Raw genomic sequence first — 71433 nt, 5'->3', positions numbered from 1 at the left:
GGTGGATGTGAGCCTGAATTATGCTGAGAGACCAATGGCAATCAGAGATCGCAAAACCAAGGTTCTGAGGAACAAGGAAGTACCCTTGGTTTTGGTTCAGTGGCAGCATCGGAAGAGGGTCCGAGATGACTTGGGAGCCGGAGCGTGAGATGCGTGAGCAGCATCCGGAGTTATTTGTAGAGTGAGACTTCGAGGGCGAAGTCTAGTTCTAGTGGGGGAGAGTTGTAACAGCCCGGATTCCCACGTATTATTTATTCTTATAATTTTGGTGATTTGTGAGGGGACTCGGCGAGTTGGAGCTCAAACTCGCCGAGTATGATCGCGGTTTGGGCACGGGTTCGCGTTCGGACTCGGCGAGTCCATGTTGTTTAATGAAACCCTAATTTCCAGGGTATGAGACCTATTTAAGGGGGCTTATGGCTGTCATTTGCAGCCACCAACCCCAGAGAGAACCCTAAAGAGTCTTTGAGGGTTTTGTGAGAGAGAAGAGGAAGATCCTTGACTATTTGTGGGTGTTTTTGCACATAGAAGAGAATTAAGGAAAGAGGAGACCAAAGAAGGTGCCAATCCATTGATTTTTGAGCTCAAAGACTTCATTTGAGGTAACCATTCGTTCCTTTCTCAGTCCTTGGTGTGAATCTTAGAGTTAGGGTTTCTTTGTGGAATGATCCATGGAGTAATTGGACTCTTCTTGTGTTGGTACTTTAGATCTGGACCCAAAGAGGTCCAGAGACCCTTTCCCCCTAGCTTTATGAGTGTTAATGGAGGCCATGAGCTTAGAATAGCATTCTAGAGACCATATCATCAAATAAGGCCTTTGAACCTTTGCATGAGCACCAAGATTGTAACTTTATGTGATGTATGTGCTTGGAAGGACTGGATCTATGGGTTATTGGAACGGATCTGACCTCAGGAGTGAGTTTGAGTTCATGCATTGCATAGACTCGCCGAGTCCGAAGAACAGACTCGGCGAGTAGCATGAAGATTGTCCATAACCACTCAGCGAGTGGTCTTGCCGAGTTAAGGGGTTGACTCAGTGAGTTAGGGAGAGTCAGAGAGGGTTGACGGGGGGACTGAGTCAAGTTGGAACGCGCCGAGTTGTTCTTGAGACTCGGCGAGTTGAGTCGTGGTGGCCCCGCGATTTATGCCAGGTGAAACTCGTCGAGTCAGAGAAATACTCAACGTGTCAAGAGAGGATCCAAGGGAGTCAGTGGACACGTGTAGACTCGCCGAGTCGCCCTAGTGCACTCGCCGAGTCTGGTCAAAGTTGACCTTGAGTAGGTAACCAGAGTTTTGTGACAGAGTATTTGTATGCTATGTATGTTATGTGTTGTACCGCATTATTTCTATGTGATTTATGCTGTGCATGTTTACAGAGTTAGAACCGGAAGGTTCCCAGAGTTAGAACTGAAAGGTTCACAGAGTTAGAACCAGAGGGTTCATAGAGTAGGGTCCACGGACCCACAGAGCTATAGCCTCGAGTGGCTAATATGTGTTATGTGTGGTATTTTGGGGGACTCACTAAGCTTCGTGCTTATAGTGTTTTGTGTTATGTGTTTCAGGTTTCTCTCAGGATCATAGGACGGCACCGGCTCGATTGTACACACCAGAGAAAGAGTCATGTTTTGAGGATCCTGGTTTATTAAGCAAGTGAAAATGGAGTTATGTTTTAATTCGATTATGAATGGAATTTTAAGAAAAGTGTTTTTAAGAATTAACGATTATTTTTAAATGAAAAATTGTTTTGAAATTTACGGTGTTACAAGACGCCATATCCCATTCATGACCTGGAGTTGGGGGAGTTGTATTTGCCCTCAAGATTTGGAGACATTATCTATATGGGGTCCGTTATACGGTCTATACGGATCACAAGAGTTTAAGATATCTTATGGATCATCCGAACCTGAACATAAGGAAGTGCAGGTGGCTAGGCGTGGTCAAGGATTATGACTACGAGATCCTTTACCATCCAGGTAAAGCGAATGTGGTAGCGGATGCTTTGATCCGCAAGTCGGTTAGATCTTCGGTTGGGGAGGTGTGTATGAGGGTATCCATCGCTTCTCCGTTTTTGGGATTGATCAGAGAGGCACAGGCAGAGGGAGTTCAGAAGGAGAACTAGAAACAGGAGAGGATCAGGGGTGATATCGACAGGTTTGTCATGGATTGTCAAGGGTTATTGAATCAATGTGGTCGGGTTTGGGTTTTAGGTTCTGGTGGGATCAGGCAGACTGTACTAGAGGAGGCTTATAAGTCTCACTTTTCTATACACCCGGGAGCCACCAAGATGTATCGAGATTTAAGATTGAGTTACCGGTGGTCGTGTATGAAGAGGGAGATAGCTTGGTATGTTGAGACGTGCTTGACCTGCAGGATGGTCAAGGCTGAGCATTAGAGGCCGCATGGAAAGATTTAGCCTCTGGATGTTCCCATGTGGAAGTGGGAACATATCACCATGGGTTTTATCACCAAGTTATCGAAGACGGCCAAGGTTTTTGATGCTATATGGATCATCGTTGACTGATTGATCAAGAGTGCCCACTTTTTGGCCATCAGGGAGAGCTTTTCGGACGAAAAGTTGGTTGATGTGTATATCTGGGAGATCGTTGTTCATCATGGGGCTCCGGTCTCCATAGTTTCAGAACAATATGTTTGGTTTACTGCCCGTTTATGGCAGAAGTTCCATGAGGAACTCGGCATGAGGTTACATTTTAGCACTGCATATCATCCGCAAACTGACGGTCAGAGCGAGCGGACCATCCAGGCCCTTGAGGATATGGTGTGGGCCTGCGTCATTGATTTCGGTGGGATTTGGGATTCCTACCTACCTCTTACGGAGTTCTCTTACAACAACAGTTATCACTCCAACATAGGTGCCCCACCATTTGAGCTCTTGTTTAGTCGGAGATGTCGTACACCTGTTTTTTGGGAAAGGTTGGTCATAGGGTTATAGGAAGGACCAAAGTAGTCCTTCAGACCACGGAGATTATTTAGCAAATCAGACAGAGATTGCAAACCGATAAGAGTCGGCAGAATACGCTTCAGAAAGAGGGGGAAATTGGGTCCCTGGTTTATTTGACCTTTTCAGGTGATTTCCAAGGTTGGCAAGGTAGCTTACAGGTTGGATTTGCCGAGCGAGCTCAGTTAGATCCACAACACTTTCCATGTCTCTCAGTTGCGGAAATGTGTGTTAGACAGTGAGGTAATGGTCCCATTGGATGATATTCAGGTCGATGAACACCTAAATTATATCGAGAGGCCGATAGCTATTTTGGAATGAAAGATGAAGGTCCTATGCAACAAGGACATACCTTTGATAAAGGTATATTGGCAGCATCGGGGAGGCTCCGAGTGGACCTGGGAGCCAGAGGCTGAGATGAGGAAGCATTACCTCGAGTTATACGTTGCTACAGACTTCGAGGACGAAATCTAGATCAAGTGGGGAGACTTGTAACATCCTGATGATAAGGTGCTTTTAATTTTAACCCTATAATTGAATTATATTGCATTTTGGTCCCTAAGTATAAGACTGAGTGCATTAAAGGCCCTAGTGGCATTTTTGAAATTTAGGAGTTTGGGGAGTACGCCATGTGTACGTGTATACGTTGAGCGTACTAGGACGTGCCCTAGTATGCAGGGTGTACGTGTCAGGCATCCAAACTCTAATTTTTAGGGTTTGGCTCATATTTAAACCCCATTATAGCCTCATTTTCCCTCACTTCATCAGCCTCTATCCTCTTGAAATGTTTTTGCAACCCTAATCCATCTTGTTAAGCATTTATAAGCTTGAGTGTGTGTGTTTTGTGCTTTTGAAGAATAATGAAGGAAGTATAGACCACCTTGGAGGAATGAAGCTCTTTAGATCCAAGATCACACCATCTTTTAGCACCATTTGAGGTATCAAGTTCTGAACTTGGTGAAGTTTCATTTAGATCTTGTGTTGGAATGATTTTTGTTGCTTTTGGTCCCAAATGTGAAGATTCATGAACATAGCATGTTCTTGACCCATTAAGTTGTCCTTTCTCACCTTTGGAAGGGTCTTGAGTCATAAAAATGGGTTCTAAATGGTTGGTTTTGCTCCATGCATCATTTAGAAGGTCTTAATGGATTAAGAAGTTGAGTTAAGCACTTAATTGATATGCAAAGTCATAAAGTTGGAAACTTTATGACTCTTGACGGTAGCCATGGATATGAAATATGGACGTGAGAGCTTAAGCCATTAAGCTCTTAATGAAAATTTTAGGCATCTGGGAGTACGCCCCGCGTACCTGGAGTATACATCGCATACAAGGTCAACCACCCCGATGGTGATCAACATTCAAGTACGCCATGCGTACTCACTTTATGGTGACTCAACTGAGTTGACTCGACTGGGTTGACTAAGTTGATTTGACTAGTTTAACTTAGACTTTGACCAAGTTTGACCTAAAGGTATTTTGGGTGTTTTGGGATTTTGATTGTGATTGGTCATTTGGTTGGTTAAGTGACTGTTAGAGCTGAGATTCGGAGTCGAGACCTCATCAGCTTCTGTCCAGTCTGTGAGGTGAGTTTTCCCTCACTGTAATTGCAGGTCGAAGGCACAAGGATGGCCCATTGGATTAGATGCCATGTTATGTGATAGTATGTTATTGTGCTATAGTGATATGTTAGATCGGTATCCTAGTATATAGGATGATACTATGCTTAGTGATTTGTAGATCTGACTGATTATCTGTTGATTGGTTATATGTATGTTTATCTGTGATGTATATGTCTACATGTTATGTGTGGTTGGGTTGAGGCGAACCAGTGTAGACTGAAGGCCAAGAGACCCAGGGTGGCTTGGATAGACTAAAGGCCTGAGAGGCGTACTAGTCAGGCCAATTGCCCAAAGAACAGTCCAGATGGGCTGAATGCCCGGTGAGGCGGTCCGGTCATGTTGAAGGTTTTGTGAGCGGTCCAAATAGTTTGTAGGCTGGTGCGACGTTCCAATCAGGCTGAAGGCTCTGTATGCATGTTGTTGTTGTTATGTTTATATTGTGGTACTTTTAGGGAAACTCACTAAGCGTTGTCTTACAGTTTTGGGTTATGGTTTTAGGTACTTCGGATGATCTCGGGAAGGCGATTGCGTGATCATACACATCCTATTATTTATAATTTATGGTTTTGGGAGACTCTGGTGTTTGAAAAATATTTAGAAACTATGATTTGTAAACAATTTATGAATTTAGGTTGATTTTAAAAGTTCAAATATCTTATGATTTTTATGGATGTTATAACTAAGCACAATCTTATAAGTTCCAATCTTGGTAATAGGTGAAGATTCCCCCATGATCAAATTGAGCTTCGCATGCTCCACCTCCTCACTTTCACTTAGCCACTACAAATTAGAACAATTATGGAAACCACATCCTTTGTCAAGGACCGAAGAATGAGAAATTTGTGTGTTATTAACTTGAATAGTGTAAATATCTGAAGAGGACGACTTGATTTTTCCATCTTTCAAGTCCTGCAAGTATTTAGGATAACTTCTTCTCTAATGACCCGTTTCGCCACAATGGAAGCAAGTGGCTCCTTTGGATCACAGATCGCATGGACATCAAAATTGGGCTTCGACTTTGACCCACTGCTAGACCCTTCAGCATGGGCCTTCCTTTTCCTTCCGAATTGGGAAGGAGCCTTCCTTTTTTTCCCTTTACCATATCTAATGGTCAGGACATGAGCACTTGTTGCAGAATGGGCATGGTTTTTCTTCATCCCTGATTTAGCAGTTTGCAACAAGTTATGGAGCTCGGTCAATGTTGTCTTTGTACTGTTCAAATGATAAGTCAAAACGAACTGATCATAACCAGGAGGTAAGGAGTCAAAGACCATGTCAATGACCAACTCCTCGTCAAATGACACATTAAGCCTTTATAGTTGCTCCACATACATTTTCATCTTTTTTACGCGAGGGAAAACATATTCTCCTTCCTTGAGCTTGCATGCCATAAGAGATTTGACCACTTTGTAGCACTCTTGTCTCGCCTTCTTGTGGAACTTTCAATAAAAGTCGAGAGCCATCTTATAGTCCAATAGTCCTCATAGAACTTGGCCAGCTCAGGTGCCATAGTGGCCACCATGATGCAAGCAACCTTAGTGACATCATAAGAATGTTTGTTATATGAAACGGTTTCATTAGGAGTAGCGGTAGAATGATCAAGTTCGACAATAGGCTTTTTGAGGACATATTCTTTGCCCTCATATCGAATAGTCATCTTTAAGTTTCTTATCCATTCCATGTAGTTAGGACCAGTGCTCTTCTCTTTCGACAAAATCGAGAGTAGAGAGAAGTTTGAGTTTGAGGAGCTGGCTTGAGTAGTAGCGAGATTACCGTTTCCAGACATCTATATAAAGAGACATAGTTTTTAGTTAGTGATATAAATCCTCAATATTTTAACCCAAAATAAATATTTAAGGCTAGGATCCAAAATACAATTCATAACAAAGAAAAAAGATGTCGTAATCTAATTGCGAATTTATTAAGGTAGGTGATACAAATTTAGCAATTTCAACTGAGTGTGAAATTCCTATATCGTTTGAGATTCATTGAATCTTATCAATGAAATGTTTAATCTCAGAATGCTCTTCAAATTTATGACTGGTATGCCGAGGATCACAAATAAGATATGAATAACCATGCAAACCCGCTTGGCAACCTCGATGTCATTTATCATCTCCAAATAATGTGCCGGCAAACCATACATGCTTCATTAACAATGATAATTTTCGAGTTGTCCATCAATCAACTTTATAGTCCCAAATTAGTGTGTTGGTTAACCACGCACGCTCCACTAACGGCATATAAAGAGTAATGTGCGTTTTCATGGACTAGCATACACTTCACATTTGTGTCCTAAAGTAACTAGAGTTTGGGATTTATTCAAAAAGGTTGTAGTACTTTAATAGCATCATAATTTTAAGAGGTTATGTCCTATCAAATCTGTTCGGCTAACGACTATTCACCATACAATGGAGCGGTGGACGAGAGTGGTCACCCAATGACGGTTATTTTATAGGTTGTTTCCTTATACCCATTTATAGTATGACTTCGTGAATAAGGCGTACTAGAAATTTGACTGACATGTCTTATACTTATAATATATTAAACTTTTAATAATATATAGTATTAGGTGTATTTTAAAACTTTTCAAAATACTAGGGTTTGGAATTAATTTTTTTCGAATTAAAACAATTAATAATAATTAATTTTAAACAAACTAATGATTTAATCTTTTAACTTAATTACATAATTAATTAAATAAGTTTTAACCATATTATTTACCAATTAAACAATTACTTAAATAAATTTAAAACACATGGATTAAATAATTATTTACCAATTAAATAATTAATTAAATAATTCAAATTTAATCATAATCCTTTAGCCTTCTAATTTTCGAAAAAAGGTAGGGTTTATCAAGTTTTAATTATTTAAATTCTAAATCATATTAAAATAATAATTAAGGAAACTAGGAACCCTTGGGATATATACAAGATTTCGAAAACAAGGGGATGATGGCTAGGGTTTCAGAAAACCCTAGCCATGTTGAAATTAAGCCTTTATGTTTTAATTTACATAAACCCTAATTTTGATTAATTCATTTTAGTGCACAATCAAATAGAAAACTAAGGCTCTGAAACCACTGATGAGTTTCTAGGTTATAAAAAAATTACATGTGGCGGAAAAACATTTAAACCCTTAAGTTCACATGCAACCTATAAAGGATCTATGTTTTCTTTATTTATAGCAACTAGCATTGAAAATTAAGAAACCCTAGGAGAGAGGCTATGAAATTGAAATTCATATTAAAATAGGGTTACATACTTCTTGGTTATTATTGCAAATAACCAAAGTAAAATCCTTATTCAAGACCTTGAAAAGCTAGCACCAAAGGTATGGTACCTCTAATGGCTTGTACCCAAAACCCTAGTAGTAAGAAGACTTGAGTGGGGAGAAGAGGCTAGAGCAAAATGTTAGCTCTTGAGATTCTATGGAAGTGGACGAAAAATAGGATACATAAGGGTCATATTTATAGATGATAAGGAACCCTTGGAACCCTAATTTGAACAATATAATAATATATTTCAAATTAGTAATTATCCAGTACCTTAATTATCTAATTGGATTATCCTAAGAACCGTAAAATACAAGCCAAATTTCAGCCATATCTAGAAGGTTCTATAAACCCTATTGTGCTCAATAATTAAACAATTACAGCTCAGTCCATATACTTCCAATTAATTCAATTAATCCCAAAATTAATTCCAATTAATTTCTGATTAATTACAATTTAATTATTATTATTTATAATTAATATATTAATAACTAATTTATTTCAATCTCTAATTAATTTATTAATCATATAATAAATTAACAAATTAGCCTTTTCTTCCAAAAGTTACTCTATCCAAATACTAGTTTTGAGGACAACAAAAAAAGGACTTTGATTCTAATTCAAGAATATACCAATTTAGTTATTGTCGTAGACACCTTAATCCAACACAAACATGGTTCGGTCCTTTTCCTTATTTGTCACACCCCGACCGATGGCAAAAGCGTCGAGGTTGGGACGTTGAAAAATGGATCGCAGTTAACAAACATACATTGAACAGTACAAGACTTGAATAACATTACATGCCTTCATAGATTTGAATACAATGATTACGTTGACTTAAACTTCAAAAATGTAAGTTTACAAAACAAGTTCAGCAAGGCGTAATTTAACAAAAACAAAAAGGCTTGAACAGGTTACCTGACAATAAAAGATAGGTTATTCCAACTCGCGAGACTTATCATCCAGCTTCTATTTCCATGAGAATACACACGAGAATACATCAAAAAAATTGTTGCTGAGTTCTACATGTTTTTGATGGGATGTCAAGCCCACCAAGCAAATTACATCTTTTGTTTGCAAATAAAACGTAATATAATGGTAAAAAGGGGTATTGATCCTCGGGGAAATGGTTGTATTCAATCACCAATGCAATCCAAAAGAACTATTGTAAATAAACTAACTAACTACAATTAAACTAAAAGGGGCTTGTTTGATTACTTGAAAACTAAAAGACTTGAATAACTAAAAACTTGCAATTAAGCAAGATAGTGAGATGCTCAAATATTGGAGAGAGTTGGTTAACTAAGGCAATTCAACACAATGAACATTTGTGTGTTTATCATTAGGATTCAACATGAAGCTTATCATTCATCCCAAATTGGTTATAGAAATCATGAAGCATGATATGCCAAGATTCCTCTTAGGTAGTATGGAGGTTGGGGAAGCCCACAACACATCTTCTTAATCAAAATCAAGGGTTTAATTGAAGCAATTGAACCCAAGAAGTTGATTAGCCTTAAGAAATAAGGAATCCCCAATTCCTAGAGGATGTCAATGCTTACACATCCATAAAGGAGCTATGATTCATAAACTATAGATGATTTTTACCATCATAAAGCCCTTGTTCTAAGTTAATTCAATGATTCAATGCAAAACCAAAGAAATAAACTAACAATAGCTCATTCAAGTGCCAAGCTCATGATCAAAGCATTAAACAAGCATAAGAAATATGATCTAGAACCATAAACATAAGATAATTGATAATCTAACATGAATCCTTCAAAAACCCACAAACATTCAAAGGTTTTAACAAAAGTTAACCAATATAAAGAGTTTAGCCACTCATGGCAATAGAAAAACAACACAAAAGTCTAATTGCATAAAGAAACTACCAATATCTTGTAAAAATGAAAAGAAATGAGTCTTCAAGCTCTAAAATCGCCTCCGACAGGTCTCCAATGGTGCAAAATCGAGAATCTATCTGATGGATCTGATCCCCCCAGGTTATGGTGTGCCAAATGACCAAAATGCCCAAATTGGACAGTTGCACGGGTACCCGCACGACGAAAATCCCACATGCGCAAATGTTGCTGTAATGCTATTGGTCCTTCATTCCTCCACTCCACCCTTCCACTACCAAAGATTCCTTTGGTCCCCTCCATATCCATGTGATTTAAACTAGCCAATCATCTTTTAGCTACAAAAATGGATGCTCCAGGCCCAAATTAATTATCCATGATCCATCTTCACAAGCCCACTTCATCCAAGCCTTTATCTTTTTAAGCCCAAATCTCATTTTATGGATCCGCCAAGCCCAATAGCGCCTCGAGAGCCCACAAAGCCCGTCCTCACTCTAATCCACAATCGCGATAAGCTCCAAAACCCTGCAAGATTCCTCATGCAAAATAAAAAGTCCCCAATACGATCCATGATAAAGAAAATAAAGAATATACAATGCAATACTAATAAAAAGAGCTAAAAATCTAAAATAAACTAATAAAAATAAGGAAACAAAATAAGCTATCAGTTTTGAATCTATTTATATTGTTTAAAATAGGATTTTTGTGTAAAAGTCAACCATTATCGGATTGTACAAAAATGTTACTTTTATAATTCAGAGTGTTAAAACAACAGTGAGAAGTGTCATCCTAACCTAAGTGTAAATGTACTTGTAATCTCATACAAGTATGGATGTTGATTCACTTATGAAATATAAGTCAACATGATTTCGTATTGTATACTATTGAGTGTTGATTTTATTTAAATAAAACACTAGACTTAATCCTGATCTGAGAGTAAATGTTTATAAAATGTAGAATGTTTAACCGAATAGTTTGTTCAAAAACATAGTCAACAATGTTACCAATATGCATCGTGTAAGACCTAATACTTGTAATCCGATACAAGTATTCATGGTAATATAGTTATAATGATTAAGTAAAAATTAACATATTTTTGTAAAGTAAAATATTAAGTGTTTTTATAAATAAACACTACCAAATTGTTTAACAATCTACATGCAATCTTTATACTACATACAACCTTATCCTAGTTTGTATTAGAATTTTTGTATCTGAGATTTCGTTAAAATTCCCAATTGTTTGTGTTCGGAAACTTTTGGTTGTAAAGCTTAAAAAAACATAAAGCTACCAAAGTTTTCCTGTCCAAGTTTTAGCAGCACAGCGGCCGTAAGTGTCCCTATACGAGTTTAAACAGCACGTTGGTTGTATGTGTTCATATACGAGTTTAAACAACACATCGGTTGTAAGTGTCCTTACACGATTTTAAACAGCATGTCACTTTTAAGTGTCTAAAAAGGTTTATTTACGCTACATATAAATCAAATACTTTCCTATCCAAATTTTGATGGCACCCCAACTGTAAATGACCATAACCAACACATTTCCAATCATTTATACCGTAAGACTTTTAACATGTTCATTTTATGAATAACTTGTTATCATTAACACCTTTGTGTCCCTAAAGTGTGTGAATTAAACAATATCATAAGTTGTGTTTCTCTTATCTACAACAAGTCTTTGTGCATGTATTTGAAAGACAAAACAGCAAAATTAATCTAGAATGTCGATTTTTTCCATGTTTTAGAAAATTTTTAGAAAAATCATCGTGAGTCGGAATTAGGATCCGTAAACATTCAAGGTTTAGAAATTGAGTCTAATTTGTCCATGACTTTTCCGTGACTTTATGTGGATCCTAACCAAGGTGAAAATGACTGTTTTTACATACTGGTTCAAAATGTACTGAAATGACATGTAGTTTTGTAAAAATTATCATAAATTGTAGAAAAATCGTATAAATGTGTGTGAGTAGTCCCTGAAAATGTATCGGTCTGAACTACTTGCATATGGGACAGTTTTACAAACAATAAGGTTTAAGAGGAGCAAAACAGGTCTTGAACATACCACAATTTTTCTGTAAAAAACTAAAAATTAAGCCAAAAAATAATTAGAGAAATAACTTGTATTTTCAGTTAACGAAGAATTTATATCATCCAAATAGAAATCATTTAGCATGTATTCTCCCCCATAATTAGTAAAACATAAGGGGGGGGGCGTAAAAACTCACTTTTGTCGCGTAACGTTATTTGGTTCAAGAAAGATTCGTGAAATTTTTGTTTCCAACGAAGCTTTAGATTCGAATGATTTTTGGGATGTCTTAACACATAAAGACATACATTAACAATAAGTCAGACTTTTATCATGATTTAACTCACTTAAAACAAGTGAGTTTTATGAAAAAGAAAGGTAGGAAACAAGTGTTTACCCTTCTTATTCTTGGATCTAGAAGTGTGTTACCAAAAAGAGTTGAAACACAAGACTTTTGAGGAACGAAAGATGGTTTTCCTGGGTTTAAAGACAATCGAAATCAAAACCTTATGGGGCTCTTTATATCTTGAAATATGGAAGCAAAATTGGAGCTTTTTGTGGGTTGTATATCACTCGAAAAACAACCATTATTCTGGGTTGTTGTTGTCACGATTTTTCCAGCAAAGAAGTAAGAAAAAGAATGGTTTAGCCACTGTTTTGATAACCCATTTTAGTTAAGGGAATCAACACATTTTCATAGGTGTTTTGGGGTTGGAATTTCAACCAAATGAAGGAAGAAAAGGGATGAAATGATGGCAGAAAACCGACGGGCAGCAACACCTTTCTTGCTCTCGGTTTTGGTAGATCACGAAGAGGAAAATAGGAGCTGAAAATGGTTGAGTTTGAGTGTAATATTTGAGAGCATTTTCTAAAAATTGGAAGGGAAGAAATGAGGAGGAAGGTGTCAAGTTTTATAGGAAAAAATGAGAAGTAGGATAAGATAAAACCTTAAGCAAGATTTGATGTTATCTCTAAATATTGTATTTGATTTGCCACTTGCATCTAATGGGTTTAGTTAGTTAGAAATATGAGTTAGTAACTAACTAGTTACTAGTTAGTTATTCATTAAATGTTGTTGTTTTAGGAGGGAGAAGAAGAGGTCACGAAAATGAGAAGGAATAATGGAGTGATCTTGGAAATGCCTAATAGAATAAGTGCTTAATTAGTTAAATGGTCTTAACTCATGTATTTTACCTTATAAAATGGTTTGGACATAATATTATGTCATTTTAAGTCATGAATCCATAGTTTGCCATCTTATTATCTTATGATATATATATAAATATGAATCTATATGTATGGTTGAGAAATAGCAATGAAGTTTATATGTATTGGTATTTAAATGTTTATATTTGATTGTATTAAAAATTTGGATACTTTCGATTATGCGTCATAATAATCCATTTTATATTTTTATAAGATAAATATAAGATTGATTCCGCAAGGTAATATTTTGTGATTTTTAACATCTTGAACAATAACGTTTAACCATTTTCCGTCGTTTTGGTTCGTAATGTAGTCAACTTTTGATTCCTCAAAACTATTGAATACAAGTTCGTAGATGGAAATTAAGTTACTCATTAAACGGAGACATGTTGAAATGAAAAATAAAATTCCGTATTCAATTGACATTATTTGATAGATTTCACGAACCGGTTTTAGTTCGGAATAATACTTCATAAAAGAATTTATCATTGATCACTAGTTTTATTTTCACGTGAACTTTTCTAAACAAAACGTGTTAAATTCCTTAAACTATTTTTGATAAACTACTTAATTACTTATATTGATTAGAATCAATATATGACATCCTATAATTGTTCCTATTTTTGCCAAATGTTACATTATTCTACAAAAGTCTAATGTCATAGAAAAGCCATCACAAGCTATAGAGTTATTCAAACTCCAAGAGCATCCAAGAAAGGGACCAGACCCTTACAAAAAGTCTTAAACTTGCACCAAGAAGAACATAAGTCAAGATAAGAACTTTATACCTTCATTTAATCAGAAATCTGAAGTAGATGGTGAATCCAAGTTGGTTCATTGCTCCCTTACACCAATATGATATTCCTCTTCCTTCAAGCCCTCCAAAGACTAAGAACTAAGCACCAAATCAAAGGAACAAGCTCCCAAGGCTTCAAGGAGGCTAGGGTTTCGTTTGGAAGAGATGGAGGTTAAAGAGGATGCCCTAAACCTTGAGTTTAGGGGATTAAGTATAGAGGAAACCCTAAAAGATCATGGGCTTGGGTTACAGTTGATGCCACGTCGTGGCCTTCCCCTTGCCACGTCGTGGTAGACACCTGAATGCTTATTCATGTATTTGACATGCCACAACATGGTTATCCATTCGCCTCGTCGTGGCACAAGGTTTTTCCCAAAAACTTTACCTTTGATCCTTCCAAGCCTTCAACTGATCTGTTCTTGAAAATGGGTGTTAAAAGTATACAATCGTATTCATTTCAAATGCAAATTTTGTATTTTTAAGGCATTTAAAAAACTAATTTCCCAACACATGTCGTGATTATCTACATACACAAAAAATCATTAAAACAATTACCAAGTTAAAAATATAATTTTAGAATTAAACTAACATAAATATAGGTCAATGTATAAAAGATTGATTATATTGACCGAAGCTCATAAATCAGTTAAGTTAAACTAGTAATTTAAATCAAAATTAAAAATAATAAAATTGGGTGTTAGATAATACAATCGGGACGAGTAGGCTTTTTCTAGAAGAGGTGAGTAAGAAAACATAGGGTCTTTCATTATTTTGGCTTGGGTTGCGCCTTTCTATATATAACAATGATTTTTAATTTATACTAAGGGTTTCTTTTATAGTTGTTGAGTGACTCTAACTGGGTTACAGGTCTAAATGACTCTTATTAAACCATGTTGTTTGATTACGTCTCTGACTGATTGTGTTAAATGTTGAACTAGGTTATAACCCGTGGAAACCACGGGTAAAAGATTTATAATAGAAATGTAACAAAAATAAATGAACACAAGACAATAAATTAAATTACAACGGTTAAGATTAGTTCGTAGTTAAGTTAGATGTTCCAGTTGACACAAGCAGCTATATTGTTCGTGTATGTATCTATATAAGTCAAACTCATGTCTATGTATAATGTATGATTTTATGTGAAAAGTTAATAAAATTTGAAGTATATGCTTTTGATTATCCCTACACTTAATTCTTCATTCCTTTCCTTCTATGATTACCCCATACCAAACAGGCAAATATTGTGTATTTTTGTATTTTGCCCTGCCATAGAATCCAATAATCAAGAAAGATGTTTTATTCAAGAGATTAAAATAGTATAATTCTTTAATCACTACAGAAAAAAGTTAAGTGTAAATTTTTAATAAAATGGTGAAAACACAAATACATATATATTTATTTTGCCCCTTTCGCTAGGGAAAAACCTTCTTTTTCCCCAAATGGAAAACTATGATATAAAAAAAATATAGTAAAAGATTAAATAACATTAATCATGGATTGAAGCATCTACCCAACAAAAAGCAATGTCATCCAAGTACAAACTAATTTTAAACATATTGCATGAATGACATAACGAAGCATATAAACCAAAGATGTCAATCTGATTCATTATGGGACTAAATTAAAATACAAACAATATGCACCTATTATAAAAGTAACTGCATCAACTCAAAAAGTTTCAGTAACATAATAAGAATAAAAACAACATGAACTTTTAAAGCTTTTTGAGCTTAAAGAGAAACAATGCCCTTATTAAAAGGTTATCGTGGAGAGCAATGAATTTTTAAGGGCTTCAGATAGACACATCCAAGAAAACCCTTAGAAATTGACTTTTTTGCTCTTTAAGAGCTTTTTCATCATCTCCATCTTCACATCGGATCAATGATATATTAATACCAACTTATCAGCCTTTCAATCATTATGTCCCTTCATCTTATTTTGCCTGTTTGAAGAGTATACACACGAAGTCATATCAGATCTACATTTAAAAAAACATATGACATATCATCAGATCTACAATCCATTGTACACACACTTAGTCATTTTATATCAGATCTACAAACAATTAAACATCCTAAGGAAAGGCCATGAGAAAATTCCAAAATAATTAAGAAATTATGATTAAGTTGAATTCGATATTACGTGAATGAATTTCAAAGTCCAAAAATATTTTGATCATGCTATTTTTGAGATCAATCATATAATGTAAATACAAAATAGTTACCTGCAAGAAAATTCAAGTACAAATCCTTTAAGCATGGTTCTTTAGGCTTCAATTAAACCAATAAAACCTATCAGAAATATAGAATATCTACCCATATTCAAATAAAGCTACCTGATCTCCATAATTTTCTGATTTTTAAGCTTTTTGGATTCCGGATTAACTAATACCAGATGAACCCAAAAAAAAAAAAGCAAATATATCAGCATCCACAACTCTTTCCTTATATAAAGGGGGAGTTTCTTCATACATATAGAATAACAAAACTTTGTTTCAATATCAAGATCAGATGACCCAAAACTTTCACATTTTGATTCTGAATAAAAAAAACTTCAATCCATCAACAAAAAAAACAACAACAGCAATTCGAAAAGTCAGCAGTCAAAGAAACAAACATGAGGAATCATGAAAAAAAAGGAGAAACATCAGAATTATAAGACCCACAGAACAAAAAACACAAAAATTGAAAAACACAAACATGAGTTTAACTTTGTTGTTTCTGCTCTTCAAAGTAGTAGCAGCAACAATCGTTATGGGTTGAAAATACCCAGCTCAATCTGTCTTCGTTGTGATCTTTTTAGCCTCTAAAAACATGTTGGAAATTGATAAATGTAAACCTGGTAAACCTCAAATCAAACTTAAAAAACTTGATATAAAACATATTAAACCTACCTAAATCGAGAGATCAAAAGCATGGTGTACCATCGATGTTGGAAATTTGGTTTCTGATTTCTCATAATCAATCGGTGGGTTATATTGATTTTACAACTAAAAGGATAGAATTAGGGATTTTGAAATTCAAATCAAAGCAAATTAAAGGACCAAGATTTGAGGTTGATTGAAGATTTAGAAGAATACCTTAAATTTGAGGCTGTTATAATTGTATCCTAAATTAAATAGATTTTTTTAAATTAAAGGAAGGAAAGTCAAAAAGGTAAATTTATTTTGATGAAATACGAAATTAGAAGGTTAAACAAAGGGAAAATTTGATATTTAACTTTGGACGAAACGAGTGTTTTGGAATGGACAGGTGGTAAAATAGTTTTGTTTATTAGATAGGTAGATATAACAATTTTACTTTTTTATTTTTTTTGTGCTTAGTAAAATGTTTCCGTTGATAAATTATCTGAATATAACCACAAAATAATTATGTAAATAAAAATATAAAATCCAAATTCCAGTCCAACATTATGCAACCAAATTCAATTATTATACTAAAATCGGTAGAAACTACTAAATTCTTTGTTTTTTGATAAAAAAAAAAACGTCAAAGTTGCAGTAGAGGTAAAATCATTATATGACTAACAAATTAAACAAACATGTGTTTGACTACATCAATATAAACATAGCATATCTCGCTATTCTAATCTACCCTAATAAATAAGAATGATTTTGCCACATGTCCTTCTATCATTCAATTTGCCACATGTCATTTTGTCATAATTTATAGACCACTTGTCATTTATTTCATTTTCCATTTCTAATATATTATTAATTAGTTTCCATAAATTAAACCTACCATAATGATATTAATTTTAAATTTTAAATTTTAAATTTCAATTTCAAATAAATTTACAGTTTAAACCTTTGTGTTTAACATTTTGTTATAATTAACCTGTTTAGTATACGGGTCTGATAACTAAACAATAATTTTGATTTATTTATTTTTTGCATGTTTTTTTTCTCATAATTTTTATTTATTTCAAATTTCAAATTCAAATAAACTTCTTATTTAATCGTTTCTATTTAACATTTTGATTTAATCAACCCGTATAATATACGGGTTTCACAACTAGTGTTGTATACAAAATAGGGATGTTATAATAAATAAAAATACATTGCTATTTTTACATGTAGTTCACTCTTACATATTATAAACATAACCAATTACATCATCGACTACTAAATACAATTGCACCGAATAACTTTTGTTAGTTTATTGTAATGACCCGTCTCCGGTATGGTAATTCCTTGGTATTTATTTTGAAGTTTTGCAAGAGGGACTCGGCGAGTTCATAGCCTGACTCGCCGAGTAGGGTCGGGATTTCGAGCACGTGATTAGCTGGCGACTCGGCGAGTCTGCCCGTCTGGGAGAAACCCTAAATCCCCGGGTTGCCCACTATTTAAGCCACCTTATAGCCCCCAATCTCGCCTCCTTCACCCTCTAAAGCTGTGAGAAAACCCTAATTCGTTCTTGAGTGATTCTAAGTGATTTTGTGTGCTAATTGTGAAGGCTTGAAGAAGGAGAAGAAGAAAGGAGCAAGGAGAAGGATTGTAGAGCAGAGATTCAAGGGAAAGCAACAGCTCTTTGAGGTATTCTTCAGATTTCCTTCCCTTTTATGCTTTGAAACCCTTTCTAGATCTTGTTTATGCCTTTCTAAAGCCTTATGTTGATATGGAAGCTCTCTTATGCCGAGATAACCTTAGATCTGTTCATATAGGAGTTGTAGAGCCCAGATCTATTGCCTTTATGGAGCTATTTTGCACATTAACCCTAGATCTACCCCCTTTTAAGCATCTTTTAGCCTTTATTCCCTTGTTCATGCGTTTGTACACGTAAAGTTGGAAACTTTACGTGGTAAATCAGCTTATTGGACTCAGATCTATCATTTGTATGTATTGGATTCGATCAGAATCGAGTGTAGAATAGTTGCATGGCGGTGACTCGGCGAGTCGGAAGAACGACTCGGCGAGTCGCGAGTCCCCGATTTCTTCCTTTTGAGCGGTATCGAGTGGGACCAGTGAGTAAGGGAGTGGACTCAGCGAGTTTGAAGGTAGACTCAGTAATCGGGGGACTCGGCGAGTTGTTCATACAACTCGGCGAGTCCAAGGCAATCTTCTTAAGCTCAAGAACAACTCGTCGAGTTGTTCATAGGACTCGGCGAGTCGGATGAAGATTGTCTGAGTTCTTGGATCGGGAGAGTACTCGTCGAGTCGATGCCATACTCGACGAGTAGCAGCGAGTTGAGTCGAGGAGTGGGAATAGGGACTCGGCGAGTTGGCGGCCCAACTCGGCGAGTCAGGTCAACTATGGGTTGACTTTGACCGAGAGTTGACTTTGTCTGAGAGTTGACTTTGACCAAGGGTAAAAGAGTCATTTTACCCAGTGCAGTGTTTAGTATTTGATTGAGTGTGTTTATGGACTTGTAGCCGGGGAGATACCGGAGCAGCAGCAGCTAGCTTCCAGAGCCATACACTCAGCAGCCAGTTCACGAGGTGAGTTTCCCTTCAGTAGGAACGGGTCTACAGCCACAATGCCGGCCCGTGTAATTATCAGTAGCCCTGGTCTTTAGTCTGATGCAGTAACTAGAGTGCTTGATGTCTTTGTGATTCAAGCATATTCGTGTATGTGTCCCGGACTTCAGTCCGATGCAGTATGCAGTATGTGTGATTATAATAGTTGTTAGGTGTTATGCTATGTCATGATCAGTCAGTTCCGGACTTCGGTCCGATGCAGTTAGTTCCGGACTTCGGTCCGATGCAGTCAGTTCCGGATTTCGGTCCGATGCAGTCAGTTCCGGACTTCGGTCCGATGCAGTCAGTTCCGGACTTCGGTCCGATGCAGTCAGTTCCGGATTTCGGTCCGATGCAGTTAGTTCCGGACTTCGGTCCGATGCAGTTAGTTTCGGACTCTGGTCCGATGCAGGGGACAAGGTCCCAGTCAGTTCCGGACTTCGGTCTGATGCAGCTAGTTCCAGACCTCGGTCTGATGCAGTGGGCAAGGCCCAGTATGTGCTTTATATGTATTGTATGGTATGTGGTAGTTTTGGGGAGCTCACTAAGCTTCGTGCTTACAGTTTCAGTTTTGGTTTCAGGTACTTCCGCAAGTAGAGGGAAGAGCTCGGGATGATGGCATCGCACACACCACAGCTTCAGCTTTTATCCTGGGAGTTGATTTGGTTCTTGATTTTTATATGACATGGATATGATACAGTTTTCCGCACAGTGTTTTATTATTATTTTTAGATACATCATGTATGGTTTATGATATGACACTCAGATTATGGTTTTTGGTTATGTTGAAAAACGAAATTTTTGGGTCGTTTCAAGTTAGTATCAGAGCCCTGGTTTGAGGGATTCGGATACACTTTCGGGTGTATCTGAACTCAAACTAAGGGGGAAATAAAAAGATTTTTAAAAAGAAAAATGTTTCTAAAAGAATTTTGAAAGCACTTAGAAAGAAAGAAATTTTTTAAAACGAGATAAGGGTGTGGTGCATGCGATCAGCCGAGCTCAAGTAAGTACTCCCAAATTACCAATACAAGTTTTATTATTATGATTAATTGTTCCAGCTTCAGTAGAACAGCATGTTGATATAGGACTAAGGATCTAGGAGGATGCCTTATGTGCCTGCTTTATGTGTTACAGCTTTATGAGTATTGCATGCTAGTATTGAGTAGATAGCAGTAGGATAGTCTGTTTAGGTTATGCCTGATAGTGTGAGCTTAGCATTGTATGCTAGTACAGTTTCTCGTTTTGAGAATAGTTTTGCCTGAGTATGTTTCCTTTATCCGAATGTTGCTTGCTTCGTGCTTTGTGGGAGTTTTGAGTGATGGAAGTTAGCCATTAGGTGAACACGTCACACCACATGTGATCAGGGTTGAATAATCCCAGAGTGCTGGAACTGGCCCTATTGCGCAGCTCTTGTTTGAGTCCAACCGTTATAGGGACGGGTCCTTTACTTGAAGGATTATCTGACCTTCGTCACATGTGATGGTGTTCAGGTGGTGGTTAATTAGCATTATAAGGAGACTCTCAGCAGCTGAGGACTAGTTGAGTTGAGTCTGAGATTTCCCTAGGGCAAGCCTAGGATGAGAGTAGCAGAGATCAGTAGTAGTAAAAGTGACTTGGTGGAGCCAAAGCAGTTCTTGAAGAAAGTACGGATAGATGTGGAAGGTAGTATGGGCCCGTACTACTGAAAGCAGAGGATCCGTACTCGAATCAAGAAAGGCTGAGACAAGACCAGGAAGCTAGTTGTAGTATCAATGATCCCTTGAGATATTTCCATTTTCTGATGTAGTTGTGATGTGTTTCAGAATGGTGGTTTTGCGTTCGAGACCAGCAGCCGGCAGCGGAGGTGCCGAGGAGGGATCAGGTTCAGGCTCGGGGGATGAGCGCATGGATGAGCAGACCCGAGAGTTTCTTTCTTCGGAGATTACGCGTATCATTATAGAGCAGACTCCTGTGATCTTCGGTTCGATCAAGGAGGGGATTCTAGAGCTGATGGATGAGAGATTGGGCACCTTCCATGCCGAGGTGGCAGCCATGATGGGGTCGCGCACCCTTACATTCAGGGAGTTCAGGGCATGTGGAGCTCCGGACTATCATGGGGCGCGGGACCCCATAGCGAGTACCAGATGGTTGGCGGATGTGGCCAACGCTTTCCGCACTAGCAGGTGTCCCGAGGGGGACAATGTCAGATTGGCATCCTGTCTTCTGAAGGACAGGGCACGGGACTGGTGGGAGGAGATCGGACATTCCATTGGAGATGACGCAGCATTGGACGCCATGACTTGGGCTGATTTCTCTACCAGGTTCAGGGCGGAGTTCGCACCGGTTATTGAGGTGCAGTAGTTGGCTAGGGAGTTTCAGGACCTCACCCAAACTATAGAGACAGTGGCGGAGATCACCGCCAAGTTCAGGGAGAGGGCTCTTCTCGTTCCTCAGTACGTGGCTGATGAGGAAATGAAGAAGGCCTGTTATCATGAGATGTTGCGGAGCGATATTTGCCAGTTTGTGAGCCGGTCCAGCTGTAAAACGCTGGAAGATATGATTGCTAGGGCTCGGGAGAGGGAGATTGATCTCGAGATGGAGAAGAAGAGGAAACCGGAGGCGGTTCCGAGTTCAGGCGGTTCGGGCAAAAAGCCCAAGGTTTCGGATCACAGATCTAGGAGTCAGCCGAGCCACGGTCGATGTGGCAAGTGTGGGAGATTGCACGAGGGAGCGTGCAAGGCAGGGAGTTCCGGCTGCTACAAGTGCGGTCGGATTGGGCATTTGAGTAGGGATTGTACGGCCCCTGCTACTGCCGTCGCAGCATCAGATCTGATTTGCTTTCAGTGCAATCAGAGGGGACATAAAAAGTCCCAGTGTCCGAGTTTAGCTGCAGCAGGGAAGGTGGTTGCACCTGCCCCTGCTACCTTGAGGATTACAGATGGCCGGCAGGGCCGAGCTGATGCGCCAGTGGCAAAGAGTAGGGCGTTTCAGATGACAGCAGAGGAGGCGCGAGCGACTCCTGATGTGGTGACGGGTATGTATCTTCCCTTTATCTCTTTATTATTATTGATTGAATATTGCTTATGATTGTATGTTTTATTCAGGGTCGTTCTCTGTGAACGACATTTCTGCTTTGGTATTATTCGATTCGGGGGCTACCCGATCATTCGTATCACTTGCGCTTAGCAAGAGATTTAGTAGGGCTCCAGGGGAGCTGGATGGTCCATTAGAGGTTGAGATAGCAGATGATAGGACCGTGAGGGTCGATAGGGTGCATAGAGGGTGTTCTCTTCAGTTATTTGACGAGCAGTTTTCAGTGGATCTGGTACCTATTCCTCTGCGAGGGAATAAGGTTATTGTGGGCATGGATTGGCTAAGCCCCAATGGGGCAGTGATTGATCGTGAGCTTCAGCTAGTGAGGGTCCGCAGTCCCAGTGGGGGAGAGTTAGTGATTCAGGGCGAGAAGCCACAGCGGGGACCGACCTTTTGTTCCGCCGCAAGGGCGAGGCGCTATGTTCAGCAGGGTTGCGCCGGCTTTGTAGCTTACGTCTTGGATGCCCGGGAGAAGGGCAAGATGACAGTTGATGATGTTCCTATTGTTCGAGACTACCCGGACGTGTTTCCCGAGGATTTGCCGGGGATACCTCCCGAGAGACAGGTCGAGTTCGGGATCGACCTAATTCCTGGTGCGGCTCCGATAGCCAAAGCACCGTATCGATTAGCTCCCCCTGAGATGTAGGAGTTGTCTACACAGCTGCAGGAGCTGTTAGACAAGGGGTTCATTCGGCCGAGCAGTTCGCCTTGGGGAGCGCCGATCCTGTTTGTGAGGAAGAAGGATGGGTCACATCGTATGTGTATTGATTATCGGGAGTTGAATAAGGTAATGGTGAAGAACCGTTACCCACTTCCGAGGATAGATGATTTGTTTGATCAGCTTCAGGGAGCGTCTTGGTTCTCCAAGATCGATCTACGCTCCGGTTATCATCAGATGCGGGTTAGAGAAGAAGATGTACAGAAGACTGCTTTCAGGACCAGGTATGGTCATTATGAGTTTGTGGTGATGCCATTTGGGCTCACCAATGCTCCAGCCGCGTTCATGGATCTCATGAACCGCGTGTGTAGGCCGATGCTGGATCGGTCGGTTATAGTGTTTATAGACGATATCTTGGTATATTCCAAGACGCAGGAGCAGCACGAGGAGCACCTGCGGGAGGTGCTGGAGGCTTTGAGGAGGGAGAGACTTTTCGCAAAGTTCTCCAAATGTGAGTTCTGGTTGCGCGAGGTGCAGTTCCTTGGTCACCTCGTCAACCAGAAGGGTATTTTGGTAGATCCGGCCAAGATTGAGGCCGTGATGCAGTGGGAGGCCCCGAAGTCTCCATCTGAGATTCGGAGCTTCCTGGGGTTGGCAAGGTATTATCGGAGATTTATTCAGGATTTCTCCAAGATAGCAGTGCCGCTCACCCGACTGACCAGGAAGTCAGTGGTATTTCGTTGGGGTCCTGAGCAGCAGTCAGCGTTTGAGACCCTCAGGCAGAGATTGTGCGAGGCTCCGATCCTTACCTTGCCAGAGGGAGTAGAGGACTTCGTAGTCTATTGTGATGCCTCGATCACAGGTATGGGAGCAGTTTTGATGCAGCGAGGCCATGTGATAGCTTATGCCTCGAGACAGTTGAAGCCTCACGAGGCTAATTATCCTACCCATGATTTGGAGCTGGGGGCAGTTGTGTTTGCCCTCAAGATTTGGAGGCATTACCTTTATGGGGTCCGTTGTACTATTTACACGGATCACAAGAGTTTGAGGTATCTTATGGATCAGCCGAGTCTGAATATGAGGCAGAGGAGGTGGTTGGATGTGCTAAAGGATTACGACTGTGAGATCCTATACCATCCAGGGAAGGCCAATGTGGTGGCCGATGCCCTGAGCCGCAAGGTGTCGGCGGCCCCTATCAGGGATCTATGTTTGAGGATGACAGTGATCACTCCGTTGTTGGAGCGGATCAAGGAGGCTCAGGTAGAGGGTCTCAAGGAGGAGAGACAGAAGTGTGAGAGGATCGTGGGTCGAGTAGCCTCGTTTGATTATGATAGTCGTGGTTTGCTGACGCTTCACGGGAGAGTGTGGGTACCGTACTGGGGTGGAGTACGGCAAGTGTTGATGGATGAGGCTCATAAGTCTCGGTTTTCTATCCACCCAGGGGCGACGAAGATGTATCGAGATCTTCGACCTGATTATTGGTTGCCCTGCATGAAGCGGGACGTCGCCTGGTACGTCGAGAGATGCCTGACCTGCCGGAAGGTCAAGGCGGAGCACCAGAGACCTCACGGCAGGATGCAGCCGTTAGACATTCCCGTGTGGAAATGGGAGGACATTACCATGGATTTTGTCACCAAGCTTCCCCGGACCGCACGTGGAGTGGATTCGATATGGGTAGTAGTGGATCGGTTGACGAAGAGTGCCCATTTTATCCCGATCCAGGAGAGTATATCGGCGGAGAAGTTAGCCGATATCTATGTGCGTGAGATTGTGGCACGTCATGGAGTGCCGGTATCGGTGGTGTCAGACCGAGATGTCCGTTTCACATCCAGATTTTGGAAGCGGTTCCACGACGAGATGGGCACTCGTCTCCATTTCAGCACCGCTTTCCACCCTCAGACAGACGGGCAGAGCGAGAGGACGATTCAGACTCTCGAGGACATGCTAAGGGCGTGTGTCCTAGATTTCGGTGGCAGTTGGGATACGTATCTTCCGTTAGCGGAATTCTCGTATAACAATAGTTATCATGCGAGCATTGATCGACCTCCCTTTGAGATGTTGTATGGGAGGAAGTGTAGGACCCCGATTTGTTGGGGCGAGGTCGGTCAGCGAGTCATTGGGAGCACAGAGGTGGTGCTCAAGACGACCGTGTTGATCCAGCAGGTTCGTAGTAGACTGCAGACTGCTCAGAGTCGGCAGAAAAGTTACGCCGATAGGAGGCGTTCGGACTTGGAGTTCCAGGTGGGGGATATGGTCCTTCTGAAGGTCTCACCTTGGAAGGGTGTCATTAGGTTCCGGAAGAGGGGCAAGTTGGGCCCCAGATTTATTGGTCCTTTCAGGGTTTTGGCCCGGGTGGGTCAGGTTGCTTATCGGTTAGATCTTCCTGAGGAGCTTAGTCAGATCCACAACACTTTCCATGTGTCTCAGTTGAGGAAGTGTCTGGTGGATGAGTCAGCAGTCGTTCCCCTAGAGGATATTCAGGTTGATAGCAGCCTGAATTATATTGAGAGACCGGTCGCAATTCTGGACCGGAAGACCAAGACCTTGAGGAACAAGGAAATTCAGTTAGTAAATGTGCAGTGGCAGCACCGGAAGGGGTCTGAGTGGACGTGGGAGGCTGAGGAGGAGATGAGGGAGCACTACCCAGAGATATTTGCAGATTCAGCCGTAGCAGACTTCGAGGACGAAGTCTGAGATAAGTGGGGGAGAATTGTAACGACCCGTCTCCGGTATGGTAATTCCTTGGTATTTATTTTGAAGTTTTGCAAGAGGGACTCGGCGAGTTCATAGCCTGACTCGCCGAGTAGGGTCGGGATTTCGAGCACGTGATTAGCTGGCGACTCGGCGAGTCCATATTCTGGACTCGGCGAGTCTGCCCGTCTGGGAGAAACCCTAAATCCCCGGGTTGCCCACTATTTAAGCCACCTTATAGCCCCCAATCTCGCCTCCTTCACCCTCTAAAGCTGTGAGAAAACCCTAATTCGTTCTTGAGTGATTCTAAGTGATTTTGTGTGCTAATTGTGAAGGCTTGAAGAAGGAGAAGAAGAAAGGAGCAAGGAGAAGGATTGTAGAGCAGAGATTCAAGGGAAAGCAACAGCTCTTTGAGGTATTCTTCATATTTCCTTCCCTTTTATGCTTTGAAACCCTTTCTAGATCTTGTTTATGCCTTTCTAAAGCCTTATGTTGATATGGAAGCTCTCTTATGCCGAGATAACCTTAGATCTGTTCATATAGGAGTTGTAGAGCCCAGATCTATTGCCTTTATGGAGCTATTTTGCACATTAACCCTAAATCTACCCCTTTTAAGCATCTTTTAGCCTTTATTCCCTTGTTCATGCGTTTGTACACGTAAAGTTGGAAACTTTACATGGTAAATCAGCTTATTGGACTCAGATCTATCATTTGTATGTATTGGATTTGATCAGAATCGAGTGTAGAATAGTTGCATGGCGGTGACTCGGCGAGTCTAGTCGCGAGTCCCCGATTTCTTCCTTTTGAGTGGTATCGAGTGGGACCAGTGAGTAAGGGAGTGGACTCAGCGAGTTTGAAGGTAGACTCAGTAATCGGGGGACTCGGCGAGTTGTTCATACAACTCGGCGAGTCCAAGGCAATCTTCTTAAGCTCAAGAACAACTCGTCGAGTTGTTCATAGGACTCGGCGAGTCGGATGAAGATTGTCTGAGTTCTTGGATCGGGAGAGTACTCGTCGAGTCGATGCCATACTCGACGAGTAGCAGCGAGTTGAGTCGAGGAGTGAGAATAGGGACTCGGCGAGTTGGCGGCCCAACTCGGCGAGTCAGGTCAACTATGGGTTGACTTTGACCGAGAGTTGACTTTGTCTGAGAGTTGACTTTAACCAAGGGTAAAAGAGTCATTTTACCCAGTGCAGTGTTTAGTATTTAATTGAGTGTGTTTATGGACTTGTAGCCGGGGAGATACCGGAGCAGCAGCAGCTAGCTTCCAGAGCCATACACTCAGCAGCCAGTTCACGAGGTGAGTTTCCCTTCAGTAGGAACGGGTCTACGGCCACAATGCCGGCCCGTGTAATTATCAGTAGCCCTGGTCTTTAGTCTGATGCAGTAGCTAGAGTGCTTGATGTCTTTGTGATTCAAGCATATTCGTGTATGTGTCCCGGACTTCGGTCCGATGCAGTATGCAGTATGTGTGATTATAATAGTTGTTAGGTGTTATGCTATGTCATGATCAGTCAGTTCCGGACTTCGGTCCGATGCAGTCAGTTCCGGATTTCGGTCCGATGCAGTCAGTTCCGGATTTCGGTCCGATGCAGTCAGTTCCGGACTTCGGTCCGATGCAGTTAGTTCCGGACTTCGGTCCGATGCAGTCAGTTCCGGATTTCGGTCCGATGCAGTTAGTTCCGGACTTCGGTCCGATGCAGTTAGTTTCGGACTCTGGTCCGATGCAGGGGACAAGGTCCCAGTCAGTTCCGGACTTCGGTCCGATGCAGCTAGTTCCAGACCTCGGTCTGATGCAGTGGGCAAGGCCCAGTATGTGCTTTATATGTATTGTATGGTATGTGGTAGTTTTGGGGAGCTCACTAAGCTTCGTGCTTACAGTTTCAGTTTTGGTTTCAGGTACTTCCGCAAGTAGAGGGAAGAGCTCGGGATGATGGCATCGCACACACCACAGCTTCAGCTTTTATCCTGGGAGTTGATTTGGTTCTTGATTTTTATATGACATGGATATGATACAGTTTTCCGCACAGTGTTTTATTATTATTTTTAGATACATCATGTATGGTTTATGATATGACACTCAGATTATGGTTTTTGGTTATGTTGAAAAACGAAATTTTTGGGTCGTATTTTTGGGTCGTTTCATTTATGTTGTTTTTATCTTTTTGTATAGTGTAGTAAGCCTATTATACCTATTATAACATTGATATATATATATATATATATATATATATATATATATATATATATATGTATATATATATATATATATATATATATATATATGTATATATTACTTACTAAATGAAGGGTTTTTTTTTGCAAAATATTATTCTCTTATGAGTTTTAACACTTGTTATTTTGTAGTATTTTTGAAATAAATATTATCCACTTGTCAACTTTTGGTTTGTTTTAATTTTTAAAATTAAATTCATATACTTATATATGTAAAATATTAAATATCATATATATGATATTAAATTGCAATAAATATATTTTTCCTTTCTTATTTTAAAGTTGTACATTAAAAAATATTTTCTGTTTACACTTTAATGTTTAATCTTTTTTAAATCAACCCGTATAATATACAGGTCTCACACCTACTATGTATATATATATATATATATATATATATATATATATATATATATATATATATATCTTAACCTAATAAATAAAGATAATTTTGCCAAATGTCAACTTCTTATTGAATTTGACACATGACATTTTATTAGAATTTTAAAATTATTTTTTTTCCACTTGTCATTTTTGTATTATTTTTTATTTTTATTCATCTTCCACCTAATAAATGTCACCTCATAATAATTAATGTGAATTAACGTATATAATATACTTTCTATTTGTGAATTTTTATTTCTATTAATATATTAATCAATCCCATTTATGAATTTATATTAATTAGTTTTATTAGTATATAGATTAATTAAGACAAATTACATAAATGGTCCTTGTGGTTTATTCTATTTATTGTTTTTATTTCGAAAGCTTACTTCAAAAAATACCTAATTTTTTATGTTAATATCAAACATGATTATTTAAAACATGATAATAATTTTTTATTAGTATAGATTGAATTATTCATCATTTCATTTATATTTATTTACAAATTTTACTTTAGAAAATAGTTAATGTCTACCCCTTATTTTTATTTTTTTTAATCAACCCGTATAATATACGGGTCACACACCTAGTAAAAGAATAAGTTTAACCTCATATTGACAAGTGGCATACAATTAGAACTTTTCATTAATGTTATATATCACCTATCATGCCACTTGTCAACTCATTAATTATTCATTTCAAATTTCAAATTTTAAATTTTAAATTTCTGCTTTAATTACATTAAATTAATAATTGATTATCCATTTCAAGTTTTAATTTTTAAATTTCTCATTTTAATTACATTAAATAGATAATTGATTAATCATTTTAAATTTTCTCACTCTAATTATATTAAATTCATAACATTATATTGAAATATAAAATAAAATTAATACAGATTATATGATGATATAACTTCATGTATTTATTTAAATCAACGATTATAATTTTATATAACTAAAAAAAATCTCTTAAGTAATAATTTATTTAAAATAATTGATTAATAATTTTGATTTTTTAATATGAAATTTAATTAATTTTATAACCGTGGTTTTCACGAGTTATAAACTAGTTCTCTCTAATAAATGAAAGTTTTTTTGCCACTTGCCAAATTCTCAAAAGTTTTGCCATATGTAATTTTGTGGGAATTTAGAATTATTATTTTCCACTTGTCATTTTTTGAGAATTTTCAGTTTTTAAAATAAATTTCATAAAATTCTAACGAGTTTTATAAGGAAAGAAAATCATTCTATTAATTTGATAAAATAAAGTCTCATAAATATTCTAAAGAATATTTGATTTCTTTTATAAATGTCTCAAAAGATTACATTATTTTATGTAAAAGTGTTATTTTATAAAATATTTAATGTTTAAATATTGATATAAGATTTTTATTTTTAATAACTCGTGTAGTACACGGGTCTCATATATAGTGGTTGATATATGATGGAAAATGTTAACCAAACAAAAACATCATTGAGCATTTTTTTTCCTTGATCACCTTAATCCTTCTCAGATTAAAGATCCAAAATATTTCCTCTTTTGATCAATGTAGTAAATGTAAAAACTATAAGAATTATTAATTATACGACATTATCACCATCATCATACAAGCATAAAAAGGAGACACAAGATTTTGTTTAGTGGTTTGGTTTGAATCATAATTTTAGTTTTCTTTTGGCTATTGATTCTCTGGTTAGCCGGAGTTGACACAACGCCTTTTGAATTGGGTTAAAGCCATAACAGGTGTCAACGGCCCCTAGAGCAATAGCAAAATAGAGATACACAGGGTAGATGTGGCAATGACATGTAAGTTATAGCTTACGGTTCTTTTGGCTAAATAATTTCAATTTTAATTGATGAATGCTTACAATTGTCAATATCTACTACCACCCTGTTTAAAGACACATTTGACCAATGTTTCCTAACTTCTAAAACCTAGATTATCATTGTTTTTATATATGGTTTATTGTTTTTAGTGCCCATCAACTCTTTAAAACTCAATTTTCTTTCTTTCTTCTGGTGGTGATTATTATGGAACTGTATAAACAACATTACACTTTGTGACAACAAGTTTATATGGACAAAATGTGCCAAGTGTGGCAATGTTTATAATATTTATAAATTTGCTTACAAGCAGGAATTTGAGTCCAATGGAGATTTTCTTTGTATCTATCATATTTGGGTCATAAAATACATAAGAAATACCATATAGTTTCAACATACATAGAATCTATATCGATTTCAAAAAAAAAAAAAAACAAATGAATGAATGATTACTTACCAGAGTTACAAGAAGAAGGCGGTGGCGGAGGAATGCGTTGGCGGAGGAGTAGCGAAAGAAGGTGTTGGAGATGTAAAAAGTGGTAGAGGAAGGCAGTTATTGGTCTAGTTTGATTGACTGAAAGATGGAGGTAGAGGCGTGATTTTTACACTCCGTTTTCGACTTCATTAAAGGATAGAAAAGAAAAGAAAGGAATTGATCTTCTTTTCCTTTCTCTCTAGTTCCTTCTAATTTGGGAGAATAGTTTATAGAGAAAATTAACTTGAATCTTTTTTTCCTTTTTCTTCATTTCTCTCCTTAAATGAAACTCGGGAGCAAAGATATTTCCAAATCTTCTCACTTCATTTCCTTTCTCTTGTTAAATGAAACTCGAGAGCGAAGTGTTAGGGACGTCATAGGAAGGAATATGCAAGCTATTTTCTAGCCAACTATATTTTTTGGAGGACTCGGTAAGAGGGCAATAATGGACCGGATAAGAGGCTAAAGTTTGTTGTATCAAACACCCTTACTAGACTAAGTAAGAGGATAACTTCTTACTGGACCCGATAAGAATTCTTACCGGACCCGGTAAGAAGTAAATCAAACAGGCCTTAACTATTATATTGGTATTAGTCAAGGTTGTTAAAAATTTTGATTTAGATCGTAGGATTCTATAGTTATCCTTAGGTAAATCGATCATGATAATATATGAATCTATTTTTTGTTGTAAACTCTTTACTATTTATTCAAATTTGTATTTTGAAAACTAAAATCAATTAGAATTCATTTGATATTATTTATTCAAACGAAAACTTTTAATTAAACCCAATGAAACCCTTAAATATACTTTCCTCTCGAAGCATGCTACCAACGATGGTCGATCTTAATTTTTGTTTGCAATTTAACAAAATATAAACATGTTATCGATTCTGAAATAAGTTTAGTATCTCTTTTGTTTTTTCAAAATAAATGTAACAATTGTTTTCAATGATAAAGGTACAAGATATTCGCTATTGCTAACGTTAAACTTTATTAAGAAGTTTATTTTATATTGTACTAGTTTTTTTAAGAAATTCGATTAACAATGATACTCAGAAAAGAAAAACTGAATTGTCCTATAGGATAATATAAATAAATATTTTAATCCTGACATTAAGCACAGGCCGACCTTAGCTCAGTTGGTAGAGCGGAGGACTGTAGTGTGTTCATAGCTATCCTTAGGTCGCTGGTTCGAATCCGGCAGGTCGGACTTTTTACTAATATTTTGTAAATAACAACAATATAAAACGTCGATGTATGATTGTATTCGATATTATCTCTTTAAATATTTAACTAGACTAGAAGTTTTGTAAATAATATATTTAAATATTAGAAATAGAAAAATGATACGTCAAAGAAATTGAGAAAACGGTAAAATTTTATTGCGCTGCATTGAGCACGATTCAAAACCTTTTATAACAAAAGGGAAAAGTTATGTTGGTACTTAACACCTTAATTGACAGCAGTCAACGCTACCTACTTGCATATTTCTCATAAAACCAACGTATTGAAGAGATGTAAGCATGCTGCTATAAGGAGGTACATATTGCGATTATCACTAAAAATGTAAGTACAATGCGATAATGCCTTCAGTTCACTATGTGTGCAATGTAACACCAAATATAATCATTAATTGCAACAACCAAAATACCTATACTTTCATAAAGAAAGATAAAAATGATTACATATTTGGATGAGTATAGCAACCAATATAGAAATCATGATTGCAAGAATCGATATCATCCATGTAAAACACTACTTCTAAATCTTCCATACATGCAAAGAAAAAGACACTGAATGGTATAATTTATGCGCTTGTCCTGAAACTTAGGTTATAAAGCACAGGTACAATTGAGAGACAGAAGAGCATTCCTGCTATTTTCTACAATTAGTTGTGTACATAGCATAATGACCAATAAAATACTACTTCTGAATCTTTGAAGTAGGTATTCACCTAAAACTTTGATGAATTACATCAAGAACGGTTACATTTGTGATGAATTGCACCAATAATTAAAATTACACCAATTAACAAAAAAACTGAGGAGGTACAAAAATTTGAGCACAGAAGACAATATGCTTCAAGTAGTAAGGATTTCTAGAACACTAAAAATATAGTCATCTTACAGCAAGGTTAAAAGCTGGTGGAGTACCCAACAACCCTAGAAGTTGCAGATACATTGATATCAACATTAGAGCCATATTGACTACATTTTCAAAATTGTGATTACTGGTTTAAGTATACTATGAAATGTAAACTTAAGCTCCTAAAAAACTTTTACTTATAGTAGTTTGTTACAAGAAATTCTACACCCATCATATTAGACTGTATCAATATCTTATTCCAATCGCTTTAAATTTTTTTTTTAAAAAACAAAAAAGATAATGTATGATGTTTTACCTGAGTAAAAATAACATCGAAAAAAAGGGGTTTTTTATTCCATCCGTTAGTGCAGCATCTCCTTGTAATTCTTCTCAACAAACGAACTGTCACAATTAACAAAATTAAGTTCAGTAAAATGGATGTGGATAGATGTACGTGAAAAACAGATAAGAGGTCATAAGGGAAAATTTGTCCAAATCATTCATAAGGGCAATAGCGTCTTTTTTTTTAAAATAGTACACGGGTAAAGTGAAAAAACTACCTTCATCTTGTTTGATGCTTCAAATCTATCCAACTGAAGAACAGATAGATTGAGCTGTTGCTGCTGATTTTGAGAATTTTCGGCGCCAGAGCAGCTTATTTTGGATGTTTTTCTTGTGTTAGTGAGAATATTGGAAGTGCTGAGGTCATTGAATTTGAATTTGGAGGAAAATTTGGAGAAAATAGTGGAGGGGGTAAGGAACAGGGTACAGCTATGCAGCTAACCATATCTGAAATTTTCAAAACAACAAAAAGCTGAAAATATTGTTTACAGTGAAATAAACTTATCTGAATATTGAATCCAATGCTCCTCAAAAATTGTATGTATATCCAAATTTTTTTTTTTTTACTTTCTTCCATTTGCTTTGTCTCCAATATCTCAACACTATTGAATCATTACTTGCTGCAAATTCAATCAAAAATGACTGCATTTTCAATGTTGTATTTAGATCCTTATGAAAATACTAAGTAATGTTTTACCAGAATATAGTAATTTGTGGCTCCAACAATGAATGACAAGTGATTTCAAGATGTTATGCCATTGATAAGCTGATTGTACCCAAGAGATGATGTTGCACTCCTACGTAGAGTATACAGAAAATCACAGATGATTAGCGGCATTTAAGAGATATGAAAGCAACTTTGAGTGCCTTAAAGCCCTTTAATACAAACTAATATGTTTTTTTTTACTCTACTCTGTATACATTTCACTACCTGTGGATAATTTTTGTACACGTTTCAAGGAATGTGCCTACCCACAACAGAAAAATATGATTTTTATATTTTGTGTGCAAATTCAACTGTTTTATGAAGTGGGTTTGGGGCAAAATTGAAGAATTGTTAAAATATAGGTCATCAAGAACAGTAAATTTGAAGAAAAAAGAGGCCGTACCAGAGAATTGAGTCTCTTGAAGGATGACGATGAGGCCAGCATCAAGAACTGTTAAGATTTTTCCAAAATTTTAATTATTCTGTGTATGTTTGGAAGTAATATTGTAGCGTATAGAGAGAGAAAGTAGGAGAATTTGGCCCTAATATAATAAAACTTCAAGGGTTCTTCCATTTTTTTCTCCTCCTTTTCTTTCTCTCTGTCTGTCGGTAGATAAGATTTTGCATAGACCCTCAATCGGAACTGCAGAAGCTTAGGCACCATCATTGCTGCTGTAATTGAAGATTGGGAGCAAAATGATTCCATCATCGTGCTTTGCTCTGTTAATCAACAGGAAAAGAGTCGATATACCCAAATAAAAAGAAATAGTGAAGCAAATATAATTAATTAACTTGCCTGTATTTGTCAGAAGAATTTTGATAAACGATTCGAATTTCCCATTGTGAAATATGAAATAATGAAATTAGGGTACCATGGTGGTAAGGTGCGCCGGTGGAATCAACATTCTTGAAGATTTAGGGCTGATAATTGAAAATTTCTAGTACCATCGACTCCTACCGAGAGTTGTGAGAAAAAATGGAATCAAAGATAGAAAAGAGGGACCCAGATGAGTGGCAAACACCATCGACAAACGCCACCTTGCCACCTTCCTCCGACCAACACCATCGAAAAACACCATCACCACCTGCTTCCTTCGTGTTTCTTTTTGAGCAGTCAAGGATCGAAGGAACCCACCTCCATTTTTCTTTCCCGATCAGTAACAGATGGGAGCCCTCAAACTTTGATTTAAAGAGTCGGTGAGGAACAGTGGGAGAGATAGAAAATAGGTGTGCGAAGCAACCATCGATTTTGAGTTGTGCAGACGATGTAAAGCATAGTAAAGCAAGGAGGCAGTGGAGAATAACTGAGAGGCAGTACACGTAGAAGGAGAAGTACGGATAAAAGAACACGTATGGGGAATGAACAGTAACGGAACCGACCCATTACGATGGAAAAATACAGATTACAAAAAAGAAAACCCAAACAAAAAATCCAGCCAATCATAGTTCAAATGGCACTTTAGAATTATCATGTATATATAATTATTATAACCAAAAATACTAATTAACTATTCATTTTTAGCCAAGAATTAGAAATTATCCATTAATTAGCCACTAAAGGTTGAAGGTTTGTTAATTTGGCTATTTTTTCGGGTTGAAACTTACTCTTTCGGTTTTAGTATAAAAAAAATCATTTTTTAAATCAAAATAATAGGTTTTACGATAGCCAAAAACAATAATTACCTATTTAGTTTTAGCCAAAAATTAGAAGTTCTTTATTTTTAGCTACTAAAATCGTAGGTTTGTTAATTCAACTAGTCTTTCGGATTGAAGCCTACTATTTCGGTTATAGTATAAAAAAATCATTTTTGAAATCAAAACCGTAGGTTTTAAGATATCTAAGGTTTGCTCATAACAACATACGATTTCCCAAAGAATATTTTACCTGAAACCTACTCTTTCGGTATGAAACATACGGTGTACAAGTTGTCAATGCATAAATTGAGCATTAACTGTTTGTACATCGTAGGTTCTTATTAAACCTACGGTTTTTTTTAATAGAAAAAAAAAATCAAAATATATCTATCATAATACAATTACATGCAAGGCAGAAGCAAAAAATCGAAAAAAAAGTAGGTTAATACGATACCTACGGTGTACAAGCATTCGATGTATAATTTGTGCATTGTTTAGCTGTACACCATAGGTTTCATATGAAGTTTACGGTTTCATAAAAAAAATCGGTTTAAAAGAAACTATAGGTATAAACTCTAGTCAAATTTAGAATGCGCAAAAACAACAACAAAAATCGAAACATAACTATTTGTTTCTTGAAGGTTCCATTGAGAAAAAATAGTAGTCTAATTGCTTGAAAAGAGTAGACAAAATGACCTAAATTAAAAACTAACACTTTATATATATATTATCGGTTGACGGACCCTTAAAGAGTAAATGAGCCTCGAAATAGTAGTTAATTTTTTTTTGCTTTGACCAAAGTCAACTACGTTTAACTGTAGGTTCTCTAAGAAACCTACAATTTTAGTGGCTAATATGGGGTAATTTGTATTTTTTGACTAAAAATGGATAAATAATTAGTGTTTTTGGCTAGTTTACTAATTTTCTCTTGGAAATATACCTTTTTCATATTTTTTATTTCCGTAATTAGCTAGATTAACTCAACATAAATCAAAATAAGAGATTGTTTGTTTGGTAGAAATGGAATGGAATTTGAATGGAATCGAATTCAATTCCCTCAAATTCATATGTTTGGTTTAGCTTTAAGGAAAGAAAAAAGAATTCAGAATGAAATATTTTTTTTCTTCAAATGAAGGAAGTCCATTCCTTCACCATCTCAAGGGAATTAATTTCTTTTTAACATGGAAAGTAGCAATTACGATTTTTCCCTCACTAAACATCGTCATACCCTTCATTAATAAACCGAACATCATATTCTTCTCACTCTCGTTCAACTGACAACCCTCTTATGCACGTCTTCTCCACTTCGTTACAAGGGTTGTCCAACGACCTTCATCGCATGTGATTTCTCTCTCTCTCTCTCTCTCTCTCTATATATATATATATATATATATATATATATATATATAGAGAGAGAGAGAGAGAGAGCTAGGTTCAAATGTGGATTGACATCTATTGTACGGACGTGTGGACGGTACTATTATGTGAGAATGACAAAGAAAAGATGTTGTTGGATAATATGAATACGTTCAATCTTACATAACTATTATCATTATCACACATTCTTACTAATTAAATCGTCTATAAGGTTATTATAGACTTTTTATTGTTATTCTCATTCTGTCAGAATATTATCAGAATGTTTATTGAGTCGTATTCTGTCAGAATGAAAATGAGTGAAAAACGATATGTGAGAACAAAAATAAATAAGAATTAGTGAGAATGCATAAAAATGACGATATTTTTATAAGGTTGAACGTATTCGCATTACGAAACAATTTATTATCTAAGTAATTCTCATAGAATAGCATTGCCCACACGTCCGCACGATAATTGTCCATCCACATTATAATATATATATATATATATATATATATATATATATCGCCCCTCCCTCCCTCTCCATCTCCCTTTCTCTCTAGCTTCAATCGAATGTTACATTCGAACCAAACAACACACACACACACACACACACATATATATATATATATATATATATAGCCCCTCCCTCCCTCTCCATCTCCCTTTCTCTTTAGCTTCAATCGAATGTTACATTCGAACCAAACAGCCCCCTCTGAAGGTGACCCCAAACAGGGTTGTTGTGACATCACTGCTATGAGAATTTTAAATAAAATCTCTTTCTTTCTCTTCAATCGATGCTAATAACATTTTTCTAAAATCGTTGCTATTAATATTACTTTGAAATCGTTTACATAAGAAGAATATGAGAAGAAAAAAAAACATGTGGTTTCTTGCTCAATCGATAGAACAGAAACCTGTTGTGGTAAACGTTTTCCATTTTGCTTATGTAAAAATAACTTGCTGAACATTATGGAAGTATATTTCAGAAATGTGTTGTATTCAAATTATACCATATTGTCGTTGAAATCAAACCAAACAGTCTGTTATATATAAATATATATATATATATATATATATATATATATATATATATATATATATAAGAAGGCACGTTCGAAAATACATATGTTTTCCGAAAACGAAAAAAACCTATAATAATTTGACACGTCAACATCTTCTATCCTAGTAAATGAGTACCCAAATTGCTACTTGACAATTATTGAGCCCCTCCCAACGAATTTTCCCGCTCAAAGTTTCTATGTGATGTTCCAAAAATGATTTTATCCCTTTAAAACCCAATCAACCTTCATTCTTGCTCTTACATTGGAAACAATTAAGAATTTCCAACTTGTATGCTACAAATCAGCTCCCAATAAATCTCAAGCATTCATCCATTCCTAGAAATCAACAATCACCAAGATTTTTTGATCTTGATTACCAAGATCGGAACCAATTTCATAGAAATCCGCTATTTCCACCTCCTTAACCTATTTGTGCAGGATTTCTCATATTTACTTAACTTTCATTGTCCAAGTATTCATTCTTTATTTTTTTTTATTCTTCTTGGTTATTGAAATCGATTGTTTAAAGTGGGATTTGTAGGTTTGAAATTTTTGGAACCATAATACCCTATTTGTTCTCACGTATGCTCCTTCAGAATCAAAAAGATAAAACCAATCATATTTGGAATATTACCCAAGAGTCTATATTTGTAGCATGTAGTTTTGTTTTTATTCATTGTTGCTATTATATGATAAATAATCCAAGGATGGATGATAGCATCAAGTCTATGAAAAGTAGGAAAAAAATCCTTATTACAATTCATCTCACTCTTGCATATGGTTCTCAAAATCTTTCAAGATTGGTTGTTGAGGTTAAGTGGAAAGGGTCAAATAAGTCGAACAATCCACTTACTTTTAAGCGGGGAATTGTGAGGAGGAATGTTACAAAGAAATGATCTTTGAAGGATGATGGAGTTTTCGAATGGAACAGAGAATTTGTTGTTGTTTACAATTGACTAGGTTTCAAAGATGGGTGTTTTCATCAGTGGGAAGTTGCATTCATGGTGTGTTCGATATAAGTCCTTATCCAATGAACATAATCATATATTTTGTCAAGTTTTACTTTATGATTATATTATCCTCTGGGTCTATTCATGTAGTATGATTTTGAAGATTTGTTCTGACTTTATTAGGGAAGCTTTTTATAGATGTCAATTTCTGTCATAAATATAATTTTCCAAAATTTTATCCTTATATAAATTATATTTGATTAACAGATCACTTTTCTGTAACTAAAAGTCATATGTTGGATCAATAATGACTGCATACCAGCATATGCTCCAAGCCACCCCCCCCCCCAAAAAAAAAAAAAGAGCCTCGGTTTATAGGATAAAATAATCATAAATATGTACAAAAATTAAAATATGGAAGATAATAAAGGCCATGCATTATATTATTTGATATTACATGCATTATATGATCACTTGATGATCAATTATCAATCTATATTAATCCGGATAAATATTGATATGTGTATTACTCTTAGTGGTTTGTTTTGGTTAAAGAAGAAAACGTTATACTTTGAGCTTTCCGATATTGAACGTATGCCAATAAAAGGGAAAGAGGGTAGCCTTTTTAGTATTTTACCAATTGTAGCCTATAGTTAGCATTTAATTATTCATATCCATCTTTTATCGTGTCCTTCATAAAGATCCACATGAACAAGGATGACGAAGAACATATCTTTAGATTAAATCAAGCAAAAGGAGCATAAGGGTATAATAGGAATTATGTTGGTTAGTAAGTATGTATTCTTTGTTTCATCTAATTATGCCCTATAGTTAGCTATGGAACGACTATCACCTTATCTCTCCTTGGTGTTGTGATGGTGATGGAAAGCTGGTTTTAGGGCAGTCCATTGATGAATGTAATGAAAAAGGAATATGAATACAAGCATAGATGTCTGTCGATGTCCACCAGGCATGTTGCCAATCTTAATATTAAAAATTATCGTGTTCTGGCTTTTTTCCAATTTAACTTCTTGCTAAAATGAATATATATATATATATATATATATATATATATATATATATATATATATATATATATTGCTTAGACTTTCATGTAGCTATAGATCTGAGTTATTTCAGTTTCTGTACAAGTGTAGGAAATATGAATTAGGAGTAAAAAAGATATCAATTTTTGTTGGCTGCTATATCAAAATAAAAAATGCATTTTATTTTGACAAGGAAGAGCACAAGGTGATTGACTAGGAAGTTTATATAAGACACATGACGTATAGAAGAAAAAGATATGAAAACCAGGTGGGTTTTTGTAAGACTATATTGTTAGTTTGTGATAAGTGTATCATATGAAGTATTCCCTTCTATGTTGTGAATTTTGCAAACTTTTGATTTTTTTTTTAGAATAAATGATTTTTTTCATGTTTATCTTCGTTAATACATGGATTTTTTTTGGTTTCTCGTTGCTATTAATGGGTAAAGGTTTTAATTTAGAGTACCATTTTAGAAAATAATGAAAGTAGGTTGCTATAACGGACGGAACAATTAAAGTACATTACTATTTATTGCCTTTAACCATTTGGTAAGAACCTTCCACTACTAGAAAAACAGCCTTTTACGACGCGCAATGTGTGTCGTAAAACGCTCAGACGACGCGCAAATGCGTGTCAAGGAAGGCCATGTCATAACGAGAGACAAAGCGTTTTTGCGCGTCCTCTATAGACGACGCGCATTTATGACACGCAATGCGTATCAAGGAAGGCCCTGTCATAAAGGAAGACAACACGCATTTGCGTATTGTAACCTTACGATGCGCATTTATGAATCGCATTGCGTATCATTAAAGCCCCTGTCAACAAAGGCCATGTCATAAATGAAGATGACACACATTTTTGCGTATCGTAATTTTATATGTTTAAAAGAAATATTATTTATAGATTTACTAATTTTCAAATTAAATTTGCATTTAATGTCTCATAATAAATAAAATATCATATACAAAAATACAATTCATTGCATAAAATTTAATGTCATACAAATAGTTGTTCCATGGAAAGATAGAACTAATCAATAAAAGTTGTAACGGAAATTTACAAACTAACGAGATACAAGAAATATGAAAAACTTGAAATACCTAAGATTAATAGTTCTAACAAAAGCTTCACGTGAGATACATACAATTGAACCAGTAAGCAAGGATCCACAATAGCAGCACAAGAACACGTACACGATATCTTCTGCAAGAAGGTGCATGTCCAAAACTATTGTTGAAGGTTGCCATGATAGCTGTTAAGATTTAAGCATAACAAGAAACCAATTAGTGACTATAATAAGCTAGAAAACAAGCAACTAATAAACAAAATAAGCAACTAATTAAGTCAAACTATGACTATGTATTGTTCATACAAGAAAAAGAAGAAAAAAAATGTTGATTTATTGTTGTTCATACAACACTCTCCAAACAACACTTAATTGAAGAAAAGAATAAGTCTAAACTTACAAGAAAAATAAGGAAAAAACTAGTTTTGAGTGTAAATTTCAAGATAAAGTCACTTGCACCCCAGTATAAATTTCAACAAACAGCTTTTGAATGACAAAGATCAGGTACCTCTTGATTAGCACGTGCATGGTCTCACAATTGAAATAATAACAAATTCACTGCTCCACCCATAAACACCAACAACTTGAACATTTTCCAGTTGCAACTCTACTCCCTAAAAATAATGTAATAAAAATGACTCTTAATTTATGTCGGATAAGAATAAAGTTGAAGTTCACCCCATTTAATGAAAGAATATGCATACAAATTGGCAGCAGTAAATAAATGAAAAAAGTTACCTTCCATTGAAAGAGATTAACAAGTTCAACATATTTCCCATGGCCTAAAGCAGGTAAGTCAACACGAGAAGGAATGTAGTCAAAACGAACAACAACAGGTGTTATGCTTTACCTTGTGCATATCAATACGAGTTCTTTCCACCAAAGAAATTGATTAACAATTCAAGTGTTAGAAAGAAACCAAGTGATAAAGATACTTTACCTTGTGCATATCGTGACAGAGAGCTCATAGCAACATCTTCATGGAGGCTTGATTTAAAAGTAGAAGTATATGTGAGCATGGACATGGATGGTGCTTGCAAGTTCAGGGTGGCCTTGTCTTGTCCAGATATCTATTCAACTTCATCTATCAATCATCATATGAATATGAAGAAAAAAATGTATCAAATTCACTCATTGAGTTTAAAGAGGAAAGTAAGATATGTTACCCCAAATCTCAAGGTTTTGTTGTAAAGGGTGACAAGCCCAGTGAAAAGCCTGACAACATAATCAGCAATCTCCTCTGTTTCATATTCTGCAAACGCAAAGCCTTTTGTTTTATCAGTTTCTTTATCTCGAGGAATGTGCAAATCAACTACACGACCAGCTTGAATACACGTTTCACATAAAGACGAATATTTTTTGTTTTGGGATTTACTACATCTTCATTGTTCATTGGAGCCATTCCAGGAATGTAAATCACACTTCTAAACTCTACTTCACCCTACAAAAATAAATATATAGATTTAAATTTAATAAATCAATCTATAAAATGTAAGAAAAAGGTAGAACAAGTACCTCTATGGTGAAATGAGTGTATGCAAGAGGATCAAGAAACTCATTGAATGTCTTCTTGTAAAACTCACTATATTGATCTTTTTCAATTTCTTTAGGATTCCTCATCTACATTTCAGTTATATAATTAACAAATTGTTAAGCAAACAAGCGGCTCAAAATGTTTAAAAAAAATCACTCTTTTAACTTACCCATATTGGTTTTGTCTCATTGGCCAATTCCCAATCCCATTATTTTTCAGTTTTTGTTTTCTTCTTCTTCTCACCCTAGAAAACAAGATTACTTTTTTTATAAATAAATCATATAAAAGCAACAAAATTTCATTTAAGTTGAATTAGACACTTTAGTTTTTAGTTTTTACCTCTGATGGTGTTTCTTCACCCTCTTTTGGTTCTTCCTCTACCTGAAAACAAATTTCAAACCATATTTCATCAGCTACTTTTTCAGTTTGTGGGTCCCAAATCATAACACAAAAACAGTAAAAAAAAAATTACCTCAACTGTTCTGGATTTCTCTTGCCATGTGGAAATTGGAAAAGAAACAAACTGTGAGTATATACATCTTCAATATGCTTTTTAAAAGATAACCATCTATAATTCCAACAATCATTATTCTTAGTAATAAGTATATAAATATACAAGTCCTTTAGAAAATCCTAAATTTAAGGTTAAAAGGAGGGTTAATATTGCAATTTTCCTTTGAGTGTATATTCAGTCTTCTATTCTTGCATTTGGCCCTAGATCCACAAATAACCAGACAATCAAAATGACAAATCATTTTTACCCAAACACTAAACTTAAAATCGCTCTAATCATTCTTTTGTGCAAATTAAGTAAAATAACATTAAAAAGCACACCATGCAAAACGAATCATACCATATGATGACAAGTATGAAGTAGATAAATTTCTTTATTTCAAACATTAAGTCATCCGTTCAATTCTACACTAGCTTTTTCACAGGAAAAAAATGCAAGAAAAGGACATATTTGCCATTGAAACAAACTCAGGTGGAAACTGTTGCCACCAACGCCATATGCTCTATCAGGTCCAACACTAGATTACTGCATATAATCAGATAAACCCTAATCAGTCAAACACAAACACGATACAACCTGTTCCATGTTTTCTATGTTTTGTGTAACAAACAATGAGAAAGAGACAAGATATGTTTTTATGTACCTGTAACAAACTATTATTATCTTAAATATTTATATATATTTAAAGTACCATGTCATTTTTGAATTCCCCGTTACATTGGGCTGAGTAACATAGCCAGGGAACACCATGCCAACAGCAGGAACTCCAAGCCCACCAGGATGCTGCCCCACAAATTGCACAACTGCAAATTTAATAACAGATTAGACACCATAAAAATTTAACATTTTTTAATGACCAAATAGCCCTTGGGTTTACCTGGCAAAAAGGGTGGAGCACCAGGGAACAACTGCATTTCTTGTTTTCTCATCTGTGACATGTACAACAGCTGCAACTCTTACATTATGAGTCCATATTTCAACATTGACTACATTACATCCAAGATTTGTGAGAACTGCAGATACTTTTGATAATAGTCCAGGTCTGTCTATTCCAGCTAGTTCTATTACTGTGTAATCTTCTGAAGGCTTTAATCCAACTGAACCAGTTAATGAAGGGACATAAAAAGCATCACTTTTAAGCACCTGTAATGAAAGAAACATTACATAGTAAGCTTTTATTCCAAGATAGGCTTTAGAAGGGGTAGAAGTAGAAATGATGTGTACCTTTTTTATGTAATTGACAACACCTTCATCTTTAATTTTGCTTCCGTCAGGGTTAATAACATTGAAAACTATAGATTGTCAAAATCAAAGAAATAGGATCAGATATTGTAGGGAGAAAGAGAATCCAGATGGAAATGGCATAAAAAGTTATTCAAATTCTTATTTGATGCAGTGACGTGAAGAAGAATAAAGAATAACATACCATCCATGAACCATCCTCCATCTGATGAGATTGAACACAAATCTCCACAGGGACATGTTCCCTTTACACATTCTATATTCAGCATCCTATTAAGACATTCATCCCGACATCCCAGACGCCCATCTAATGAAGGTTTACATGTGTCCATCCATATCCACCGGACCTGCAACAATCCCCAAGCCACCCAATCATCTTTTACAAAAAAAAAAAAAAAAAAAAAAAAAAAAAAAAAAAAAGGCTGAGTGGAAACAGTAACAATCATGTATGTGAGTTTTGACTAAAAAATGTAACATATAGAAAGGTAAGTACTAGGTACCTAAATATTTCAAAATAACAGCACATGCTGCAGAGTGTTCAGCTTTCTTCTTGGTGAGACAGTTATCTCTAGTAAAAGAAGCATCATAAAAAAAAACCACAGAAGAATGAAAAACTGGAACTGATGAGCACACTAGAGTTGTTTGATAAGTGGGTCTCTGTATATCCATCCTCACAGCATATTCCACAAGAATAGCCTTGCAAAAACTTTTATCTTGAACATATATATAATGCCCCACAATGTAAAGGGAAATTGTATACTCAAAAGCAAGAATCAGTGTATGCACAAACCTCAAGAACATGATGTAATGCTTTGATTTTTAGCTTCTGCATTATAGCAAAAAGTGAGACTTTAGAAGCATCTTCCTCAGCCACCCTACATATATCTTTAGAATCAACACTAAAAATCCCAAACCACCCAATCTTAACAACAATCTTCAGCTGCCACTCATAGGGCCAATCCTCCAAATCAAAAAATTGATCAAGTAGCCCCATTCCATGCATCTCAATACATCCAAAAAAGAAACCCCATCATTGTTGATTATCATAACACCCATAAGAAAAGAAGAAGAAGAAAACAAGATCAAGACAGTTACCGGCAGGAGATACAGGAACCCAGCAAAACTGACCCCAACAGTTTCTAACCTTCGACACCCAATCACATCTAAAAACCTTCAGAAACCCTCTTATATCGCCAATTCTTATAATCCATCCAAAATCGATTATCTCATCTAAATTTTTTATTTCCCAAAAATAACAAAAATACCCTTTGGGCCAAAACTTTAAAATTCGATCTTTGATAACCGCAATCCCCATAATCCATAGATCGATCTTAATACAAACGCCTTTATTATATTTTATTAAATCCTTATCAATTGAATTCCAAAACGTCATCACTTTTTTATTCTCCAAATCGAAAACAGAGAACAAAAAAATCCGATACTTTATTCTCCCATGCCTGCGAACCTGACGAATGGTACTCCAATCCAAAAGAAAATCAAAATTGACTTGCATGATCACAAAAAATGTTTTTAACAGGGACATTCCATTCCCTACAAATCTCCTCATGAATTGATAAAATGAATTTCGGAAAATCAAAATTGTATGAAAACATTGAATTATGTTAAAGCTTACCAAAAAAAACGAAATTCATACCATAGGTGTATTGGTGGTGCAATCGGTGTCGTCGTCTGGTAAACATCAAATATGATCCAAATCGACCTGCTGATAATTACAATTAGGTTCTAGAAACGGGAATTTCTTGCGATTAAAGAGGGTAGAGTGAAGGTAATCTCTTACCTGGTCACAAACAACCGTATTACGTAGAAGAAGAAGCCCTGAAACGGAGAATGTTCACTGATAGAATCTACCTCGGTGAGTAGATTAGGGCATCAGTGTTGATTTTGATGATATGTTTGTCGGGTTTCATAACCCGTTTAAGGATGGAGTAGTGAGGCGGTGGTGTAGAGGAAGGTTTTAGGGTTCAATTTCAACTCAATTAGTAAAGAGTCCAAAACGATTAAAACTCACTCAATAATTGAAACCATAGAAATTCTTGAGTTTTGTATGAACTTTTCTCACGAATAATGTTTACGTTGCAGACTCAATCGTATACGTTTGCTGTTTACAAATGTGTTGTTGAACCCTGAAGAATCAATCTAGGTATTCCCACTGCTGAAGATGAAGATGAAGTCCCTAGGGCTTTTTCTTGCTAAGTCGAAGAGGCGGGGTGGTTTAATTTTTGGGATCCAATAGGCGGGGGTAATTTTCGTCAATTTCATTTCCCGCCCCTAAAACGCGTGTTTCACTTAAAAATTATAAAGCAACACATTTACATGACGCACATTTTATGAAAGGCGCCCTCCGCATTTCTTTTTTTTCTTTTCTGACACTAATTTTAGGGCACGCAAAATTATGTGTCCTTTATCCTTAAAATTTTGGAAAACTGACATTAGTTTTTAGGGCACGCACAAGTTCGTGTCCTCTATCACTGTGTGTCATTGTTAGTGCGTCATTAAAGGGTTGTTTTCTAGTAGTGTTATGGTCACACTGAGTTTTTATTTGAAGGAAATATGTGTTTTTTATTCCAATAGAAATAAGTTAAGTGGTTGTATTTGGGAACTTGATAGTGCACCATTTTGTTATGCTTCATATTACATGTTGAAATATAGGTAGAGACTACAAGAGTATATATAAACACAAGTTTAAAGTTCAAGTTGTTGACTATATTGTGATAGTTAACAAATTTGCTACTTTTTCTGCAATCATTTCATTAAAAAACTTAATGGTTATTAGGCTCTTGACTTTGTCTTTCTTTTGGAAATTTTCTAGAAGCAAGGGAAAAGAGCTCGATGATTAAGGAACTAAAATGATTAGAAAGAAGGTTGATTACATAAAAATGATCAAACTATGAGATAGCGAATTGATCTAGCTTTAATATGGTTTAAATCGGCACAAACCTCAAACTAGAAAATTCAATTAAAAAGTTATTTGCATGCAGAATTTCAGTTTCATTCATCTTATTTGTTGTTGGAACTCATTACAACGTATATTGTTATCTGGTGTAACTAATTTTATTACTATTTATTGAGAATTATCTTGAGGGTTTGTTGTCTTTTTCCTCCTATACATTGTGTTAATCCAAAGGGCTTTTGAAAATTGGTGTTACTAGGAACTTGTACTAGATAATGTATCGGGCATAAATGTTTTTTTTAACCGAAAGATAAAAATAAATGAATAGTCGATCTATGATATTTCACGTGATGTTTCTATCAAAGATTTCGTGGTTCAAGAATTAAAATGCACCGTATATTTATATCATCAATCATATACAACTTTCAACAAGCATCTAATTTCATTCTATTTTTATTCAGGTTTTAAAATCAATCTTTTACTTCATGACTTTTATTTGTTTATTAGATTATCTATGTTTGTTAAAAGGTATTTAACCGAATTTTTTTATAAAAATTTAAAACCACATCGTCAAATAATGTTCTCAATGTTTAGACTTATTTTTAATTAACTGGAATTTATAAATTGTATGTAATATCAAATAATGAACTTTTATCAGACAATATATATCAACACATATTCCGACTTAGAAATAATTGTTTTTTAACAATACATATTTTTGTTGTTTTTAGTGGTTTTAAACATTTTGAAAGATATTCGACTTAAGTTGATTCTGTTGAAAGTTGGGTTTTTGGGGTTTGATGAAGAAAATGGGGAAATTCCCATTGAAAAGGATTAGGTTTAATTTTTTAATTGATTGTCAAAATTTCCATATTTTGGTTGTTTTTAGGATTTATTGGTGCTTCTGGTTATTTAATTGAAGATAAAGAGGAAATGAATGTCAAAAATCAACGTGGCATGACCTGGTGTGATAAAAATAATAAAGGTCAAATCGGTCTTTTTTTATTCATAAGTAAAATTGGATGTTCTACTCGTGTTTGTATAAATTTGGGTTGGTCTTGCTGGAAAAAGAAAGTTAAAAGGAGAAGCAAAGGGCATAAAATCTTTTTATGGTGAAAAATTAAAACAATAGACTTGAGAATACTAGAGATTGGATGCTCTCGTGCAAAAAATAAGATTAAAGGTCAAAATGGTCTTTTGGGATATGTGGATTTTATCTAGTTTTTTTCATCTGCTTCAAAAACCGTAACCATGGTTGTAGCAAGAATAGGAAGGAATAGTTTGATTTTAAATATTGGTGCAATTAAATTATAAAAATGGTATTTCGGTCCTTTTATGAATTTTGATGGATCAAAACATTGGTGAAAAAAATAATAATCCTATCTGTGTCACTTTTGATATTGACTCCAAATTGGTATAATAAAATTTCTAATCCTATTATTTTAATATTTTTAGGCTTTGTTTTATATGAAATGTTTTGTATACTGTCTTTCACTGCGTAAAAACCATTTTTAGTTTAGATAACAAGAACTTAATTTTCTTTAGCTACTATTTCCTTTTAACTGGGTTAGGTAAGTATGATATGGATCTCTTCTCCTCATTGATGCTCCTATAGTTCGAAGATGTTTACATAACCAAACAAGGTACCAATGATAAACCAAAGGGTCCAATGCAATTCATGTTTCTACTCATGTTCATAACCGATCCTCATTTCTCTTTATCATACTTGAACAAACTCTATGAATAAATGAGATTTAGCAATGTGCTTTGGGGAGAGAAATTTGTTTTGGAGACCATTGTCATCATTATCCATATCCATGGAAACTTTAGAATTATATCATTCAAACACTTTTGCTTCACTTGTGCTATTAAGCATTTATACTTCAACAACAATCAAAATATGTGCCAAATTAATTAGGGCCACGTCGAGGTCGCTCATATAAAAGTTCTCAATGAACTGACAATATGAATTAGGAAGCGAAAATAGAACCAAATCAATGCATGTTCCATTGGGAAAACGACACCCAATCTATCCAATTTGTCAATGTACGATTTCATTTTCAGAACATGCGTACACACATAATTTCCATCCTCATGTTTACATGCCAATAAGGCTTGAGTAATTTTGTATCTTTCGACTCGAGGGAATCGTGATGTGGAGAGAGTCACTGGAGGAGGAGGAAGAGTTGGAAAAGCATGATATCCATTTCCACCGTTGCTCGAAAAAGGAACCATATTTCACCTTGATCAGAATATGAAAGATCATCTTTAGAAAAGAGAGGAAAACCATTTCCAAAAGAATTAGGAAGACCATTGTTGTCTTGAATAGACATCTATAATAAGAGAAAAGACAATTCAACTTAGTTGATTTTAATTCTTAATTATTAACCCATAAATTTTAAGTTAAGGCTAGGATCCATATTTTCGATTCGAACTTTTAAGAGGGATGTCGTAATCAAATTTGAATCTATTTTAGGTAGGTAAAGATTTTACCAGTTTCAATCTTATGAAACTCCTAGATCTCTTGAGATTCATTGAATCTAATCAATGATATATTTGATATCGATTATGCTCTCACTTTTGTGATTGGGATGCCAATGATCACAAATGAGATGTGAATAACATGTAAATTACCTTGGTACTCTCGATGTCATTTATCATCTCGTTTTAATGTGACGGTTAGCCACACGCCCCCCATTAATCAACGATAATTTTCGAGACACCCATTACCACCCTTTATTAGTTCCCCATTAGTGTGTCGGTTAACCACACACGCTCCACTAATAACTCATAAAGTGTAATGTGCAGTTTCATTGATCAACATACAAATTCACATTTTTCCTAAAGTAACTAAGAGTGAGATTTTAGAAAATAGTTTAGTTACTTTATATCATTATACTTTTAATGAGGTTACGTCCTATCAAATCCGTTCGACTAACGACCCTCCACCATACAAGAGAGCGGTGGGTAAAAGTGTATACCCAATGACGACCATTTTATAGGCCGCTTCCTTAAACCTCCTTTATAGTATGACTTTGTGATGAGGCGTACTAGCGATTTGACTGACTATTCTTATACATATAATATATACCAAACTTTTAATTATATATACATAGTATAAGGTGTATTCCAAGATATTTTAAAATAACAAGGGTTTAATCATTTAATAATTTAAACTTTTAATTTAATCAAATTTAAAGCATGTTATGGATTTACTATTTATCTTTTAATTAATTATTTAATTAAATTAATAATAAGATCCATATGGATGTAATTTAAACTTTTCAAAATGCCAAATATTATTTGACATTAATTATTAAGCTCAACTAATATCTAGATTTATTATTTATACAATTAAAAATCAATCATATGGGAGGTTCTAGAATCGCTCAATGCTCAACTATTGAAATTGTCACCTTTAGTCCTCCTACTTATAATTAATCCAATTAATCCCAAAAATAACTCCAATGAATTTTTGATTAATTATTCATTAAATAATACTATTTTCAATTAATATATCATCTTCATAATACATTAACAAATCATTTATTTTGATTTCTAATTAATTTATTAACCATATAATAAATTAATAAATCAATCTTCTCTCTCTAAAAGTCTTCTTATTCAATTGTCAGGTTTAAGGGCAACCCAAAAGGATTGTGCTACCATTAATTCAAGTTTATACCAATTATAGGTATGGTCTCAAACACCTAATCCAATATATATATATATATATATATATATATATATATATATATATGTGTGTGTGTGTGTGGGGGGGGGGGGGGGGGGGGGGAGGGGGGTTCAATTAAGAAAAAAAAGGTTGAGAACGAGGGAATGAATCTAGGCTACTCATTTTGAATATGTCGCTTAAGCGCTCTAGCGTATCGGGTCGACGAAATAGACCATATTCATTTATGAATACGTATGAATAAGTGTATTCATATATGAATACATATATTTATATATGAATAAGTATTGCGGAAGTGGTTATTCATATATGAATATGGCGGCGGTGGGTGGTGGTGGTTGGTTGTGGAGGTGGTGGTGGTGTCGGAGGTAGCGGTGGTGGTTGGTGGCGACGACGGTGATGGTTGGTGGCAGAGGGGAGGTGGTGTGTTCATATATGAATACACTTATATTTTTATTCATATATGAATATTACTCATCATCCGTCGGCCCGGTGCGTCGGAGCGTTTTGCGACAAAAATAAATGATTGACTGAGAATTATTCTCTCATTCTCAACATTTTTTATTTTCTCAATTGAACTTACATCTCTCTCTCTCTCTCTCTCTATATATATATATATATATATATATATATATATATATATATATATATATATATATATATATATATCGCTATCTGATAAACGAATATGGTTAATCTCATTCTGCCATGTGTCAAACTATTAAATCAATAACACGCCACGTGTCATTGTTTTGGTTTTCCAATTTGAATTTCATTTTACAACTCATACTCATAAATAGTCATAAATTCTTATATGGCAACAAAAAATGTCAAAATATGTCAATATTACCCACCACACATATCCCCGATTAAGGGATATTCCAATTTTGTTACACTTATTATGTTTACATTTTCAAGAAAGTCAAGAAATATTAATGTTAGTAGATTTTGAGATTTTTCAACGTCACCGGAGATATATTAGACCCGCATATGTATTAAAATATTCATGCTTTATTATTATTTTTTTAAGAATTTATATGTTTTTTAATTATAAGAATTTTTCTTTTGTCATATGAAAAAAAAAAACTTTATAAGTTGGAAAACATATTTTCCCGCTTATTTACTATGTGTATCCATATCAAATCCTTGAAATTTCTGAAAATTAGCAAAATTTCAAAGAATTTAAAGATATATCAAAATTATTTCTCAAATTCCGTTTAATGGTTTATGATATTTGATTTACAAGCTCCGTCGAGAAATTTTTGCCACTAATCATCGATTAGTTTCTCGAAATTAGTTTAACTCGCAAATTAATAAACATCATTGACCAAATCAATATAATTTATCATTCAAAAATCTAAAATACAGTAATGATACGCTAATTTTGACATGTATTAAATACCTTCCATATAACAAATGTACAACACATGAATGATTTCAATACTTTTTGTTTTACAATGACAAATGACAGTACCCAAAGACAATCATTATCTAAGGTTGGTTTGTATTTGAAAGATCCGATTTTTACACATGGTCAATTATATATTGCCCTATCTCGAGTTCAAAGTAGAGAATGATTAAAATTGTTAATTTTAGATAAAGATGGTAGATTTACAAATAAAACTTATAATGTTGTTTATAAAGAAGTTTTTAGAAATTTGTAAATTGTTTGTAAAATATTATTTCTCATAACATGTTTTATTATTATTGTTAATAAGACTTTGTTAAATTTTCTTTTATAATTTCTTACTTTTTAATAATATATGTTTATTTTAACAACTTAATTTTCTTAATTTTCTGATTTATATACCAATTGTAATTTTGTAACAGTGATTTTCCAATTTCTTTCTAATAATAACTATTAAATTGGTTAGTGATGTTAAATTGATGCAGTGATTTTTTTATCTACAACTTTACGTCATTATTCAAGAATGAATAGTCAAATGTTAAAAGTAAAATTAGAATATACTACAAAAATGCGCATACATAAATTTATAATATAATAATAACATTCTAATGAATATATGAATAATCAAACGTTAATATTCATATTAGAATTACTTCAACAATACACATATACAACATTCATTACATAGTAATAACATAAACATAGTGTTTTTACGTTGTCATACTATTTATATATATAGGGTTACGTTCATTTGAGACCACCTATATTTTGTGAGACCGTGAGACGCATTTTTTTATTTTTTTTAATTTTTTTTAGTTAATTCAAGTTCCGAAAATAATATTTGAAAAAATAATTTTTGGATTTTTCCATTTATTTTGCATTTTAAAATTATTTTTTAGAATATATACAGTGTAATATTCTATTAGAATATTTCATGTATTTTAAAAAAAAATGGATTTTATTTTTATTTATTTTTATTTTTTTAGTTAATTCAAGTTCCGAAAATAATATTTAAAAAAAGAATTTTTAGATTTTTCCATTTATTCTGCATTTTAAAATTATTTTTTAGAATATGTCAGTGTAATATTCTATTAGAATATTTCACGTATTTTTCAAAAAAAAATGGAATTTATTTTTAATTTTTTTAATTTTTTTTTAGTTAATTCAAGTTTCGAAAATAATATTTAAAAAAAGAATTTTTAGATTTTTCCATTTATTCTGCATTTTAAAATTATTTTTTAGAATATGTCAGTGTAATATTCTATTAGAATATTTCACGTATTTTAAAAAAAAAACGGTATTTTTTGATATTTATTTATTTATTACATTAAATTAATAATATTAGAATAAAAATTAAAATAAATTTACTACAAATAATAAAGTCATATAATTTCACATATTTATTTAAATCAATGATTAAAATTTATATAACTAAAAAAAATCTCTTAATTAATAATTTATTTAAAATAATTTATTAATAGTTTTTAATTTTTATTTTAAAAGTTTAATTAATTGTATAACTGTGGTTCCCACAGGTCATAAACTAATATATATATATATATATATATATATATATATATATATATATATATATATATATATATATATATATATATTAGTTTATGACCTGTGGGAACCACAATTATACAATTAATTAAACTTTTAAAATAATATATATATATATATATATATATATATATATATATAAAAGTTTATACGAAAACATAAATATTTTACAAAAATACAAAAATCGTTTAGTAACACCTAAACCATATGGACATGACTCTAATTTACTCGAAAACTAATATTGTTTTAGCAACACCTAATAGTCCTAACTAAATTTAAAAAGAGGACTGAGACGGTAAGAGTTTAATAATGGAGGGTGTAATTTATTAATACTAAACACCCACATACTCGATTGCATTCATATTCAATCCCCTCTACTAGGGTTTCTATTTTAGCCCTAAAACCCATTCACGTTATTCTACTCCATTATTCTGGAAAAAAGGCGATTCATCAAAGAAAAAGCAGTCGCAATCTAGGTAAATTTCTGTTTATGTCGCACGACGACGCCTACCATGGGTAGTTTGTCTTTGTTTTGTGTGAATGTTTTTAGCCGATCGGATGATTCGATTTTGAATATGACGCAGGGTTTCTGTATATTATGTTGCTATTTGTTTAAATTAAATTTTTGTAGGCATTTTGATTGTTAAACTCGATGGCTGGAAAAGACTCGGACTACCGTATATTTGTCGGAGGGCTATCATGGGACGTTACTGAGCGCCAACTGGAAGGCGCCTTTGGTCGTTTCGGAAAAATTATCGACTCTCAGGTTCCTTGCTTTTCTTATCTTTTATGATTTGTTGATTAATTGGTAAATTTACATCTACGTTAACATTAATTTCTGAGAAAGTACGTGGAAGAACAGATTTACGATTTTTAAGGTCCTAATTTTGATATCATTATGTTCTTTCAATAATCCTGAGGGTTCGTAATTTGGTGTAAATTTGAGTGGGTCTTTTGGATTTTGTAAGGAGGGTGTAGGGTTGCAAGTATTTTCTGATCATAAGGTGGTTTAGCTGTTAGCCTTACTTATTTGGCATTGCTACGGGTTTGCTTAGCCATCAGGAAACTTAGTTAGACATGAGTCTTATTTGAATGTGTTTATTGATTTATGCAACCCTGTAGATGCTAGAGAAACAAATTTATGTTAACCATGATTGTTAGTTCATTTTTTTTTCTCCTTAAAAAGTTGATCTTAAATATTATTATTGTAAGTCAATGATTTTCCTTTGGTGCTTCTGTTATTAATAATCTGTTTGTTTGTTTTCTTGCTGGAATGCTGGTTCTGATCTTTGGTTGCTTAAGATGGATTTGTTTACAAGAAACTGTGGGTTCTGTTGGGTTGAACTGCTGAAGCTCACTTTCGTTTTTATGCTTTGCTTTGTTCAGTTGGTTGTTTTGAAATAGAACATCTGTATGTCAACATGTTGCACAATCTTATTAAAAGAAGCTTGTATCAGATATGCCCGTTTAAGTAAGCTTGTGATCTGCTTTGAGAAAGTACGTGGTTTGAGACAAACATGGATATCTATCAGCAATTTTGGACTTGTCATATGTATTATTACCATGCGGCTGAACCTCTGAAAAGTCAAAAAGATTTAGCAAAATTCACGAAGCTAGTAGCTTTTACTAAAGCCAATCATTTTTTCATTCGTTGTTGACACTTGTTGATTAGGATTTGAAGTCGAATTATCCATATATAATACCAAAAGTTTTGGGGATTGATTAAAGAACATATTCTTGAATGCACACTGCATCTGTGATAGAGAAAAGACTTTGGACCAGTAACTTGGAAGGTGTACTCAAGGAGGAAGCCCAAAGCCAAAGAAGGACAGGTGTAGGGTGGTAAGATAGGACACACGTATGGTGAGATTCTAGTAAGTCGTCATGCATGTGGGGGAATTAGCCAATTGGGAGAGCAGTAGTTTCTGAGAAGTTCATGTGTGGTTGGGCTTCGATATGATTACTTTTGATTAGATTAATGCACCTTTCGTTCAACTGCCTCCATATACTTTTTTGAGCTTTTTAGAACTTGAGCATTCAGATTAACACCAGAGTTGCTAGGATTAAGGTGCCCATGCTCTGTTTTGTCAGTTATGCCATCTGTTTTGAGCAGTTTTCATTAAATAATATGTACACTGAAAGTCAGATTGGTGGACTTCATCATTTAGCAGAAGATTAGGGTACACAGTATTCTTTTGTGGAGGGTTCTCAATGACTGAAGCTATCTTTGTGCTCGATTTTGCATCCTGTTCTGCTGGAGTTTCATTTATCTTAGCACTTGTTTCAAGTAGATTTCTTTTATGACAAAGTCCATGATGGTTAGTTATAGTGTAAGTAAAACATAGTGCCTCCTAGACTCAACCCTCAGAAGCACTCGCCTTCATTTTCAGTATCCTGATTTGCAGTGTTGTAGAGCACCGTTTGTGAAAGCAATTACTACTACCAGGGCTTTTTGTTTTCCATGCTGATTCATGTACAATGTAGCAACTGTTGGTAAATGGGACAATGTGATCCGGATTGACACTTTTTGGTGAAGGTTTCCAAGATTTCAAGCTAAAGCTGCTATCTTTATCCCAATGATTTTTAGCTATATAGAGCTTCTTCTTGCTGTTTAGCGTCTTATGTTCAAGAAACTATCTGGCACTGATATAATTTATGACACCAAAAATATGATGAAGTGGCAATAGTGATGTATGTTTCCCTGAAAGATGAGATAGTAAAAGATCCCTTAAGTTGTCCAAAGTGGGGAAGAAAGAAGAAACTGATGACCTTGTTATGTTATAAAATCTTAGAAATTAAGCTAAAACAACAAAAGTAATCGTATCATCAGCTGAACTTCTGTGGTTAAGTCATCCCAAGTGCTGTAATTTATGTTATGCGGGCTAAGAAAATTCCAGTTAAAGATCTGTTATTAGTAACAGTAGTAAGTAATCAGTGAGAAAGAAAAGAAGAAATTGATAAGTGATTTGGTGCAGAGTGCCCTGAATATGATCTACTATTATAAATCCTAACAAATTAAGTTCTTTATCGGCCAAATTGATATAGAGGTAACATCTTAAACCATGTCATGTTTCATCTTTTAGTATTCTTTTATCGTGTAACAACATAAGCAAAAGTTTCTTCTCTCTCTATTGAATGCCTGTTATAACATATAATATGTTAATTAGCCATACTTATAGGTTATCATGTTTCAAGAGTCGATTGTTAGTTTCTTGTGTTATAAGTTGAAACTTGTATAACTTGGTATTAAGCATGATCTTGATGTAGATAATGCTTGAAAGAGACACGGGGCGTCCACGCGGATTCGGGTTCATAACATTTTCAGACCGTAGAGGCATGGAAGATGCAATCAGGGAAATGCATGGAAGTGATCTTGGGGAACGAGTCATCTCCGTCAACAAGGCTCAGCCTAAAATGGGCGGTGATGAGGCGGCGGATCACGGTTACGGTGGAGGCTATCCGTCTTCTGGCGGTAGAGGTGGTGACAGATCTATGGGACAGGACGAGTGCTTCAAGTGTGGCCGCTCAGGACACTGGGCTCGTGACTGCCCTTCAGCAGGCGGTGGTGGTGGTAGAGGTGGCGGCCGGTTCTCTTCCCGCCCCAGGTTTGGTGGCGGCAGGGGAGACCGCTATGCTGACCGTGAACGTTATGTGGATGATAGATACGATGGAGGGCGTTTTGGGGATAGAGACCGCTATGATAGTCGAGATAGCAAGTATGTTGGAAGCCGCAGTCGCTATTCAAGTGATAGGTAATCTATCCTTGAGTTGAGATGTTTTGAAATGACTGTTTTACCCTTTAAACAATAAATATTTATGTATTTTGGCGTTTGTTTGATTTAATAGGTACTCACCAAGTGGAGGTGGAGATCGGTTTGGAGGCGATAGATATGGAGTCCCGGAACGTTACCCACCACCGCCGCCGCCGCCACAGAGCGGGTATGGCAGGGAGAGAGAGTATGATCGGGAAGTTGGCCCGAGGAGGAGCAGTGACAGATATGGTGGTGGTGGTGGTGGTGGACCTGCACGTTATGAAGGAAGAAACTATAGGGATAGAGCTGGTCCATATGACCGGCCCAGAAGGGGAGGTGGCCGGCCATCATCCTTTGACTACTGAAAAGTTTTCTTGTTACCTGATATGCTCAACGATGAAACCTTTTTTTTATCCATCCGCTTTCTAGATTTGGTTAGTTAGTGTGTGAATCATTCTCATCTCAGTTGAGGTGGTTAATAAAACCTTGTGCCACTTTTTCTTCTACTAATTTATTTTCAGTCGGCTCCTAAAAGTAAATTATTATTTCATGTATGCCTTCTACTTTATCCAAACAGTTTTTTGTCAACAAGTCTATATTTTGAAATTCGTCAACAATACATCCGTACACTTGAATAAAATTTGATTTTTCTAATTGCCTGCTGGAGGTGTTGGTTCTTGCTTCCTCACTTTTTTACATTTCAGATGTTATTAGCATTTAGCAAGACTTATTACATGATCTTGGCGATGCGTTTAGCTACTTCATGTCATGACTCTTTTATGCGGGACCGGTCCAAAAATTATATGGGGTCTGGGGCGAAAAGAAAAAGTGGCGCTCTTAAAGACAAATATCATAAAGATTAAAAAAAATATCATTTATTCTTCACTATAAACGAGTACAATTAGCAATAAGTAAGTCGAATTATTTATCTTTTGAGCTAGTTTGAGTTTGAACCAACTTTAGACCCTAAAAATCATTTAGGTATTAATTTTTTTTATATATATACATTACATAGCCTAGAAATTTTGGGCCCCCTGAAGACCTGGCCCTGGGCGGTCGCCTGGGTTGCCCACCGTCTAGACCGGCCCTAATGATATGACTGTATTTTTATTGCGTTCTTGTTCTTGTTCTTAGTAATGTCAAATAATCATTTGAAACTATCTACTATCGACACTTAACATTTAAAAATGGGTAAAGTAGAAACACATGTAAAAATATTAGGCAATACTTTAAAATATTTTATTGTTTTTTTCTCGATCGCTTCGTTGCCATGATATTCATATTACTTTACCTTTACCATGCTTGAGATGGGCCTGAAAACCTGATCCCAAACCTTATTGTAATTGTAAATTGTAATGTATAATAAAGTTGTAGAAATTTATTGGACTTGAAAAACTGGAACTAGCTTATCCTTAAACCGAGCCTTATAATAATCATTCTAAAGTCGGTTACTGATTTTGATGTACATCTCTAAGTAAGGGCGTTCACAAATCACTAACACTGTACTAGACCGTATCTTATAACACAGTTTAGTTATAAAAGATTAAATCCTAAAACTAAGATATCAATTTATAGAGTATCTTCAAGGAATGGAAACATATCAAAAAACTTCTTGTTGTATTCGTCAATAGTCAAGTTGTCTAGTGAAAAAAGAAAAAAGATCAGTTTCTAGTCCCATGCTTATGCCTATATATATGCTAAACAAAACTTTGTCGTTGATCTTTCCACAAATTCTTCCCAAGTGAAGGAAGACACAACATTATATTGTAGAGTTCGGTGGAGTGTATTTCACCAAGTAAGGGAATCATCTTTAACATTTGGGAAGCGTATCCCACCTTTCGGTAATTTTCACGTTGACACGTGCAAATAATTTGCTCCATTTATGCTATCCAACGAATGGTCACTTTTGGATCAAGCACACCATTAAATTCTTTAGGCCTACAAGATAAAAGCTTTAAAAATACATCCCTTGGGTGCATCTTTGGATGGGGGAGGAGACCTTCCTGAGTGTTAGACTTTAAGTAACACCCTTGAGAGTTCTTACTTAGTGTAATTTTCCGAGTGAGTTCGAGAATGGGTTCCCAAACTTCATAAAGTAAGTGGTGCATCTTATATTGGTTATATTCTTGTACATGATGAAGAGAAATGGTGGAGAGTGTGGGCCTTTTCTAAAATTCAAATAACTAATATGATTAAATAAAAAATAAGTCAAATGGATAAAACAATCTTTTCAAGTTTGATCGGACAAAACCCAACCAAATTAAATTTAAAAAAAAAAAAGCCAAATAAGTAGTTTTTAAACTCATATTGATTTTTTTTTTGTAATTTTCTCTAATAAATGCAGATAAAATGACAAAAACACCTAACTTTTCTACTTTTTTTTTTCGAAACAACCAAAAAATTGACAAATAACGATACCGAGTATCGAACCAAATTAATATTACCGGTACCTGTGTATCAAGAATGATACATGTTTTTGGTATTAGCATTGATACTAATAATACCGAATCCTAAATCTCGTGATTTTTGAATACTGAGTACCGTCATATATGTTTAAATTCGATATGGTAACAATGAAGCCTACGGTGTACAAACAATTAATGCATGTTTTGCATTAACTGCTTGTACATCATAGGTTTTTTATGAAGCCTACGGTTTTGTTTGTTTTTTTCAAAAAAAAAATAAATAAATAAATAAATAAATGAAAACTACAACTTTATATCGTAAAAAAGTAAATGGTCCACTCACCATTGTCACGAAAGACGAAAAGAGTAGTTAACTGATCGTAGTCAACCATACGTCGACCGTAGGTATCGTTAATTATTGGCTATTAAATCTCTCTGCTATCAGGGGAAACCCCCCCAAAATTTGTCTACAGATTACAGGTGAAAGAAAAAATGGCAGGTAAGGGAAAAGGAACAGCAGCAGATTATTTATCGGGGAAACGGACGCGTGACGGAGGCCCGAAGACAGTATTTCGGAGTGACTATCTGTTCAGTTCTCGTGACGTGGAAGATTCTAGAAATGGCGGTATAAATATTAACATTAATCTGCCAATCATCGTCACTTGTTGGAATGGAATGTATCTAGCTTTTAGGGTTTCATGGAAAATTTATTTTGTTGTTTGAAAATATATATCCTTCTACTTTTACCATTTCTGATCATCATCAATAACATGAAGTAACTTAAAAACTGTGGTTTGTTTCTCATTTATGGCCTACATATACGTGTTTACTTGTCACTCATTTAGTTTTTGTTCCTTTTCTGATGCAGTGTTTCTTAAAAATTACTTTGGTCAAGATCTCGGAGCCCAGGCTGGACCAAAGGCTCCTGGCATTCCCGTTTTTCCCAAAAACGAAGAGAGATATGAAGAGAATCAAGACAAGTTTCTTGAAGAGCATTATAAACATTGCATGTTCTAATTTTGTTAAATACTCTTCTTTCATTTTAGTTTTAATTTTTTATTTTATCAAAATTAAGGGTTTATTTTTAACAAGGTTGATTTTAATTCCAAGTCGGGTTTCTGAAGTTCCACATTTGTTTACAGTTCGCAGCAAGTATGGTGGGGTATCCGTGGGCAGCTGGGCTCGTGTGAAAAGAGGGAAATACATGGGAGATCTAGCACAGGTACATTTCTATATATCTCACCCACATACATAGAGCTCTTGCTATAAAGACGTATTTGCCCTTTTGCCCTTTTACCCTTTGCCTGGCTGGCATTTAGGGCCAAGGTTATTTTGGGCATTTTTATTTTCTAGTTTCTAGCTATATATAGATTGTTTTTTCATTGTTTTAGTTATATGAATGAATGCAGGTTGTGAATGTGAATGAGTTTCAGAGGAAAGCCACTGTTAAGCTTCTACCGAGAATAGATCTACAAGCCATGGCTATAAAATATGTAACGAATTATTACAGTTGCAAGTTTTCTATTGTCATTATCATATTATTTTCTTATTTCTAAGTTTTACGTAACTTGTAACATTGAATAAAATTAAATTTGTGATGTTTGGGAGTATATATTTATATATTCTTCACTTTTTTGTTGACAGAGTGGCGGAGATACTGGGTACCAATATACATCTCCAGCTCCTAGACTTATCACATCCAGTGAACTAAAGTACCACACTTCCTTTTTCTTTCTGAAATCTGTTACATTTTTTGGGTCGGGTTTTTTCATCCATCTATCTCACATTTTGTGTAGCGCATATAGGCTACGAGTTAGGCATAGCCTTGACCCTGAAACAGGAGATTTGTATGAGGTATTTGATGGAATGAAACTGAAGGATGGTTATGTCTTCAAAAAACTCTCCTTGGATTCGTTGAATTTCTCTAGCAAGCCTTCTGAAGCAGAGCTTAAAAAATTTAGTCCTGGCAAGGAACAAGAAGAATCCAATGATTTAAATAAAAAACAAACTACAAATAACAATCAAGTACCAGAGGGTTTGTCGAGCTCTGACATGGAGAATACTTTTGAAATTCCTGATCTTGTGAACCTCGGGTGTGTGTATATGATCAAGATCAACAACACTTTTTAATTATTATTAGTATTATTTATGTTTTCTGGTTTGTAATTTGGTTCACAGTGGCAAGGCATTTGGAAGAGAGAACGATGCCTCTGAAGCTAGGTTTGTGGAGAAACTAAGGAGTGGAGCAAAAGAGTTGAGTGATCTGATGGAGGAAGCGGCTACCAGATGTTTGGGGAGGGCGTCTGTTGAGAATCAACTTCGATGTGCTATTGAGGAGTTGCAGTCATGCAAGGAGAGGGTTTCTGCTGCAGAGGCGGAGCGTGATACCTTACGTGATCGTCTTAAGCTTGATAGGAAGAAGATATTGGCTATCTTCAGGAGAATTTTGGATACAAACTTTGACTTGTTCCCCCGTCTCAAAGAAGATGTTCGTATTTGGTGTGCAAACATTTAGTTGGATTGATGAATGAAAGCTCTAGTTTTTTCATTGTGTTATTGGTATGTAAGATGTCTCCTCCCTAGTTTCTTTTGACATTGGCTATCTATCTGCTCATCTGCATTCTGCTCGTTGTGATGTGTGGGTGGTTTTTTGTTTGTGGTTCTCCGTTTGGTAGCTTTCATTACGGCTTGTTTCTATGATATATATATATATATATATATATATATATATATATATATATATATATATATATATATATATATATATATATATATATATGACTAGTGTATCCTTTTGTCTTTTGATGTGTTGGTTTCTTACTTTCCAAAAATCTGTGCTTTCGGCTCCTGTTTAAATTAGAAAGGTATATGCGATTAATAGTGTAAATGATCTGAATTTGAGCATGTAAGAGAGATATTGAAATTTTCATAAAGTAAAAATACAAGTTTTGATATGATTCTAATGAACATGGCATGTTAAATAAATAGCAAAATGTGATTCTTTTCTTTTATATTGTGGAACTGTAGAATTTTATGAAACTCATAAAGGTGTTGGAAAAAGCAACAGTTTACAACGTGTAAATGGTTATATACATTGGGGTTATGTTTTCAATTGAGATTTTTTTTCCGGTTGCTAATCCAAAAGTACAATTGAGAGACCTACTTATTGAAGAGTTCGCATTTTAGACTTAACCGTTTCTAAAACCACATTACCGCATTATTTTGATTTTTCCAAAGAACCAGAATACATGTGACAATAACTACCTTTGAAAATACATTTAGGTCAACTTTATCCGGCCACAAAATCATATCTATCTTTCGTAAAAGTATTAAGAGAAGGGTTAACAAAATGTCACCGACTAACAATCAAACTCTAGATAAAACTTGGCAACTTTTCTAATCAATAAAAAATGATCAGTGATCTCGGTCTCAAAAGAAGAATCAACACCAGGAATAGGGTTGAGTCAACATCAAACCTTTTGTCAACTAGGTTTACATGTGTGGGCACCCGCTTTAAGTGTAGCTTCCACATCAAAACCTTGTGAGCTTTATAAGGTGACAATTTGTGACACGACACGACAAAAATACATGACACGAAACGAAAGGTGACAATCGTGTAAAAAAACACGATGTCGTGTCGTGTCGTGTTCGTGTTCAAAATTCGATACAAATTTGACACGTTTTAGCAATTCTTAATCGTGTTTTTTGCTTTTGTCGTGTTATATTTGATAAAGTATTCATTAAATAAACTAATTTTTAGTATATGTTATATTTGTCGTGTCGTGTCGTGTTTATCGTTTTTTATTCGTTCGTTTTCGTGTTAGTTAAAATACATATGAATACAAATAAATAATAGCAAACATCTATCACTTTTTAACTTTGAATATAAAAACAAACCAAAAATAAAAAGTAAAGTTATTAATCTTGAGATTGTATATGAAAATGATCAAATAGATCAACGTTGGTCTCTTTTTTCAAAGAGAAAAGTTATGACTTTTAATGTATTTTTCTAAATATAATCGAATTTTAAGTTGTAAGTTGTATTTAAACCGTATAATTGTGAATAAAAATAGTCTATTGAGCATTGCAACCACACAATCAAACCGTTTATTTATTTATTTTGTCTTTTGTTGGAATGTTTCCTCAATTATCATGAATAGAAATAGTATGTTGAACATTGAAAACATACAATCAACCCCTTGCTTGCTATGTTTGACAGATAACTAACTGAAAAGATGACTAGTTTTTCGTTTTTTTATTGTCATGTTTAACTTTAACAATCATGTTAACATGAAAGGTAAATATAAAAGAAATCAAACTTTGGAGCATATTTACCAAAAAAATCTAAACTTAGACTTGCAAATTTGGATGTAGCATATAGACCATCTTTACCGTTTATTCAAATATGAATTGCGTTATCTTCATCAATTTTTTTATAGAATTAAATGTAACTAATAAATGCTTGTAAACACAATGGAGAAAAAAACAAATTGACAAGAATGAAATTAACAAAAATAAAAGTAACTATTAATATGATATCTTGATATTTGTGATATATAAGTATTTGATTACAAAATATTTCTAGTAAATTATGTATTTAGAACATAACTGAATAATATTTTTCACAAATGATTCTGATGCAATGCCATACCTAAAACCCAATAAACTTAACAAATCTTCATCGTTTGACAAGCTTTCTTCATCTAAATAACACATACATACACACATAATATATATATATATATATATATATATATATATATATATATATATATATATATATATATATATATATATATATATATATATATATATATACATCCCCAAATTCACGGTCATTTTAAATTTTTATTTATACTTATTAAAAAATCAGAATATTCATTTTAAAGAAATATGTTGCGGAATTTGTTCCCAAAAACATGATAAATATATTATCAAAGCATTTATGAAGAAATGTATTTTTTTTAAACTTTGGGATGTCATTGTAAATACATAAACATAAGCATAAACAGACATTACATTCATTTACACTAATGATTTACATCTCCTTTAATCTCTTAGTGTAATGTGTCTTCGTATCGATACATGTGATACAAATAAACTTAGCGGGTCAGGTTGGGAAACCTGGTGAGTACATAGGGATTTCAATCCCACAATGTTATATTATATATATATATATATATATATATATATATATATATATGTGTGTGTGTGTGTGTGTGTGTGTGTTTTAGAACTCACGATATATACAATTTCACCTGATATAAACAATTTTACCCCACCCCGTCGATCTTCACAACGACACAATCTATACTCTCGGATCTAAAATTAACCTATTTACCTAATCCATACTCCCGGATCATGTATGTCTAATCCATGCTCTCGGATCAGTAACTATGCTCATTCTATACTCTCGGACTACGGACAATTGACTATGTCTAATCCAAGCTCCCGGATTAATGACAAATAACTATGTCTTCTCCATACTCTCGGACTAAGGACAAATGACTATGTCTATTTCATGCTCTAAATTAATGACAAATCTTAGAGTTCGACCTTCCGTGTATATTTCACCCACACTCATAAGGAGATACTACCCGACATCCATCTCAAATAATTTAGGTTTGTTTTGTATCATAAATCATCATATATTATCAGATATGCTCTTAACACGTATTTCATGCGATACAAATATTTCACATGCAAACATATATTTAATACGTTAATCAATATTTGTATTAAAATCATGTTCATGAAAGGGGCTATGCACTCACTTGTTAAAGTGACGATTCGTAATTTTGACAACACTTTGCTTCTAACAACTTTATTTCCCTTTGACGAAACCTAGTATCATTATTACTATATTTTAGTCTAATATTTATGGTGAGTAATTAACTTAATGTTTACGAGCGATATTGTTTTGTAAGTATTAAACAATACTTTTCAACTACTATGTACAGACAAGGGTCATACATGAAACACCGAAGGGCATGACCATTTTGAAATTTAAGCAGTTCTGAAATCCAACAACCATATGCAACCCTACAAACCAGATTCCTCGTACCGCGAGCGGTTAAAAGGTATTATGATAACACTTTTTTATAATTTATATTTAGCACATGTATTGCTTATAGGTTCATAATAACGATAATGAACTTAAATATAAGTTATACTTAAATAATGGTAAACATAACTCACTTACAATTGAGTTTAGCAAAGAACCGGGCTCTGCGCGAGCAGAACTTCTGAGCCGAAAGCTCTTCTTCTTGGAGCCTTAAGGCGCTCCAGGACTCGCCTCTTAGCACCTGGGAAGTACTAGGGATTGGGAGGGGTTTAGAAAGATGCTTGAGAGAGAAAGAAAGGCTTAAGTGTGACAAATATGGGAAAACCTCGCATCTATTTATAAGCTGGGAGGTTGCGCATACGCGGGGCGTACCTTCGGTGTACGTTGCACGTACTTAGTACGTTGCACGTCTGTAGCGCTACGTTGCACGTATGAGGGCCAACTGTCGAGATCCGAATACGAGACCGTAGGGAGAAAGCAAGGGTCGAGATTAAGCCACATGTCTCCCTTCACATCAGTCTATTCCCGACTTCTTAATTCCGTAACTTTCGCATACGAACTCTGTTTTTGACCTTCTTTATATCCACGCGTAGGTGGCGATGTAATCTACGACATTCGTTTAGACTCCGTCAGCTAATTTTGTGTTTATTTTTATGTTACGCAGTGTCGTGTCGGTTAAGCCGTAAAACTTCGACGGGTCATAACTTTTTTCGTTATAGCTCGATTTCAAAGTTCTTTATATGTACGTAACCCTTGTGACATATACTATAACCTAGTTAAGATTATTTATTCTAAATAATTTTCTATCAAAAAGTCATTTCACGCTTATTGTCTCTAAATTGACTAGCCCGAATATGCGGACGTTATATATATATATATATATATATATATATATATATATATATATATATATATATATATATATATATATATATATATATATATATATATATATATGTATATATATATATATACGTCACCCGTTTTGCAGCAGTACCCTTCCGACTTCTAAATTACACACACACATCGGATGGTGACAAGTGGCACCAACTGGACAAGTTAGATGCTCAAACTCGAAGAGTTTTGCCATTTTCTAGCCTATAAATAGGATGCGAGAGTACCCCATTTTCCTCACACCATAACCCTTTTCTTTCTCTCTCTCTCTCTCTCTCTCTAACTTCTCTCTATACCCCTCCCAAAGCCCTAGTAACTCCTAATTGCTAGAGGAAATCCCTAGAGTGCTAGAAGGCTCCGAAAAGAAGAGCTTTCAGCTCAGAAGTTCTGCCACTGCAGAGTCTGGTTCCTCGCTAAACCCCCTGTAAGTTGAGTTATGTTTACCGTACTTTAAGTATAATTTATGTTTAAGTTCATTATCATTATTATGAACCTATAAATAATATTTATTAGTGATTCCAAGTCGTTATGAACCTATTAACATTAGTTTAAGTGAACTACGAATTTGTATGATTTCTAGACTTAAACTTAGAATGTTAAGCGATGATTATGAGATGAGTGTCTGTTGTTATATTTAGGAAATATATACATGAATAGACACGCGCAATAGCTTATTTAGGGGAGATGACTAAATTGCTTTTATCTGCTAAATGATTTATGCTATAAGATGCCTTATATGCTTTATGATGCTATTATTTGATCGAACTATGGTATATTGTCGAGTGGATCTAGAAATTTTATTTGTTTAGATTTCTAAATGTTTAGTTACGGTATTAAAACTGAGGAGTATATAACTTTTCGGAGTGATAAAGAGATTTATACATCTATAGTAAATAAAGCTTTACGCACCTTACTTTTCGTCACTATACATTGAACGTCTGATTTGGCGTATAGATTGACATGGTGAGAACTCGAAGTGGATTAGGAAACGATAATCAACAACCTGAGCCATGAGTGACTGAGCGTGCACCAGAGGTAACAACAATACCCGAGCCAGTCATGATGGCAGGAGTCCAAGCAATGATTCGAGCTATGATGGCTAAACAAAGGGAGGATATGAGACAAATGTTGTGTAATGATAGGGATGAACCTACCGTACCTGTTGTGCAACTTGAGTTGAACGAAGGATAATATGAGGAGGGAGACTACAGTCAAACTATTAGCCAAGATGAGCCAAAAGTGGTTAGAAGGAACCAACCAAATGAAGGGGACGATGGACGTGGATGCAAGCACAAGGATTTCATGGCATCCAAGCCACTAAGTCTTTCTAGAAGCCCAACACCGATGGAAGTCATGGATTAGATCTCTGATATGAAGATGATGTTTGAAAGTTGCTACTGCAATAACAAGCAGAAGATTGTTCTCGCGGTTAGACAGTTGAAAGACTGAGGTATTAAGCTGGTGGAAGTCACTTGTTGATACCATGCCGAAAGGAGAAACTAACAAGATGTATTAGGAAGACTTTCTGGTGCAACTGAAAATGCAGTACTGTTCTGAGCAGGATCTTCTGGAGATCAACAATGAGTTTCAAAATCTGAAGAAAGGAAGGATGATCGTCAACGAGTGCGCTGGAAGTTTTACGAAAAAAAATGAAAGTTGTTCCCTATTTGGTTCCAACTGAACTCTTCAAGGTCAACAAGTTTGCTAATGGATTGCCAGCAGACTTTGGTCCAATAGTCAAACAAGCGACCACCTTGAAATTCGTTATATGGCAACTAAGAATGTTGAAACCCAATTAAGAGAAAGAAGGGTCTGGAGAGAGTTGAGGTAGGAGATAAGAGGAAGTTTGAAGGGACTTCAAGACCCAACAAGAAAAATAGGCACTCGAAGTTCGACCCCAACAACAATAGGACTTGGGGTAGCAATGAAGAAAAGTGGTGTGACAAGAAAAATAGGTACCCGAAGTCGAATGACCATAACTTTCGCATACATGCTCCATTTTCGACATTCTTTATATCCTCGAAATCCCATCTACGACCTTTACAACTTTCATTAAGACACCAACCACTAATTCTCTCTCTAACTATAATTCATATTTAGATAAGTATAGATTGTTAAAGTCCGTGCGAAATTCATAACTTCTTCATACGAATTTTGTTATCGAGCGTCTTTATATCGAAAAACTCTTATTCACGAGATCTTTAATTCTCGTTTAGATTGTTTCGACTAACAATCAACTGAATTGAATTTCGATTTATGTGTTCACACTGCTACACAGAAACTTTGAAAAATCGTAACTTATTCGTACAGAGTCAGATTCAGACGTTCTCTATATGCACACTCTCGGTTTTACAATTACTATGACTTTTCATTTAGATTGCTTTTCGTTTACAATTACCATGATGTTCTCTAGATGCACGCTCTCGATTTTACAATTACTATATGTTGCTTAGGCTAATAAGCAACCTATCTAAAATTCACTTTTTATGACGCACATAGTAGTGTCGGTTAATTGCAAAACTTCGAAGATGCATAACCTTTTCATATGAAGGCGAATTTTCAAGTTCTTTATATGTACAGAATCATTGTCACGTTTACTATATCTCTTATTAAGATTATTTTTCCTAAATAATATTATATCAAAATGTCGTTTTTGTTGTTTATTCTATTTTAATTGACTAGCCCGAATCTACAGACATTACAGCAACATATATGGTGTGTTTTTTTTTGTTTGCATATCTTTTTGGCCTCTTTGTTTATGTCGTGCAGACCACGCATAAACATTAGTCATCATAGATTGTTTCTTTTTTTAGAAGACCACAAACCTAAATTTATACATATATCTTTATTTTTTTATTTTTAAATTAAAACTTATATTTTATTTTTAAAAGGTATCTATGTCATTAGAGTCTTCTATCATCTCCACACATATTCGAGCATAAAAAAATACATATATCTTTATTTTTTTATTTTTAAATTAAAACTTAGATTTATACAAATATGACTCATAGAGACGTTACACATAAACATCAATGGCTCCACACACTTCATCGATGATTGTCCGACGTAAGATGTCGTGAGAAAAACCTAAATAAATCATTCATAAGTACTCAGTGAGTACAAAAACAAAAATGACTTACTTTGAAAAAAAAAATAGTAAGGACTAAATGTGTACAAAAATATTAATGACTAAGTGTGTACAAATTGATAAATATATTACCATATTAAGTCGTTTTTCCCGGTCAAACCAGAGTAACCGGTCATAAGGACTGAATATGTATAGTTTAACAAGTTGAAGGGGTAAATATAAACGAAAAAAAAACTCAGTTATCAAACATGGAATCAACTTCCTATATAATATGTTTTGCCGATTTGCTTTTGTATTCACTGTGTCCAAGATCATTTATCGGTTTTATTTATTTTTACTAAGATTTGATGAAAATAATGTAATTGATATTGTAGTAAATTGTAAAGGTAGTCCTTATGGTATATGTGAATTTGCATATTTAGTCCAAGTTTCAATTTTATTGTAAATACGTCCATGGTTTTGATTTTTGTTACAATTTCATATTAACTATGGTGTTGTTTATTTTTTATGAGTTAAAAGTTTTCACAACAAAAAATTTACATTTTTAAATAAGGCACAAGTCCCTAATTATAAATTCATTATTAAGAAAAAATGTTTATTCCAAAATACATTTATCGAAAATCAGAGTAATATAAGAAACATGAAATCCTAAATATTGTTGACGAGTGTGTACAATCATGCCTTCGTCTTCCCAGAATCAACGATAAAACCTAGGGATGAGCAACGGAAGCGGGTATCTACTTTCGGAACCGAAACCGCCTCGGAACTGCCGGTTCTGGAACTGGAATTGCCTTAGGCGGTTCCGGTTCTGGTTCCTAAAGTCTAAGAACCGCCTTAAGCGGTTCCGGTTTAAATTCTCATTTTTACGAAACTGATATCCGCTGGATAACCGCCGATCCCGATTCCAATACCGGGTACCCGGAACCGGCGGTTACCCGAACCGGTACTGACGGGTACCCACCTTTTTTTTAAATATATATATAATTTTTATATGTTGGTGCATTTGTTTTTAAAAAATAGGGTAAAGAACTTATACTGATTACTTAGTCCTGATTCGTTTTTAGGGTTTATGATTTTCATTCCAAAAAAACGTCGTCTTCGTTTCTCGTCACTCTCCTTTCTCCCCTCTCAAACCTATCCTTCAGTTAATCGAAGCTTTAATCGCTCCAGACTCCAGCCATTGTTCTGTTCAATCCAAGCTTTAGTCGAAGGTTCAGTTTGCACTTCAATCTCCAAAGTTTAATCGAAGCTTCAGTCGGCACTTCAATCTGTTCCAGGACTTGAAATTCACTCGTCTCCCTCATCTCTCTGTCTCTCAATCGACACTTCAAGGTGGACCACGTCGCTCCGATCATACCTACTTACGCTTTCCCTCGTCTTCCTCACCACTCTCATCTTCTGTAGCACCTGGGTTTTGGTACGTACTCCTTGTGATTAATATTTTAATATAGTGATTTTTTGCCTTGGACTCAGCGAGTTGAAGGACCAACTCGCCGAGTAGGAGCAGGATAAGTCGCGGGGTCTGAACTTTGGACTCGGTGAGTCGGTCCCCGGACTCGGCGAGT

General features: G+C 35.1%; 4 protein-coding genes, 3 long non-coding RNA genes and 1 other non-coding gene across 21 annotated transcripts; 3 read left to right on the top strand and 5 right to left on the bottom strand.

The window, feature by feature from the left end:
• Window positions 1-15327: 15327 nt before the first annotated feature.
• On the bottom strand, window positions 15328-16979 carry LOC111882561 (uncharacterized). Of its 2 annotated transcripts, none has more exons than XR_002847196.3 (2): window positions 15970-16979; window positions 15328-15723 (listed from the first exon to the last, which is right to left on the bottom strand). It is a non-coding gene; the product is annotated as an uncharacterized LOC111882561 (long non-coding RNA). The 2 variants fall into 2 exon arrangements; XR_002847195.3 differs by having other exon boundaries at window positions 15328-15687.
• A 14691-nt stretch (window positions 16980-31670) lies between these two features.
• On the top strand, window positions 31671-31756 carry TRNAY-GUA (transfer RNA tyrosine (anticodon GUA)). Its single transcript is given in 2 exon segments — window positions 31671-31707; window positions 31721-31756. It is a non-coding gene; the product is annotated as a tRNA-Tyr (tRNA).
• Window positions 31757-32397: 641 nt separating this feature from the next.
• On the bottom strand, window positions 32398-35089 carry LOC111882559 (uncharacterized). Of its 4 annotated transcripts, XR_002847191.3 has the most exons (5): window positions 34083-35088; window positions 33671-33770; window positions 33192-33593; window positions 32948-33033; window positions 32398-32708 (listed from the first exon to the last, which is right to left on the bottom strand). It is a non-coding gene; the product is annotated as an uncharacterized LOC111882559 (long non-coding RNA). The 4 variants fall into 4 exon arrangements; XR_002847188.3 differs by having other exon boundaries at window positions 32398-33033; window positions 33192-33615; window positions 34083-35089; XR_002847187.3 differs by having other exon boundaries at window positions 32398-33033; window positions 34083-35086.
• A 5606-nt stretch (window positions 35090-40695) lies between these two features.
• LOC122196535 (uncharacterized) lies at window positions 40696-41527 on the bottom strand. Its single transcript, XR_006188511.1, has 2 exons — window positions 41308-41527; window positions 40696-40985 (listed from the first exon to the last, which is right to left on the bottom strand). It is a non-coding gene; the product is annotated as an uncharacterized LOC122196535 (long non-coding RNA).
• A 314-nt stretch (window positions 41528-41841) lies between these two features.
• Window positions 41842-43344, bottom strand: LOC111882556 (heat shock protein 90-5, chloroplastic-like). The gene is made up of 7 exons (XM_042899780.1): window positions 43327-43344; window positions 42806-42856; window positions 42673-42714; window positions 42315-42419; window positions 42135-42240; window positions 41966-42051; window positions 41842-41883 (listed from the first exon to the last, which is right to left on the bottom strand). Exons 1-7 carry the CDS (start codon window positions 43342-43344, stop codon window positions 41842-41844), a joined length of 450 nt encoding a protein of 149 aa, XP_042755714.1.
• On the bottom strand, window positions 43203-46288 carry LOC111882515 (ACT domain-containing protein ACR6). Of its 5 annotated transcripts, none has more exons than XM_042899451.2 (8): window positions 45888-46288; window positions 45185-45809; window positions 44590-45092; window positions 44274-44465; window positions 44072-44139; window positions 43725-43990; window positions 43539-43650; window positions 43203-43372 (listed from the first exon to the last, which is right to left on the bottom strand). In XM_042899451.2, the coding sequence occupies exons 3-8, from the start codon at window positions 44888-44890 to the stop codon at window positions 43370-43372; spliced, it is 942 nt and encodes a 313-aa protein (XP_042755385.1). In that variant the 5' UTR covers window positions 44891-45092; window positions 45185-45809; window positions 45888-46288; the 3' UTR covers window positions 43203-43369. The 5 variants fall into 5 exon arrangements, with proteins under 5 accessions (XP_042755385.1, XP_042755386.1, XP_023734644.1 ...); XM_042899452.2 differs by having other exon boundaries at window positions 44590-44657; window positions 44880-45809; window positions 45888-46284; XM_023878876.3 differs by having other exon boundaries at window positions 44274-44436; window positions 44590-44657; window positions 44880-45809; window positions 45888-46278.
• A 7698-nt stretch (window positions 46289-53986) lies between these two features.
• LOC111882530 (glycine-rich RNA-binding protein RZ1C) lies at window positions 53987-57956 on the top strand. Of its 4 annotated transcripts, none has more exons than XM_023878893.3 (4): window positions 53987-54141; window positions 54297-54431; window positions 56933-57417; window positions 57512-57956. In XM_023878893.3, exons 2-4 carry the CDS (start codon window positions 54318-54320, stop codon window positions 57780-57782), a joined length of 870 nt encoding a protein of 289 aa, XP_023734661.1. In that variant the 5' UTR covers window positions 53987-54141; window positions 54297-54317; the 3' UTR covers window positions 57783-57956. The 4 variants fall into 4 exon arrangements, with proteins under 4 accessions (XP_023734661.1, XP_052624617.1, XP_023734664.1 ...); XM_023878896.3 differs by lacking the exon at window positions 53987-54141 and adding an exon at window positions 55052-56712 and having other exon boundaries at window positions 54292-54431; XM_023878895.2 differs by lacking the exon at window positions 53987-54141 and adding an exon at window positions 54968-56712 and having other exon boundaries at window positions 54293-54431.
• A 2253-nt stretch (window positions 57957-60209) lies between these two features.
• Window positions 60210-62370, top strand: LOC111882529 (uncharacterized). Of its 3 annotated transcripts, none has more exons than XM_023878892.3 (7): window positions 60210-60447; window positions 60691-60828; window positions 60965-61044; window positions 61232-61315; window positions 61467-61534; window positions 61628-61915; window positions 62001-62370. In XM_023878892.3, exons 1-7 carry the CDS (start codon window positions 60315-60317, stop codon window positions 62335-62337), a joined length of 1128 nt encoding a protein of 375 aa, XP_023734660.1. In that variant the 5' UTR covers window positions 60210-60314; the 3' UTR covers window positions 62338-62370. The 3 variants fall into 3 exon arrangements, with proteins under 3 accessions (XP_023734660.1, XP_023734659.1, XP_042755383.1); XM_023878891.3 differs by having other exon boundaries at window positions 60211-60447; window positions 61619-61915; XM_042899449.2 differs by lacking the exon at window positions 60210-60447 and adding an exon at window positions 60574-60597 and having other exon boundaries at window positions 61619-61915.
• The last annotated feature ends 9063 nt before the right edge of the window (window positions 62371-71433 follow it).

This window comes from Lactuca sativa, chromosome 2 (genome assembly GCF_002870075.4).
Source record: "Lactuca sativa cultivar Salinas chromosome 2, Lsat_Salinas_v11, whole genome shotgun sequence".
NCBI classification, from domain to species: domain Eukaryota; kingdom Viridiplantae; phylum Streptophyta; class Magnoliopsida; order Asterales; family Asteraceae; genus Lactuca; species Lactuca sativa.
The sequence above is the reverse complement of the archived record's forward strand: the minus strand, read 5'-3'. Positions and strand labels throughout refer to the sequence as shown.

Bases quoted from the DNA above. Each gene is read 5' to 3' on its own strand.
- LOC111882515 (XM_042899450.2), bottom strand. From the start codon at position 44,890: ATGTTCTTGAGGTTTGTGCATACACTGATTCTTGCTTTTGAGTATACA. The intron at 44,466-44,589 runs GTACCTAGTACT...TTTTTGTAAAAG, and splicing joins TGTTATTTTGAAATATTTAG to ATGATTGGGTGGCTTGGGGA. The intron at 43,991-44,071 runs GTACACATCATT...CTTTCATTACAG, and splicing joins TTGTCAATTACATAAAAAAG to GTGCTTAAAAGTGATGCTTT.
- LOC111882529 (XM_023878891.3), top strand. From the start codon at position 60,315: ATGGCAGGTAAGGGAAAAGGAACAGCAGCAGATTATTTATCGGGGAAA. The intron at 60,448-60,690 runs GTATAAATATTA...TTTCTGATGCAG, and splicing joins GGAAGATTCTAGAAATGGCG to TGTTTCTTAAAAATTACTTT. The intron at 60,829-60,964 runs GCATGTTCTAAT...ATTTGTTTACAG, and splicing joins TGAAGAGCATTATAAACATT to TTCGCAGCAAGTATGGTGGG.
- LOC111882530 (XM_023878893.3), top strand. From the start codon at position 54,318: ATGGCTGGAAAAGACTCGGACTACCGTATATTTGTCGGAGGGCTATCA. The intron at 54,432-56,932 runs GTTCCTTGCTTT...ATCTTGATGTAG, and splicing joins GAAAAATTATCGACTCTCAG to ATAATGCTTGAAAGAGACAC. The intron at 57,418-57,511 runs GTAATCTATCCT...TTGATTTAATAG, and splicing joins AGTCGCTATTCAAGTGATAG to GTACTCACCAAGTGGAGGTG.
- LOC111882556 (XM_042899780.1), bottom strand. The intron at 42,052-42,134 runs GTGTATTCAAGC...TTGCGTTTGCAG, and splicing joins TATTCGTCTTTATGTGAAAC to AATATGAAACAGAGGAGATT. The intron at 41,884-41,965 runs GTAACATATCTT...GATGATTGATAG, and splicing joins ACAAAACCTTGAGATTTGGG to ATGAAGTTGAATAGATATCT.